Raw genomic sequence first — 72,089 nt, forward strand, 5'->3', positions numbered from 1 at the left:
TTTCCTAAGCATATTTCTTTCTCTGAAAAATTTCTGAAATTTTTAGTAACTTCAAAATAAAAGTAAACCAACCTCAATAATATTGATAGAAACTACTCCTACAAGTGCCTAGGGCCTATATCATGCATCAAAACTACTTTTGACCATATAAATTTGGCATGCAAGCTCAAGAACAGGGTCACCGAAGCAGCAAAGATTTGCCATGAATAAAGCCTAGACAAAAACTAATTGGACCAATGGAGGAGTCACATACCAAGGAACAATCTCCCCAAGCAGTTTTGTGAGAGGTGCTTTGAGCAAGGAGATCGAAAATGGTAGCAAAATGAGCTTGGACTCGGGTTTGAGCTGGATATTGGTGTTTGGGGGAGGAAGAAGGAGTGTGTGGGTGAAAGGATAAGTGGAGGAGGGCCACCGTGGGCCCACGAGGCAGGGGGCGCGCCCAGGGGGGTAGGGCGTGCCCTCCACCCTCGTGGCCAGGTGGATGACCCCCTGTTGTGTTCTCAGTGCCAAATATTCTCAAATATTCCAGAAAAAAATCATATTTAAATTTTAGGGCATTTGGAGAACTTTTATTTTCGGGGTATTTTTATATTGCACGGATAATCAGATAGCGGACAGAAAATACTATTTTTATTTTATTTAATATAAATAACAGAAAGTAAAAGTGGGGTACAGAAGTTGTGTTTTCTAGTTTCATCCATCTCATGATCATCAAAAGGAATCCACTAACAAGGTTGATCAAGTCTTGTTAACGAACTCATTCCGAATAACATGGAACCGGAGAAATTTTGAATAACACTATGTTACCTCAACGGGGATATGCACATCCCCAATAATAAGAATATCATATTTCTTCTTGACAGTAGAAGAGGAAATTCAAAACCTCCAAATATAATCGATGGAATTTTTCCAATAGAGTTGATACTATGAACTTGAGGTTGTTTCCTCGGAAAGTGTACCGTATGCTCATTACCATTAACATGAAAAGTGACATTGCCTTTGTGCAATCAATAACATCCCTGCAGTGTTGAAAAAGGGTCTTCCAATAATAATAGACATACTATCGTCCTCGGGAATATCAAGAATAACAAAGTCTGTTAAAATAGTAACGTTTGCAACTACGACAGACACATCCTCACAAATACCGACAGGTATAGCAGTTGATTTATCAGCCATTTGCAAAGATATTTCAGTTGGTGTCAACTTATTCAAATCAAGTCTACGATATAAAGAGAGAGAGGCATAACATTAACACCGGCTCCAAGATCACATAAAGCAGTTTTAACATAGTTTCTTTTAATGGAGCATGGTATGGTGGGTGCTCCTGGATCTCCAAGTTTCTTTGGTATTCCACCCTTAAAAGTATAATTAGTAAGCATGGTGGAAATTTCATCTTCCGGTATCTTTCTTTTATTAGTAACAATTTCTTTCATGTACTTAGCATAAGGATTCATTTTAAGCATATCAGTTAATCGCATACGCAAAAATATAGGTCTAATCATTTCAGCAAAGCGCTCAGAATCCTCATCATCCTTTTTCTTGGATGGTTTGGGAGGAAAAGGCATGTGTTTCTGAACCCATGGTTCTCTTTCTTTACCGTGTTTCCTAGCAACAAAGTCTTTCTTATCATAATGTTGATTCTTTGATTGTGGGTTATCAAGATCAACAGCAGGTTATATTTCTATATCATTATCATTACTAGGTTGAGCATCATCATGAATATTATCATTAACATTATCACTAGTTTCAGGTTCATTACCAGATTGTGTTTCAGCATCAGAGATAGAAATATCATTTGGATTCTCATGTGTTTCAATAACAGGTTCACTAGAAGCATGCAAAGTCCTATCATTTTTCCTTTTCTTCCTTTTAGAAGGACCAGGTGCATCTATATTATTTCTTTGAGAATCTTGCTCAATTCTCTTGGGGTGGTCTTCAGGATACAGAGGTTCCTGAGTCATTCTACCACCTCTAGTCATAACTCTAACAGCATTATCATTATTCTTACTATTCAATTTATTGAGCAAATCATTTTGAGCTTTAAGTACTTGTTCTACTTGAGTGGTAACCATAGAAGCATGTTTACTAACAAGTTTAAGTTGACCTTTAACATTATCCATATAATCACCCAAGTGTTCAAGCATATTTGAATTGTATTTCAACTGTCTACCAAAATAAGCATTAAAATCTTCTTGCTTAGCCATAAATTTATCAAACTCATCTAAGCATGGGCTAGCAAACTTAGTAAATGGGATTTCATCTTTATCATATCTATAGAGAGAATTTACCTTTACAACCTGTGTCGGGTTATTAAGACCATGAGTTTCTTCAACAGGTAAAGGATTAAGATCATATGTTTCTTCAATAGGCGGTAAATTAAGACCGTGTATTTCTTCAATAGGAGGTAAATTCTTAACATCTTTAGCTTTATACCTTTTTCTTTCATAGATTTCTTTGCCTCTTGCATATCTTCAGGATTGAGAAATAGAATACCCCTCTTCTTCGGAGTTGGTTTAGGAATAGGCTCAGGAGCTGGTTCAGGAAGTGTCCAATTATTTTCATTTGTCAACATATTATTCAATAGAATTTCAGCTTCATCTGGTGTTCTTTCCCTGAAAACAGAACCAGCACAACTATCCAGGTAATCTCTGGAGGCATCGGTTAGTCCATTATAAAAGATATCAAGTATTTCATTTTTCTTAAGAGGATGATCAGGCAAAGCATTAAGTAATTGGAGAAGCCTCCCCCAAGCTTGTGGGACACTCTCTTCTTCAATTTGCACAAAATTATATATATCCCTTAAAGCAGCTTGTTTCTTATGAGCAGGGAAATATTTAGCAGAGAAGTAATAAATCATATCCCGGGGACTACGCACACAACCAGGATCAAGAGAATTAAAACATATCTTAGCATCACCCTTTAATGAGAACGGAAATATTTTAAGGATATAAAAGTAACGAGTTCTCTCATCAGTAGTGAACAGGGTGGCTATATCATTTAATTTAGTAAGATGTGCCACAATAGTTTTAGATTCATAGCCATTAAAAGGATCAGATTCAACCAAAGTAATTATATCAGGATCAACAGAGAATTCATAATCCTTATCAGTAACAAAGATAGGTGAAGTAGCAAAAGCAGGGTCAGGTTTCATTCTAGCATTAAGAGATTGTTGATTCCATTTAGCTAATAACCTCTTGAGTTCGTATATATCTTTGCAAGCTAAAATAGCTAAAGAAGCTTCTTTATCAAAAACATAACCCTCAGGAATAACAGGTGAGTCTTCATCATCACTTTCATCAATATTGTCATATTCAATATTTTCATTCTCTCTAGCCTAGCAAGTTGTTCATCAAGAAATTCACCAAGTGGCACAGTAGTATCAATCATAGAAGTAGTTTCATCATAAGTATCATGTATAGCAGAAGTAGCATCATCAATAACACGCGACATATCAAAACGAATAGCAGAAGCAGGTTTAGGTGTCGCAAGCTTACTCAAAACAGAAGGTGAATCAAGTTCAGAGCTAGATGGCAGTTCCTTACCTCCCCTCGTAGTTGAGGGATAAATCTTGGTTCTTGGATCTTTCAAGTTCTTCATAATGATAAGCAGATATATATCCCAAGTGACTCAAAGAATAGAGCTATGCTCCCCGCCAACGGCACCAGAAAATAGTCTTGATAACCCACAAGTATAGGGGATCACAATAGTTTTCGAGGGTAGAGTATTCAACCCAAATTTATTGATTCGACACAAGGGGAGCCAAAGAATATTCTCAAGTATTAGCAGTTGAGTTGTTAATTCAACCACACCTGGAAACTTAATATCTGCAGCAAAGTATTTAGTAGCAAAGTAATATGATAGTAGTGATAACGGTAGCAAAAGGTAACAGTAGCAAAAGTAATGTTTTTGGTATTTTGTAATGATGATAGCAATAGCAATGGAAAAGTAAATAAGCGAAGAACAATATATGGAAAGCTCGTAGGCAATGGATTGGTGATGGAGAATTATGGCGGATGCGGTTCATCATGTAACAATCATAGCCTAGGGTGACACAGAACTAGCTCCAGTTCATCAATGTAATGCAGGCATGTATTCCGAATATAGTCATACGTGCTTATGGAAAAGAACTTGCATGACATCTTTTGTCCTACCCTCCCGTGGCAGCGGGGTCCTAATGGAAACTAAGGGATATTAAAGCCTCATTTTAATAGAGTACCGGAACAAAGCATTAGCACATAGTGAATACATGAACTCCTCAAACTATGGTCATCACCGGTAAGTATCTCGATTATTGTCACTTCGGAGTTAATGGATCATAACACATAATAGGTGACTATAGACTTGCAAGATAGGATCAAGAAATCACATATATTGATGACAACGTAATAGGTTTAGATCTGAAATCATGGCACTCGGGCCCTAGTGACAAGCATTAAGCATAGCAAAGTCATAGCAACATCAATCTCAGAACATAGTGGATACTAGGGATCAAACCCTAACAAAACTAACTCGATTACATGATAGATCCCATCCAACCCATCACCGTCCAGCAAGCGTACGATGGAATTACTCACGCACGGCGGTGAGCATCATGAAATTGGTGATGGAGGAAGGTTGATGATGACGATGGCGACGGATTCCCCTCTTCGGAGCCCCGAACAGACTCCAGATCAGCCCTCCTGAGAGGTTTTAGGGCTTGGCGGCGGCTCCGTATCGTAAAACGCGATGAATCCTTCTCTCTGATTTTTTTTCTCTCCTAAACCAAATATATAGAGTTGGAGTCGAGGTCGGAGGAGCTCCAGGGGGCCCACGAGGTAGGGGGGCGCGCCCTAGGGGGGCAGGCGCGCCCCCACCCTCGTGGACAGGTGGTGGGCCCCTGGCCTTCATCTTTTGCAAGGATTTTTTATTATTTACGAAAATTTGTTCCATGAAGTTTCAGGTCATTCCAAGAACTTTTGTTTCTGCACATAAATAACACCATGGTAATTCTGCTGAAAACAGCGTCAGTCCGGGTTAGTTCCATTCAAATCATGCAAGTTAGAGTCCAAAACAAGGGCAAAAGTGCTTGGAAAAGTAGATACGACGGAGACGTATCAGTCTACCGGAGATAAGAGGGGGAAGAAACAATAAATAGCAAGCATACAAATGCAACAGAAAGCACGACATGGCAGTAAGCTACGCTAGGAGTGCTCTAACGCAGTACTACATGTTGCAGCGGAGAGGGAAAACATCTGGGGGTTTTCCCGGCATCTGGCTTTTTCCGGATAGACGAAAGAGAGGCGACGGTTCCATGTTCAGCATGCTAGGAGCACGTGACATATGAAATGACCGCGTATTTGGATTCGTTGGATTTTTCTGAGCAACTTTCATGTATAAAACCTTTTCATCCGAGTTATGGTTTATTTTCTATGAATTTCTAAAGTTTTAACAATATTGTGGAATCAGTATTAATTCGAAATTAAAAAGTTAAAATGCTATGTGCACCCAGATTTGTGTACACAAAGGTGTACCAGAGGGTGACATGTGGGTCCAGGGGGTCCCAGTTGACCAGTCAAAGTTTGACTGGTCAACGGGGGGTGGGGCCCTCTTGTCAAACTCACATTTAGCTAATTACAATTTAGTTAGGCTAACTAAGTAATTAGTTTAATTAAACCATTTTAATTAAGTTAATTAATTAATTATATTTTTATATCTCTTTTTTTAAAATGGGGTCGGTGGGGCCCGTATGCCAGTGGCCCATAGGGCCAACCGAGCGCTAGCGGGCGTGGTCTTTGCCCCGAACAGGCGTAGGCGTGCGGGTGCCCGCATGGTTAGGCACGGCCCGTCGGGCAGCAGCCGCGGCAGGGTGCTTTGAGGCGGGGGTAGGGCGGCGGAGGGCGAGCTACGCGGCGGCGGTGGCGAACAACGACAACGGAGGGGATGGCGGCTGCAGCGCGGCGAGGGGCGGGGCGGCGCCGTGGTGGAGCCAGGCGAAGAGGCAGCGTGCGACGCGGTAGCTGGGCGAGGGCCCCGCCGGTGAAGGGGCAGCGCGGGTGCGGCCGGCGAGCAGGGCGCAGGCACGGCGTATGGTGATGGCAGCAGCGTCAGAGGCGGATGGCGGGACGGCGAGCAGCGCCGGTTGCGGCGTCGCGCACGCAGGCCGCTAGAAGTGGGCGCGGCATAGGTGAAGCCACGGGCGGCGGGCCCAGGGGTGAGCACTAACAAGCTGCGCAGGGCATGGGGCTGGCTCGTCGGGGCGGTCGGGAGCAGCGGCGTAGCAGCAGCATAGCAGTACAAGCAGCGGCAGCGGCGCGGTCGGAGCACGGCCGGACGCATGCACGGACGGGCGCGAGGCGCGTCGGAGCGTGCGCGGACAGGGCTGGCTCCGGCCAGGGCGACCATGAGATGAGCGCGACGTGGGTCGCGAGGACGAGGGCGTGCGAGGAGCAGTGTGCAGGAGCAACGGTCGGAAACGCCACTCCGGCAACCAAAAGAGGCGCGGGAGGGCTCGTTCTAGTGCTGGTGCCCGCACTCATCCATCGGTGCATCAAGCGCGAGCTGGGGAGGCCTCAGGCGACGATGGCGAGCTCGGCAATGGAGATAAGCTCCGGCAATGGCGACAACGACGTTAACAGCTAGCTACGGCACGGAACCGAAGCACGATCGAAGGGGAAACGGGCGGATGCTCACCTTGGAGGCACACGAGGGCCCGACGATAGGTCAGGAGCAGCAGGGCGGTGTGGATTTGGCGACAAACGCCGATGACACCAGACGAAGAAGATGGTCGATCCTCTCGTGTCGCTGCGGCTCTGGTTGACCTGCTCCTTGTAGGCGAAGTAGGCGACGTAGACGAAGCTATAGGTCAAGCTCCTAGGCGTCGGGGAGCTTGGTGGCCACGGGATCGACGCTGGCCATGTCAACAATGGTTCGACCCGAGCATGGGGAAGACGATGGCGGCGCGAGGAAAGGAAGGAAGTCGATCTAGGGTTCCGAAATGGGGTCGCGGGCGTCATTTTAACCAGCAGGGGAGGCCCGAGGATGATCGGCACGTGGCCAGGGCGCCATGGATAGCCTCCACGATCCCCCCTCTGCTTCCTGCACTAGTAGAAAAAGGGGCTTTCGTTCGGGCCTGGCCAGCCCATTAGTCCCGGTTCTGCCACGAACCGGGACCAATGGATGCATTCGTCCCGGTTCGTGAGCCCAGGGGGCCGGCCGGGGCCTCATGGGCATTGGTCCCGGTTCGTCTGGGCCCATTTGTCCCGGTTCTTGGCACGAACCGGGACCAATGGGCCTCGCTCCTGGCCCACAAACATTGGTCCTGGTTCTTGGCTTGAACCGGGACAGAAGGCTGGGCTTTAATCCAGTTCCAGCCACGAACCGGGACAAATGAGTTGCCTATATATACCCTGTCGCCGCAGCAGAGCACTCCACAGTGCTCTGTTCTTTCTGGCCGGCAAGGAGAGGGCATTTGGGTGCTCTAGCTCACCTCCTATGCACATGAGTTGTTCGATGAAATGCCTGAGCCACGCTAGTTAAGCTTTCTCCTCTCGAAGCTCGACCTCCAAGCTCCATTTTCCCCGAGATTTGTCTAGGTTTAGCGGTCTGTCTCGTCCCGTCCCCGTCTTCACCACCGTCGATCACCCGCGCTGATCTGTCGTCTGCACCACCGTGGTGAGCATCTTGTTCTTATCTTCTTCTGAAAGAAAAAAAATTCTTACTTTAGAAGATACTTGTCTAATTTTCTTACTTTTATTATTGCTTGTTATTATATAGTGCGATGGTTTTGGTATCCGCCCCCGTTGGCCCTCGTCCTGGCTATGATTCGGTTGTGGTATATATTATCTTTTATAACTATTTGGTTCATTTATTGTTTATGACAATTATGCCCATGAAGTTGACATAGATTTTATTTATGTAGGAGGTAGTTGAACTGGAAATTCCAACTGACCCTATTGTTGAAAGGTTAAATTTAGTTGAAGAAGAAAACAATTACTTGAAGGAAAAAATAAAAAAATTGAGGACGAGAAGATGATATTGGAGTTGCATGTTGCGGATGTCGTCGATGATCACAAGATCAAGATGGATGCAATGCGGTTGAAGATTAGAAAGATTAGAAAATATGCCATTCATACCGAGGCTTGGTATCATTATGTCATTGGATCAATTTTTATCTTGGTTGTGATTATGATCGCATTTGTTGTTGCATTGAAAGGTTTTACATAGTTTCAATGTATGGTTTAACTAGATGCTCTGGAGAGCTATATGTTGTTCAATGAGAACTATGTATGTGCTTTGTTTTTAATGTGATGATGAACTTCCATTAATTTGGTCACATGAGCTATATGTACTAAATTGATGACGTGGCTTTGAATGGTGCATTTTGAACACAGAAAAACTATGGAGTTCAAACAAGTTAAAAAAATGAAATCCCTTTGTAACAGACGAGTTTCCGTATGAAACCCTCATACTTCGAAAGAGATTGTCCATTTTGTACACGAAGTGCATCCAATTTTTGCCGTAACCCTCTCTACTTTCTTGCACATGCTATGTGGGTGAAATGATGATACCATGCCAACTTTCAACCTTTTCAGAGTTCATTTGTAGTGTTTTTCAATTTCAGGGTCTTATAGCTGAAAAAATCAGTAAATGCATGAAAAATGACAAATGAAGTCAGGAAGGGTTGAAAATTGATGATGTGGCTTTGAATGGTGCATTTTGAACACAGAAAAACTATGGAGTTCAAATAAGTTTAAAAAAATGAAATCCCTTTGTAACAGACGAGTTTCCGTATGAAACCCTGGTACTTCGGAAGAGATTGTCCGTTTGTACACGAAGTGCATCCAGTTTTTGCCGTAAGCCTCTCTACGTTCTTGCACATGCTATGTGGGTGAAATGATGATATCATGCCAACTTTCAACCTTTTCAGAGTTCATTTGTAGTGCTTTTCAATTTCAGGGTCTTATAGCTGAAAAAATCAGTAAATGCATGAAAAATAACAAATGAAGTCAGACAGGGTTGAAAATTGATGATGTGGCTTTGAATGGTGCACTTTGAACACAGAAAAACTATGGAGTTCAAATAAGTTCAAAAAAATGAAATCCCTTTGTAACAGACGAGTTTCCGTATGAAACCCTGATACTTCGAAAGAGATTGTCCATTTTGTACACGAAGTGCATCCAGTTTTTGTCGTAAGCCTCTCTACTTTCTTGCACATGCTATGTGGGTGAAATGATGATATCATGCCAACGTTCAACCTTTTCAGAGTTCATTTGTAGTGCTTTTCAATTTCAGGGTCTTATAGCTGGAAAAAAATCAGTAAATGCATGAAAAATAAGAAATGAAGTCAGGAAGGGTTGAAAATTGATGATGTGGCTTTGAATGGTGCATTTTGAACATAGAAAAACTATGGAGTTCAAATAAGTTCAAAAAATGAAATCCCTTTGTAACAAACTAGTTTTTGTATGAAACCCTGATACTTCGAAAGAGATTGTCCGTTTTGTACACGAAGTGCATCCAGTTTTTGCCGTAAGCCTCTCTACTTTCTTGCACATGCTATGTGGGTCAAATGATGATACCATGCCAACTTTCAACCTTTTCAGAGTTCATTTGTAGTGCTTTTCAATTTCAGGGTCTTATAGCTGGAAAAAAAATCAGTAAATGCATGAAAAATAATAAATGAAGTCAGAAAGGGTTGAAAATTTATGATGTGACTTTGAATGGTGCATTTTGAACACAGAAAAAGTCTGGAGTTCAAATAAGTTCAAAAAATGAAATTCCTTTGTAACAGACGAGTTTCCGTATGAAACCCTGATACTTCGAAAGAGATTGTCCGTTTTGTACACGAAGTGCATCCAGTTTTTTCCGTAAGCCTCTCTACTTTCTTACACATGCTATGTGGGTGAAATGATGATACCATGCCAACTTTTAACTTTTTGAGAGTTCATTTGAAATGCTTTTCAATTTCAGGGTCTTATAGCTCAAAATAATCAGTAAATGCATGAAAATTTAATAGCAAAAAGAATTATCATAAAATAAAATAAATAAGTAATTTAAAACAAAATAATATAAACTTTAATAAAATATGTAAGTAGAAACAAAACAAAATAAAATAAACTTTAATAACATAAATAAAATTTATGAAACTAAAATTATCAAAGTATTTTCTATTCAAAACATTATAAGCAACATCTAAAATTTATGAAACTAAAATTATATAAAATTGATGCAACTAAAATTATCAAAGTATTTTCTGTTCAAAATCATTAAAAGCAAAAGGAATTTTCATAAAGAATTTTTTTGTTAGAAACTTTAATAGCAAAAAGAATTATCATAAAATAAAATAAATAAGTAATTAGAAACAAAATAAAATAAAATAAATAAGTATTTTGTTGTAAGTAGAAACAAAACAAAAAATAAAGCAAAAAAGAAAACAAAAAACTGGGAAAAAATAAAAAAATAAAAAAATTGCCACCTACTGGGCCACCAAGGTTTGAATACGACTAGAAACCCATCCATGGGCCAGGATTCAGGCCCGCAGAAGTCCCAGTAGGCCCATCAGGAATAGCAGTTACAATTAGTCTCGTAAGCCTGCAATGGAGAGGAGCTCGAGAGGGGTGCGGTAGTGGGGCTTATAAACCACTGCGCGCCCCTCTCAACTAGCGAGGTGGGACTAAACTCCCACCACCACCCCGCTGTGCGAGGCCTTTGGTCCCGGTTGGTGGCACCAACCGGGACTAAAGGGGTGCATTGGTACCGGTTTGGGCTGCTGAAAAGAGACATTTGGTCCCGTTTGGTGGCACCAACCGGGACTAAACGGGGGCATTGGTCCCGGTTTGTGCCACGAACTGGGACCAATGCTCATGGTATATAAGTGTCACTTATAAATTTTGCAGAGTTCATCACACCAGTTGCCCCCGACGAGGCCGAGCACATCGACGCCGCCAGGCTGCCCCTGCCACTGCCCGCCCCCGCCCCCGCCGTCGTCGTCGCCGTCGCCCGCGCCCCTGCCCCCGCCGTCGCCCGCGCCCCTGCCCCGGCCCGCCCCCGTCGTCGCCGTCACCCGCGCCCCTGCCACGGCCCGCCCCCGCCGTCTCCATCGCGTGCGCCCCCTGCCCCGGCCCGCCCCCATCGTCGTCGTCGCCCCTGCCCCAGAGCCCGCGCGCTGCCCCGCCCCCTCCATCGCCATCACCGTCGCCACCCACGCTATGAGCTGCCACCGCCTTAGCCCGCTGCCATTTTTTTATTAGTAAAGTTTAGGTATTTTTTGTTGATATATAATGCAGATGTATATATATATGGATGTATGTATGTATATATGGATGGATGAAAATATTGATGTGATGTTTTTTTTGTTCATAAACCTTTTTATGTTCATAAAATTAGTTTTTTTTTGTTTATATATAATGTAGATGTATATGTATGTGTATGTATGTATGTATGGATGTGTAGTTATATTATTTTAGTTTATGTTTAGTTTAGTTTTAAGATTAGGAAAATTTCAGATGTGTAGTTATATTTATTTAGATGTATAGTTAATTTAGATGTTGTAATTTGTTCATAAAAATTGTGCACTTTTGTATAGAAACTTTATTTTTTCATATGTATGAAAATGTAGAATGAAAACGAAAACAAACATATAAGAAAAAACAAAGGAAACATGAAGAAGGAAAAGAAAACCGCCCGGCCCGGCCACCACCGCATTTTCATAAAGTATTTCCACCGAGTCCACGTCGCACCGATCGAGCACCCTAATACGTCCATTTTGCATCATGCTTTTATATCTATATTTATTGCATTATGGGCTATTATTACACATTATGTCACAATACTTATGCCTATTCTCTCTTATTTTACAAGGTTTACATAAAGAGGGAGAATGCCGGCAGCTGGGATTCTGGGCTTGAAAAGGAGCAAATATGAGAGACCTATTCCGCACAGCTCCAAAAGTCCTGAAACTTCACGGAAGATGTTTTCCAAATATATAAAAAATACTGAGAGCAAGAACTTCACCAGGGGGACCAGAACTTGCCCACGAGGGTGGGGGCGCGCCCTACCCCCCTGGGCGCGCCCCCTACCTCGTGGGCCCCCTGGTGGCCCTCCGGTGACCATCTTCTACTATATGGAGTCTTTCGATGGGAAAAAAATCATAAGCCATCTTCTCGGACGAAACTCCGCCGCCACGAGGCGGAACCTTGGCGGAACCAATCTAGGGGTCTGCGGAGCTGTTCTGCCGGGGAAACTTCCCTCCCGGAGGGGGAAATCATCGCCATCGTCATCACCAATGCTCCTCTCATCGGGAGAGGGCAATCTCCATCAACATCTTCATCAGCACCATCTCATCTCAAAACCCTAGTTCATCTCTTGTATCCAATTCTTATCTCCAAGTCCGGGATTGGTGCTAGTAGGTTGCTAGTAGTGTTAATTACTCCTTGTAGTTGATGCTACACTACTAGGGAAAAGCCTATACACAGAATTTTACCAGTGGCGCTGTACAAAATCAAGCGCTGCTGCTACTTAGTAGCAGTGCACGTAAATAAACCGCACTACTGCTATGACTTTAGCAGTAGCGCATACTAGCGAAAAGCGTTGCTGCTACGTTTGAACTGGGCGCACATGGCTAGCCCAACCTAGCAGTAGCGCGTATAATGGCCCAGCGCTACTGCTAATCTCCTTAGCTGCAGTGTGTATTCCAGAACGCGCTATAGCTAACGTAGCAGTAGCGCCCTTTCTGGAACGCGCTACTGGTACTTCTGACTTAACCACGCGGTTCGTTCTTCCCCACGGCCACTTCATCCCCCAAATCAACTCCACTCTCGCCGCCACCGTCGCCCTTCGGCCGCCGCGCGCTCTCCCCACGCCGCCCCCGACCCCAGATTCAACACCGGCCCCGCCCCCGACCTCAACGCCGCCCGGGACGCCGCCCCGGACGCCGCCCCCGCCCCCCCGACCTCAACGCCGCCCCGGAGCCCCGACCACGACCTCGACGCCACCTGCCCCTCCCTCGTCGCAGGCACCCGAGGTGAGCACGCCTGCTCCTCCCTCTCCCCTACCTCTGCCTAGGGTTTCTACCTCCATCAAATTAGTTAGGGTTTCTACCACTTTCCACCCCTATAGGTTCATCAAATTAGATGGTAATTAGGGCAGTAGTTCTTAGATACTAATTAGTTAGTAAGAACTAGGTACTAATTAGGTACTAGAATATTTTTATTTATAGTAAGTTTATTTTTAGTAAGAACTAGTTGAATTAATAGAACTAGTTAGTAAGAACTTGTTGCTATTTTTTTAGTTAAAGCAATTTTCCCGCATCGACGTGGACGATGCCTATCCCGCATCCTCGTCATCGAGTCGGCGGAGGACGACACCTGCTTGACCAGATGGACCATGTCCGGGACTGGGCTCCGCCGGGGTGGTACTGGGAGGCGCTACCTACCGGGGGGCGCAGGTTGGTGAGGAGCCAGCCTGTCATTGACCCGAACCTTCTTTGGTGGCGGTCGCGTGGGCCAGTGACGGTCCAGAGGCTCGAGGACTCCGCGGAGGTGGTGCGTCACCATGTCAGTGAGGAGGACGCGCACGTCCGTCGCTACTTGTTTGCGTTGGAGCACAGGTTCTCCAATACCTGGCAGGTTCTCCAGGGATCTCACTGGACCTATGATCCCGTGATGGTTCCTTCTCTGTGGGTGTCCACCGCCCTTGCCGATACCCGTCGTGTGCTAGGGTTTTAGTTGTACTAGTGATGTTATATGTATGACACTATTCGGGATGTATTAGTGATAATATTCGACGATGTATGGACGCATGAGATGATTTACTTTTGCTTATTGAATGCATGCTAATTTGAGTCTTGTAAGATATTTTGAAATGTATATCTTGTGTTGCTCAATATCCAAGTGGCCGGTCATGTTTGCAGGTTACACCTCCGAGTGGCCTATGTTTTGCCGGAGTGTTGATTCATTTCTGTTCCGGCAAATTTCAGGCGCTCGATATATCCTATTTTAGCAAAGGTCATGCCGGATTTTTCCGTAAATTTTGGCATGACTTTTGCCAGAATATGTAGGAAATATCGAGTGCCCCGGATTTGTGTGTTGAGTATCCTGGTAGTTGTCTTTTATCGATTTTCAATTAATGTTTTAACTATGAACATAGGAAATGTCTGACGACAAAAAGGATTTCGGTATTTGCAAATACTACGAAGACGAGCGCGGCCTGTGCGACGGAATCTTCCTAGATGATGATAGGCGCTTCAGCATCAAGCTGTACGAGAACTTCGAAGTGGATACAGTAAGTCACAACAACAAGTCTTTTTTCGTAATTAAGCATGACATCTGCTTCATTTGCTTCAACTTATATATTTTTTACTATTCTACTAGCGTATCCCCTGCCATGCAAGAGTTTTTGTATTGGATAAGATAGGTTTCAGTCATACTATGGAGGTAAAGAAAGTTTATTTGAAGACCGAGCATGGTTATATTTTCCACGCAAAATTATACAATTCAGAAGGCTACACCTATTTTGGATGCAAAACATGGCGAGCACTATGCAAGACTTATGCATTTGAGCCTGATATGGTTATCACCTTTGATATTCGTCCGGAAGATGATATTGAAGGTAATACCGACATCCGGGTCGATGTGCAGACGCCTCCAGTTACACCAAAATGTAAGTTTCACAACCATATTTATGTCTTTGATATTGTTTATTCAAAAATAGTTGACAACTAATTTGTATTGTCAGCTTATTTCGGTGCAAGCAAACATGTCCAGTGCTTGGTAGACAGGACCTACTACTGTCCCGGGGCTGAAATAAACTACGAGGAGCTAAGTCATTATGTTTCATGGCTTGAGGATCTTGATACCGTCAAGACAATTTTTCTTCCTGGACTTAGAAATCTTAGTACTGAAAACGTGCGACCAATAGTGTTCGTCATGAACTACGGTCACATCTATTTAGGAAGGATGGTAAGATTTTTACTATTTGTCCTCAGTGCATCTTTTCCATACATTATTTGTGAAGCTAAACTTCATTGCTAAGTATGTGACCATACGATGTTCTTCAACAGGGACTCCCGATGAATGTTGTGCCTTATGGGATCGAGACTAAAGGTACCATGAGTATTATTAGCTTACGGCCAAGATATCCTACATGTTACTTTAGTGCATTCAAGATCGGCGATGAATGCTTAATAGTGCAAGACTGGACCAGATATGTGATGGGGGAGCGCAGACAAGTACTAGGGGGCAGCAAACAGATGTGCTACCCAAAATTAGGAGACAGGTTCATCTGCATGCTCCAACTTGATCAAGGAGGAGAGCTACACATGTTTTATGTTGTTTTACCTAAGAGAGAGCAGTAGGAGTGATTAGCTAGAAATGAGTTTGAGGATGATGATGTGCTACACTATTACTATGATGATAAAATAGCTAGTGTTGGTGGTAATGACTGATGATTATTATTAGCTAGTGTTAGTGGTGATTAAATAAATATTGTTGGTGCTAATGATTATGATGATGATTAAATAGCTTGTGCTGGCAGATTAGATTCAAGTGGAGGCAACATGTGGTGCACATCAAAAGTACTGTTAGTCCAAACTAGATCAAGTTTGGATTAGTAGTATACTTTTGACATGCACCACATATTGCCTCCACTTGAACCTAATCCACCTTCATTTGACACACTGTTATGGACATAATGATGTAAACCTCATAACTGGTATTGTACCAATATTTGTACGATGGCGCATAAATACACTAAAAATAAAAAATAAAAAAACAATACTAGTAGCGATGGAAAGAAAACACGCTGCCAGTAGTTACATTAGCAGCAGCATGGGAGTGAACAAGCGCTGCAGCTATTTGTCCTAGCAGTAGCGCGTGAGGCACGCGTTACTGCTAAGCAATAGCTGTAGCGCCTTATTAGTAGCGCGCCTACCCGCGCTACTAGTGAGCACAAAACGAGCGCTACTGCTAGGGTTTTCCCTAGTAGTGCTAGTTGGTTTATTTGGTGGAAGATCATATGTTCAAATCCTATATGCATATTAATACCCCTCTAATTATGAACATGTTTATGCTTTGTGAGTAGTTACTTTTGTTCCTGAGGACATGGGAGAAGTCTTGCTATTAGTAGTCATGTGAATTTGGTATTCGTTCGATATTTTGATGAGATGTATGCTGTCTCTCCTCTAGTGGTGTTATGTGAACGTCGACTACATGACACTTCACTATTAATTGGGCCTAGAGGAAGGCATTGGGAAGTAATAAGTAGATGAAGGGTTGCTAGAGTGATAGAAGCTTAAACCCTAGTTTATGTGTTGCTTCGTAAGGGGCTGATTTGGATCCATATGTTTCATGCTATGGTTAGGTTTCCCTTAATACTTTTGTTGTAGTTGCGGATGCTTGCAATAGATGTTAATCATAAGTGGGATGCTTGTCCAAGTAAGGGCAGTACCCAAGCACCGGTCCACCCACATGCCAAATTATCAAAGTAGCGAACGCGAATCATATGAACATGATGAAAACTAGCTTGACGATATTCCCATGTGTCCTCGGGAGCGCTTTACATCATATAAGAGTTTTTCCAGGCGTATCCTTTGCTACAAAAAGGATTGGGCCACCTTGCTGCACCTTATTTACTTTTGTTACTTGTTGCTCGTTACAAATTATCTTATCACAAAACTATCTGTTACCACTTATTTCAGTACCTGCAGAGAATACCTTGCTGGAAACCGCTTATCATTTCCTTCTGCTCCTCGTTGGGTTCGACACTCTTACTTTTCGAAAGGACTACGATAGATACCCTATACTTGTGGGTCATCAAGACTCTTTTCTGGCGCCGTTGCCGGGGAGTGAAGCGCCTTTGGTAGGTGGAATTTGGTAAGGAAAATTTTATATAGTCTGCTGAAATTTACTATCACTTGTTACCATGGAAAGTAATGCTCTGCGGGGCTTGTTCGGGGTATCTTCACCCCGACCAGTAGAGCAAAGAGTTGCTCCTCAACCTACTGAACCTACTGAAAATGAAAATGAAAATGCTTGCTTTGAAGTTCCTTCGGGTATGATAGAAAAACTGCTAGCTAATCCTTTTTTAGGAGATGGAACAAAACATCCTGATGAACATCTGATATATGTGGATGAAGTTTGTGGATTATTTAAGCTTGCAGGTGTACCCGAAGATGTTGTTAAGAAGAAGGTCTTCCCTTTATCTTTGAGGGGAGATGCATCGACATGGTATAGGCTATGTGATGATATGAGATCTTGGAATTACAAATGATTGAAATCGGAATTTCATCAGAAGTTTTATCCTATGCATCTTGTTCATCGTGATCGCAATTATATATATAATTTTTGGCCTCGCGAAGGAGGAAGCATCGCTCGAGCTTGGGGGAGGCTTAAATCAATGTTATATTCATGCCCCAACGATGAGCTCTCAAGAGAAATGATTATTCAAAAATTTTATGCTCGGCTTTCTGGTAACAATCGCACCATGCTTGATACTTCTTGTGCTGGCTCTTTTATGATGAAGACTATTGAATTCAAATGGGATTTGTTGGAAAGAATTAAACGCAACTCTGAAGATTGGGACCTTGACAATGGTAAGGAGTCAGGTATGACACCTAGTTTTGATTGTGTTAAATCTTTTATGGATACCGATATTTTCCATAAATTTAGCACTAAATATGGACTTGACTCTGAGATAGTAGCTTCTTTCTATGAATCTTTTGCCGCCTATATTGATCTCCCCAAGGAGAAGTGGTTTAAATATCATCCTCCCATAGAAGTAAAAGTAGTTGCACCTATTAAAGTTGAAGAAAAGACTATCACTTATAATGATCCTATTGTTCCTACTTCTTATGTTGAGAAACCACCTTTCCCTGTTAGGATAAAGGATTATGCTAAAGCTTCAACTGTAGTTCCTAAAAGCAATATTAAAACATATACACCTCCTGAGCAAGTTAAAGTTGAACCTAATATTGCTATTGTTAAAGATCTCTTGTCTGATAATATTGATGGGCATGTTCTTTATTTCTGTGATGAAACTGCTAGAATTGCTAAACCCCGTGATAAAGATAAACCTAGACCTGTGGTAGGCATGCCTGTTATTTCTGTTAAAATAGGAGATCATTGTTATCATGGTTTATGTGATATGGGTTCCAGTGCTAGTGCAATACCTATTAGCCTTTATAGAGAAATTATGCATGATATTGCACCTGTTGAGTTGGAAGATATTGATGCCACAATTAAACTTGCCAATAGAGATACTATTTCACTAATGGGTATTGTTAGAGATGTTGAAGTCTTGTGTGGGAAAACTAAATATCCTGCTGATTTTCTTGTTCTTGGTTCCCCACAAGATAGCTTTTGTCCCATTATATTTGGTAGACCCTTCTTAAATACTGTTAATGCTACCATAGATTTCAAAAGAGATGTTGTTATTATCGGCTTAGATGATATGACTCATGAATTTAATTTTTCTAAATTTAGTAGACAACACCGTGAAGAAGAATTACCTAGTAAGGATGAAATTATTGGTCTTGCTTCTATTGCTGTACCTCCTAGTGATCCTTTAGAACAATATTTGCTAGACCATGAAAATGACATGTTTATGAATGAAAGAAGGGAATTAGATGAAGTATTCTTTAAACAGGAACCGATTCTGAAAAACAATTTACCTGTTGAAATCCTAGGGGATCCTCCTCCACCCAAGGGTGATCCCGTGTTTGAGCTTAAACAGTTACCTGATACTCTTAAATATGCTTATCTTGATGAGAAAAAGATATATCCTGTTATTATTAGTGCTAACCTTTCAGAGCATGAGGAAGAGAGATTATTTAAAACTCCGAAGAAGCACCGCGCTGCTATTGGGTATAATCTTGATGATCTTAAGGGCATTAGTCCCACTCTATGTCAACATAAAATTAACTTGGAAGAAGATGCTAAACCAGTTCGTGATCATCAACGCCAGCTGAATCCTAAAATGAAAGAAGTGGTAAGAAAGGATATACTAAAGCTCCTTGAGGCAGGTATAATTTATCTCGTTGCTGATAGTCAATGGGTAAGCCCTGTCCATTGTGTCCCTAAGAAGGGAGGTATTACTGTTGTTCCTAATGATAAAGATGAATTGATTCCTTAAAGAATTATTACAGGTTATAGGATGGTAATTGATTTCCGCAAATTAAATAAGGCTACTAAAAAGGATCATTACCCCTTACCTTTTATCGATCAAATGCTAGAAAGATTGTCCAAACATACACATTTTTGCTTTCTAGATGGTTATTCTGATTTCTCTCAAATACTTGTGTTAGCCAAAGATCAATCAAAGACTACTTTTAAATGCCCTTTTGGTACTCTTGCTTATAGATGTATGCCTTTTGGTTTATGTAATGCACCTGCTACCTTTCAAAGATGCATGATGGCTATATTTTCTGACTTTTGTGAAAAGATTTGTGAGGTTTTCATGGACGACTTTTCCGTCTATGGATCTTCTTTTGATGATTGCTTGAGCAACCTTGATCGAGTTTTGCAGAGATGTGAAGAAACTAATCTTGTCTTGAATTGGGAAAAGTGCCACTTTATGGTTAATGAAGGTATTGTCTTGGGGCATAAAGTTTCTGAAAGAGGTATTGAAGTTGATAAAGCCAAGGTTGATGCTATTTAAAAGATGCCATGTCCCAAGGATATCAAAGGTATAAGAAGTTTCCTTTGTCATGCCAGTTTTTATAGGAGGTTCATTAAGGACTTCTCAAAAATTTCTCAGCCTCTGACTAATTTATTACAAAAAGATATACCATTTGTATTTGATGATGATTGTGTAGAAGCATTTGAAATACTTAAGAAAGCATTGATCTCTACACCTATTGTTCAGCCACCTGATTGGAATTTACCCTTTGAAATTATGTGTGATGCTAGTGATTATGCTGTAGGTGCTGTTCTAGGACAAAGAGTTGATAAGAAACTAAATGTTATTCAATATGCTAGTAAAACTCCAGACAATGCTCAAAGAAATTATGCTACTACTGAAAAAGAATTCTTAGCAGTTGTATTTTCTTGTGATAAGTTTAGACCTTATATTGTTGATTCCAAAGTAACTATTCACACTGATCATGCTGCTATTAAATATATTATGGAAAAGAAAGATGCTAAACCTAGACTTATTAGATGGGTTCTCTTGCTACAAGAATTTGATTTGCATATTGTTGATAGAAACGGAGCTGAGAACCTCGTTGCAGACAACTTTTCTAGGTTAGAAAATGTGCTTGATGACACACTACCTATTGATGATAGCTTTCCTGAGGAGCAATTCAATGTCATAAATGCTTCTCATTCTGCTCCATGGTATGCTGATTATGCTAATTACATTGTTGTTAAGTTTATACCACCTAGTTTCACATACCAGCAAAAGAAAAAGTTCTTCTATGATTTGAGGCACTACTTTTGGGATGACCCACATCTTTATAAAGAAGGAGTAGATGGTGTTATTAGACGCTGTGTACCTGAGCATGAACAGGAACCGATCCTACGTAAGTGTCACTCCGAAGCTTATGGAGGACACCATGCTGGAGATAGAACTGCACATAAGGTACTGCAATCTGGTTTTTATTGGCCTACTCTCTTTAAGGATGCCCGTAAGTTTGTCTTATCTTGCGATGAATGTCAAAGAATTGGTAATATTAGTAGACGTCAAGAAATGCCTATGAATTATTCACTTGTTATTGAACCATTTGATGTTTGGGGCTTTGACTATATGGGACCTTTTCCTTCCTCTAATGGTTATTGATACGTCTCCGTCGTATCTACTTTTCCAAACACTTTTGCCCTTGTTTTGGACTCTAACTTGTATGATTTGAATGGAACTAACCTGGACTGACGCTGTTTTCAGTAGAATTGCCATGGTGTTGTTTTATGTGCAGAAAATAAATATTCTCGGAATGACCTGAAACTCCACGGAACATCTTAGAAAAAATAAAAAAAATCCTCGCCAAGGATGAAGACCAGGGGGCCCACACCCTTCTCACGAGGGTGGGGGCGCGCCCCCCTACCTCGTGGGCCCCCTGGATGCCCTCTGACGCCAACTCCAACTCTCTATATTTGCTTTCGGAGAGAAAAAAATCAGAGAGAAGAAATCATCGCGTTTTACGATACGGAGCCGCCGCCAAGCCCTAAAACCTCTCGGGAGGGCTGATCTGGAGTCCGTTCGGGGCTCCGGAGAGGGGGATTTGTCGCCGTCGTCATCATCAACCATCCTCCATCACCAATTTCATGATGCTCACCGCCGTGTGTGAGTAATTCCATCGTAGGCTTGCTGGACGGTGATGGGTTGGATGAGATTTATCATGTAATCAAGTTAGTTTTGCTGGGTTTGATCCCTAGTATCCATTATGTTCTGAGATTGATGTTGCTATGACTTTGCTATGCTTAATGCTTGTCACTAGGGCCCGAGTGCCATGATTTCAGATCTGAACCTATTATGTATTCATGAATATATGTGAGTTCTTGATCCTATCTTGCAAGTCTATAGTCACCTACTATGTGTTATGATCCGGCAACCCCGAAGTGACAATAATCGGGACCACTCCCAATGATGACCATAGTTTGAGGAGTTCATGTATTCACTATGTGCTAATGCTTTGTTCCGGTTCTCTATTAAAAGGAGGCCTTAATATCCCTTAGTTTCCAATAGGACCCCGTTGCCACGGGAGGGTAGGACAAAAGATGTCATGCAAGTTCTTTTCCAAAAGCACGTATGACTATATACGGAATACATGCCTACATTACATTGATGAATTGGAGCTAGTTCTGTGTCACCCTATGTTATGACTGTTACATGATGAACCGCATCCGGCATAATTATCCATCACTGATCCGGTGCCTACGAGTTTTCCACATACTGGTTCTTTACTTTTGTTGCCGCTACCACCACTATCATATTACTTTGCTACTAAACACTTTGCTGCAGATACTAAGTTTCCAGGTGTGGTTGAATTGACAACTCAGCTGCTAATACTTGAGAATATTCTTTGGCTCCCCTTGTGTCGAATCAATAAATTTGGGTTGAATACTCTACCCTCGAAAGCTGTTGCGATCCCCTATACTTGTGGGTTATCAAGACTAATTTCTGGCGCCGTTGCCGGGGAGCATAGCTCTATTCTTTGAGTCACTTGGGATTTATATCTGCTGGACACTATGAAGAACTTGAGAGATCCAAAAACCAAGATCTATCCCTCAACTATGAGGGGAGGTAAGGAACTGCCATCTAGCTCTGCACTTGATTCACCTTCTGTTATGAGTAAGTTTGCGACACCTACACCTGCTTCTGCTATTCGTTCTGATATGTCGCATGTTATTGATGATGCCACTTCTGCTATGCATGATACTTATGATGAAACTGCTTCTATGCCTGATACTACTGTGCCCCTTGGTGAATTTCTTGATGAACAAATTGCTAGGGCTAGAGAAAAAGAAATTATTGAATCTGAATACGATGATGATAGTGATGATGAAAATATGCCTGTTATTCCTGAGGGCTATCTTTTTGATATGGAATCTTCTGCCGCTATTTTAGCTTGCAGAGATAGATATGAGCTTAAGAGGTTATTAATTAAATGGAACAAAGAATCACTTAGAGATAAAATGAAACCGACCCTGCTTTTGCTACTTCACCTATATGTGTTCCTGATAAGGATTATGAATTCTCTGTTGATCCTGATATAATTACTTTGGTTGAATCTGATCCGTTTTATGGCTATGAATCTGAAACTGTTGTGGCACATCTTACTAAGTTAAATGATATAGCTGCCCTGTTCACTAGATGAGAGATCGCGTTACTTTTATATACTCAAAATATTTCCGTTCTCATTAAAGGGTGATGCTAAGATATGGTTTAATTCTCTTGATCCTGGTTGTGTGCGTAGTCCCCAGGATATGATTTATTACTTCTCTGCTAAATATTTCCCTGCTCATAAGAAACAAGCTGCTTTGAGGGAAATATACAACTTCGTGCAAATTAAAGAAGAGAGTCTCCCACAAGCTTGGGGGAGGCTTCTCAAGTTACTTAATGCTTTGCCTGATCATCCTCTTAAGAAACCCGAAATACTTGATATCTTTTATAATGGACTAACCGATGCTTCCAGAGATTACCTGGATAGTTGTGCTGGTTCTCTTTTCAGGGAAAGAACACCGGATGAAGCTGAAATTCTATTGAATAATATGTTGACAAATGAAAATAATTGGGCACCTCCTGAGCCAGCTCCTGAGCCAACTCCTGCTCCAATTACTGAGCCTATTCCTAAACCAACTCCGAAGAAGAGAGGTGTTCTATTCCTCAGTCCCGAAGATATGCAAGAGGCAAAGAAATCTATGAAAGAAAAAGGTATTAAAGCTGAAGACGTTAAGAATTTACCTCCTATTGAAGAAATACATGGTCTTAATATACCGCCTGTTGAAGAAACATATGATTAATTCTTTATTTATTGAAGAACCCCCTAATCCCAATATCTCGACACAGGTAGTAAAGGTAAATTCTCTCTATAGATATGATAAAGCTGAAGTCCCTCCTACTAAAATTGCTAGTCAGTGCTTGGATGAGTTTGATAACTTTATGTTTAAGCAAGACGACTTCAATGCTTATTTTGGTAGACAATTAAAAGAAAAGGCTTATATGATTAGACGCTTGGGTGATTATATGGCTGATATTAAAGGTGAACTTAAACTTGTTAGCAAACATGCTTCTATGGTTACCACTCAAGTAGAACAAGTACTTAAGGCTAAAAAAGAAGCGCTTGATGAAATGAATAGTAAGAAAAATGATTATGCTGTTAGAGTGGCTACTAGAACTGGTAGAATGACTCAGAAACCTTTGTATCCTGAAGGCCACCCTAAGAGAATCGAGCAAGATTCTCAAAGAAATAATATTGATGTTCCTAGTTCTTCTAAAAAGAAGAAGAAGAAAAATGATAGAACTGTGCAAACTTCTAGTGAACCTATTGCTGAACCACCTGATAATCCAAATGATATTTCTATGTCTGATGCTGAAACACAATCTGGTAATGAACATGAACATAGTAAAAATATTAATGATGATGTTCATGATGATGCTCAACCTAGTAATGATAATGATGTAGAAATTGAACCTGTTGTTGATCTTGATAACCCACAATCAAAGAATCAACGTTATGATAAAAGAGACTTTGTTGCTAGGAAACATGGTAAAGAAAGGGAACCTTGGGTTCAGAAACCCATGCCTTTTCCTCCGAAACCATCCAAGAAAAAGGATGATGAGGATTTTGAGCGCTTTGCTGAAATGATTAGGCCTATCTTTTTGCGTATGAGATTAACTGATGTGCTCAAAACAAATCCTTATGCTAAATATATGAAGGATATCATTACTAATAAAAGAAAGATACCGGAAGCTGAGATTTCCACCATGCTTGCTAATTATACTTTTAAGGGTGGAATACCAAAGAAACTTGGAGACCCTAAAGTACCTACTATACCTTGCTCCATTAAAAGAAATTATATTAAAACTGCTTTATGTGATCTTGGAGCCGGTGTTAGTGTTATGCCTCTCTCTTTATATCGTAGACTTGACTTGAATAAGCTAACACCTACTGAAATATCTTTGCAAATGGCTGATAAATCAACTGTTATACCTGTCGGTATCTGTGAGGATGTGCCTGTTGTGGTTGCAAACGTTACTATTTTAACGGACTTTGTTATACTTGATATTCCCGAGGATGATAGTATGTCTATAATTCTTGGAAGACCTTTTCTTAATACTGCAGGGGCTGTTATTGATTGCAACAAAGGCAATGTCACTTTTCATGTTAATGGTAATGAGCATATGGCACACTTTCCGAGGAAACAACCTCAAGTTCATAGTATCAACTCTATTGGAAAAATTCCATTGATTATATTTGGAGGTTTTGAATTTCCTCTACCAACTGTCAAGAAGAAATATGATATTCTTATTATTGGGGATGTGCATATCCCCATTGAGGTAACTTAGTGTTATTCGAAATTTCTCCGGTTTAATGATTATCAGAATGAGTTTGTTAACAAGACTTGATCAACCTTGTTAGTGGATTCTTTTTGATGAGCATGAGATGGATGAAACTAGAAGCACAAACTTCTGTACCCCACTTTTACCTTCTGTTATTTATATTAAATAAAGTAAAAAATAGTATTTTCTGTCTGTTTCTTGACTTATCCGTGCAATATAAAAATATCCCGAAAATAAAAGTCCTTGGAATGCCATGCCAATTTAATATGATTTTTTCGGGAATATTTGAGGATTTACTGTGCAAAAATTACCGTGGGAGGAGCTGCCACCTGGCCACGAGGGTGGTGGGCGCCCCCCCCGTAGGGCGCACCCACCTGTCTCGTGGGCCCACGGTGGCCCTCCTCCACTTATCCCAGCACCCATCTTCTTCCTCTATCTCACACAAACCCGAAAAACTAACTCAAGCATGAGTTCCAGCCACTTTTGCTGTGATTTTCGATCTCCTTGCTCAAAGCACCTCTCGCAAAACTGCTTGGGGAGATTGTTCCTTGGTATGTGACTCCTCCATTGGTCCAATTAGTTTTTGTTCTAGTGCTTTATTCTTTGCAAATTTGTGCTGCATAGGTGACCATGTTCTTGAGCTTGCATGTGAAATTTATATGGTTCCAAGTAGTTCTAATGCTTGATATAGGCTCTAGGCACTTGTAGGAGTAGTTGCTATCAGTTTTATTGAAGTTGGTTCACTTTTTTTTGAAGTTACTAAAAATTTCAGAATTTTTCAGAGAAAAACAATATGCTTAGGAAGATGTTCCAAGGTGGTTCCTCTAAGAAGCAAGGACCCAGGATTGCTATGCGCGATGCTGACGAGGATCCACCTAGAGACGCTCCAGTACGGCCTTGCGAATGGCCGTCGGAAAATTTTATGGACCGTGCGGGAATTAAAGAAGAATTCAAATCATAATTGCACAATGCCGGTCTTGAGGATTTTGAGGCTAACAAATGCCCCCAGTATCATGATCTCACAAGTTCATTTGTGAGGAGGTTTGAGTATTCATCTTCACGTAATTCTCCTTCAGTCATGTTTGATCTCTATGACAAATCTTATACCATGGACTTAGAGGATTTCACATCTGCTTGCAAACTTCCATCATGGGGTGGTGTTAGGGATCCCCCTAAATCTGAATTTAGAAACTTTCTTGCTAGTATAACTGTGGGGGAATCTAGAGATATAACGCAGGCTACCATAGGGAGCATTCACTTTCCTGCTATACATTATTTTGCTCTCTTCATCGGTAGATGCATAAATGCTAAGGATGAAGCATGTCACATGTGTGTCCCTGATCTTAGCATTCTTAGGAGTGCTGTGTTAGGAGACCAATCTTATCATATGGGAGCCATTGTAGCTCGTAGGTTGCATCATAATAGACATAATGGAGATTTCTTTGGAGGAATTTATGCAACCCGCTTAGCTCATTTTCTTGAGATAGACATTTGTGAGGGTGATATGGAGTTGCCTCCTGCATATTTAGATTATGACTCTATGGCTTCGGACCAGTTTGTCGAGAGGCTTGAATCACCTCTCTTATATCGTTTAATTTTTGATAAACGACGTGTTTTCCGTATTACTCTCCCTGCTCCTACCTTCTTTGATTCATAGACAAAAAGAAGATATGTTATTACCAGAGAGGAGGCAGAAGAGTACGAGAGGGGAGCGGAGGCAGCTCGACTTCACGTTGCAGCTCAGCAGGCGATAACCGCTGCACATCAGTATGATCCCAATTATTCCTCCTCATCACAGTACGACCCCAACAACTATTATTATGGATATCCGCCAGGCCAGCCGTGGCCATAGACCAACTTAGGCCAAAAGCCAAAGCTTGGGGGAGTACGTATTTCTCATCGACATTACATTTATGTTCACACACACTCATTGCTAGATGTCGGTGCTCATACTTTTTTCACTGTAATATCCATGCTAGTTTATTTCCTTTTTCCTGCTTTCTTCTTGTGTGTTTGCTAAACCTTAAGAAAAACCAAAAAAATAGTAGTAGTTTATTTTTCTGCTGTAGTAGTAATAATTAAAAATAAAACCCAAAAATATTTCCCATTCTTCTTTTGCTTGTTGGGAGCTTTCCCATGTAAATAGTTTTATTTCTTTTCATTGGGGGTCGGTAGGAGAAGACCATAACTAAATTGTTGAAGTGGCTCTTATATGAATTATTGTTGATTTAACCCAGAGCCCATATTGCCTTGTATTCTCCTGTTTATTGAATGCTCGCAGATTCCAGCTTAGTCCAATGCACGTACACTCTTATTATCCACATCGTTCGGTCGTGCAAGTGAAAGGCAATTATGATGATATATGATGGACCGACTGAGATGAGAAAAGCTGGTATGAACTCGACCTCTTTTGTTTTTGCAAATATGATGAGTCCCTCATTCTTGATTCAGCTTATTATGAATAAACATGTTTGCAATGAAAATTAGAGATCATAGTTGCTTGTGCCATGCTTGATTAGCTATGAGTTATAATGATTTACCTTGTGTGCCAACATGCTATTGAGATGATTATGATGTGGTATGATGGGGTGGTATCCTCCTTTGAATGATTTAAGTGACTTGACTTGGCACATGTTCATGCATGTAGTTGAAACAAAATCAACATAGCCTTCACGATATTTATGTTCATGGTGGATTATGTCCTACTCATGCTTGCATCCAATGTTTATTAATTTTAATGCATGTACATGGTTGTTGTCGCTCTCTAGTTGGTCGCTTCCCAGTCTTTTGCTAGCCTTCACTTGTACTAAGCGGGAATACTGCTTGTGCATCCAATCCCTTAAACCCCAAAGTTATTCCAGATGAGTCCACTATACCTTCCTATATGCGGTATCTACCTACCGTTCCAAGTAAATTTGTATGTGCCAAACTCTAAACCTTCAAATAAACATTCTGCTTTGTATCCTTGAATAGCTCATGTATCAGCCAAGGATGTCCTTATCTTCCATGTTAGGCGGGTTATTCTCAAGAGGAGTGGACTCCGCTCCTCACTCACGAGAAAATGGCTGGTCACCGGGATGCCCAGTCCCATGCTTTATGCAAACTAAATCAAAATTAATTGCAAAAAAAACTCCCCCTAGGACCTTATGTATGTTGGAGGCACTCATTGTTTCGAGCAAGCCATGGATTGATGCTTGTTGGTGGAGGGGGAGTATAAACTTTACCATTCTGTTTGGGAACCGCCTATAATGTGTTTAGCATGGAAGATATCGCCATCTCTTAGTTGTTACGTTGACAATGAAAGTATATCGCTCAAAATACAATTTATCTCTATTTCAAAACTGAGCTTTGGCACCTCTACAAATCCCTGCTTTCCTCTGCGAAGGGCCTATCCATTTACTTTTATGTTGAGTCATCACCCTCTTATTAAAAAGCACTAGCTGGAGAGCACAGCTGTCATTTGCATTCATCACTGTTAATTTATATTGGGTATGACTATGATTGGATCCCTTTTACCATGAATTACAATGTCTAGTCAATCCTTGATCTTTAAAGGTGCTCTGCATTTATGTTTTGCGGTCTCAGAAAGGGCTAGCGAGATACCATCTTGTTATATCATATTATGATTGTTTTGAGAAATTGTTGTCATCTGAGATTTATTATTATGGCTTGCTAGTTGATTATGCTATTGATATGAGTAATTATGAGACCTGAGAATTATTGCAAATGTGGTTAGTTATGATCTATGCTGAAAACTTGAATGCTGGCTTGACATAGTTACAACAACAAGAGCAAACAGAGTTTGTAAAAGTTTTTCTTTCTTTCTTTCAGTTTGTCAACTGAATTGCTTGAGGACAAGCAAGGGTTTAAGCTTGGGGGAGTTGATACGTCTCCGTCGTATCTACTTTTCCAAACACTTTTGCCCTTGTTTTGGACTCTAACTTGTATGATTTGAATGGAACTAACCCGGACTGACGCTGTTTTCAGCAGAATTGCCATGGTGTTGTTTTATGTGCAGAAAACAAATATTCTCGGAATGACCTGAAACTCCACGGAACATCTTAGAAAAAATAATAAAAAATCCTCGCCAAAGATGAAGACCAGGGGGCCCACACCCTTCTCACGAGGGTGGGGCGCCCCCCCTAGGGCGCGCCCCCTACCTCGTGGGCCCCTGGATGCCCTCCGACGCCAACTCCAACTCTATATATTTGCTTTCGGAGAGAAAAAATCAGAGAGAAGAAATCATCGCATTTTACGATACGGAGCCGCCGCCAAGCCCTAAAACCTCTCGGGAGGGCTGATCTGGAGTCCGTTCGGGGCTCCGGAGAGGGGGATTCGTCGCCGTCGTCATCATCAACCATCCTCCATCACCAATTTCATGATGCTCACCGCCGTGCGTGAGTAATTCCATCGTAGGCTTGCTGGACGGTGATGGGTTGGATGAGATTTATCATGTAATCGAGTTAGTTTTGTTAGGGTTTGATCCCTAGTATGTATCCATTATGTTTTGAGATTGATGTTGCTATGACTTTGCTATGCTTAATGCTTGTCACTAGGGCCCGAGTGCCATGATTTCAGATCTGAACCTATTATATTTTCATGAATATATGTGAGTTCTTGATCCTATCTTGCAAGTCTATAGTCACCTACTATGTGTTATGATCCAGCAACCCCGAAGTGACAATAATCGGAACCACTCCCGGTGATGACCATAGTTTGAGGAGTTCATGTATTCACTATGTGCTAATGCTTTGTTTCGGTTCTCTATTAAAAGGAGGCATTAATATCCCTTAGTTTCCAATAGGACCCCGCTGCCATGGAAGGGTAGGACAAAAGATGTCATGCAAGTTCTTTTCCATAAGCACGTATGACTATATACGGAATACATGCCTACATTACATTGATGAATTGGAGCTAGTTCTGTGTCACCCTATGTTATGACTGTTACATGATGAAACGCATCCAGCATAATTATCCATCACTGATCCGGTGCCTACGAGTTTTCCATATACTGGTTTACACTTATTTACTTTTCCGCTGCTACTGTTACAATCACTACAAAATACCAAAAACATTACTTTTGCTGTCTTTACTTTTGTTGCCGCTACCACCACTATCATATTACTTTGCTACTAAACACTTTGCTGCAGATACTAAGTTACCAGGTGTGTTTGAATTGACAACTCAGCTGCTAATACTTGAGAATATTCTTTGGCTCCCCTTGTGTTGAATCAATAAATTTGGGTTGAATACTCTACCCTCGAAAGCTGTTGCGATCCCCTATACTTGTGGGTTATCAGTTATACACATATTTTAGTTGTTGTTGATTATGTTACTAAGTGGGTAGAAGCTATTCCAACTAGTAGTGTTGATCATAACACTTCTATTAAAATGCTTAAAGAAGTTATTTTTCCAAGATTTGGAGTCCCTAGATATTTAATGACTGATTGTGGTTCACATTTTATTCATGGTGTTTTCCATAAAATGCTTGCTAAATATGATGTTAATCATAGAATTGCATCTCCTTATCACCCTCAGTCTAGCGGTCAAGTAGAATTGAGTAATAGAGAACTCAAATTAATTTTGCAAAATACTATTAATAGGTCTAGAAAGAATTGGTCCAAGAAACTTGATGATGCATTATGGGCCTATAGAACTGCATATAAAAATCCTATGGGTATGTCTCCGTATAAAATGGTCTATGGAAAAGCATGTCACTTACCTCTCGAACTAGAACACAAGGCTTATTGGGCTATTAAAGAACTTAATTATGATTTTAAACTTGCCGGTGAGAAGATGTTATTTGATATTAGCTCACTTGATGAATGGAGAACCCAAGCCTACGAAAATGCCAAGTTGTTTAAAGAAAAAGTTAAAAGATGGCATGACAAAAGGATACAAAAGCGTGAGTTTAATGTAGGTGATTATGTATTGCTATACAACTCTCGTTTAAGATTTTTTGCAGGAAAACTTCTCTCTATATGGGAAGGTCCTTACGTTATCGAGGAGGTCTACCATTCCGGTGCTATAAAAATCAACAACTTCGAAGGCACAAATCCGAAGGTGGTGAACGGCCAAAGAATCAAACACTATATCTCAGGTAATCCCATAAATGTTGAAACCAATGTTATTGAAACCGTAACCCCGGAGGAATACATAAGGGACACTTTCCGGAACGTTTTAGACTCCCAAAAGGAATAGGTATGTGGTACGGTAAGTAAACCGACTCCAAAATAGTTTTTAAGGCAATATTTCTCTGTTTTGGAATATTTAGAAAAATAGAAAAATAAGCAGCAGTCCGGGAAGGACACAAGGGCTCCACGAGGGTGGAGGGCGCGCCCTACCCTACTGGCGCGCCCCCCTACCTCATGGGCACCTCGTCTGCTCTTCGGACTCCGTTTTCGTACACGACACGTATTTTGGTCGGTAAAAATTCATTATATAATCTCCCAGGGGTTTTGACTCCTGTATCACGCAAAAATCTCTTGCCTTTGATTTGAGCTGTCCTGGTGCAGACAGAGCAACATGTCCTCCCAGGATTCAGAAGGAGAAAGCTATGTGGTTGATTACCTTGCAGATCCTAAGGTCTATGGGGATGTGGAGCATTGTGGTTGGACTACAGAGGAAGAAGAAGAATATGAACCCAAGGGAAAGGAGGAGATGAGCTCAGATGAAGATGAAGTCCCACTACCTCAACCTGGGGACATGCATGTGGAGTTCAAAAAGTTAAGTCTCCCGGATAGAGTAAAGAAACCTAAGATCGAGTTAATCCCTTTTCGCCTCTTGCAGGAAAACAAGCAGGAACTATGCAAAAAGATATTGAGCCTGGAACAGGAGATCGAGGACCTAAGGGACCAAAATTCTGTCCTCAAATGCAAATTAAGGAAGAAGCCTACGCCATCAACAAAATCACCACTGTCTCCACCAACAAAGAAGAATTGAGTATCTGGTATGGGCACTCCACTTGGCAACTGGCAAGCTTGGGGGAGTGCCTCGGTATCGTATCACCATCACTTTTATCTTTACATTTTTCTTAGTTCGATACTTTTGGTAATATCTTGATCTAGTAGAATAAAAGTTCTTAGTATGATCTAGTCATGAGTTTTGCTTTATTATCCTTCTATATAATCGAGTCCGTGAGCTATATAATAAAGATTAGTGTTGAGTCAAGGGCTTGATTATTTTGCCATGATCCTAAGTGAATAAAAGAAAAGAGAAAGAAATAAAAAGAAACAAAGAGATCATGTGAGTCTTATGGAGAGTAATGAGCTCACATAGAAAGAGTATGATGAATAAAAGTTGTTGAGAGTTGACAAACACAGTTTTGGTCATCGTTGCAATTAATAGGAAGTAATAAAGAAAGAGAGGTCTTCACATATAAATATACTATCTTGGACATCTTTTATAATTGTGAGCACTCATTAAAATATGACATGCTAAAGAGTTGACATTGGACAAGGAAGACAACGTAATGGGTATGTTTTCTTACATCTGAGATGAATTATATTGTCTTGGATCTTCCAACATGATGAGCTTGCCTTTCCCCCTCATGCTAGCCAAATACATTGCACCAAGTAGAGATACTACTTGTGCTTCCAAATACCCTTAAACCAGTCTTGCCATAAGAGTCCACCATATCTACCTATGGATTGAGTAAGATCCATCAAGTAAGTTGTCATCTGTGCAAGCAATAAAAATTGCTCTCTAAATATGTATGATTGATTGGTGTGGAGGAAATAAGCTTTATACGATCGTGTGATATGGAAGTAATAAAAGCGACAAACTGCATAATAAAGGTCCATATCACAAGTGGCAATATAAAGTGACATTCTTTCGCATTAAGATTTTGTGCATCCAACCATAAAAGCGCATGACAACCTCTGCTTCCCTCTGTGAAGGGCCTATCTTTTACTTTTATCTCCTACATTGCATAAGAGTCATGGTGATCTTCACCCTTCCTTTTTACATTTTATCCTTTGGCAAGCACAATATGTTGGAAAGATCCTGGTATATATGGCTAATTGGATGTGAGTTTTCATGAACTATTACTGTTGACATTACCCTTGAGGTAAAACGTTGGGAGGCAAAACTATAAGCCCCTATCTTTCTCTGTGTCCGATTAAAACTCCATACCCATAAGTATTGTGTGAGTGTCAGCAATTGTGAAAGATTATATGATAGTTGAGTATGTGGACTTGCTGAAAAGCTCTTATACATTGACTCTTTCCTATGTTATGATAAGTTGCAATTGCTTCAATGACTAAAATTGTAGTTTGTTAGTTTTCAATGAAGTTTAAGATTCATACTTGATATTGTGATTGAATTATTACTCTAGAATTAGAGATTATATGACAAGAATTATATAAGTTGTTGTTCTAAGAATGATCATGATGCCCTCATGTCCGTATTTTATTTTTATCGACACCTCTATCTCTAAACATGTGGACATATTTTTCGATTTCGGCTTTTCGCTTGAGGACAATCGAGGTCTAAGCTTGGGGGAGTTGATACGTCCATTTTGCATCATGCTTTTATATCAATATTTATTGCATTATGGGATGTTATTACACATTATGTCACAATACTTATGCCTATTCTCTCTTATTTTACAAGGTTTACATAAAGAGGGAGAATGCCGGCAGCTGGGATTCTGGGCTGGAAAAGGAGCAAATATTAGAGACCTATTCTGCACAGCTCCAAAAGTCCTGAAACTTGACGGAAGATGTTTTCCAAATATATAAAAAATACTGAGAGCAAGAACTTCACCAGGGGGGCCACACCCTCCCACGAGGGTGGGGGCGCGCCCTACCCCCCTGGGAGCGCCCCCCCTACCTCGTGGGCCCCCTGGTGGCCCTCCGGTGACCATCTTCTGCTATATGGAGTCTTTCGATGGGAAAAAAATCATAAGCGATCTTCTCGGACGAAACTCCGCGGCCACAAGGCGGAATCTTGGCGGAACCAATCTAGGGGTCTGGCGGAGTTGTTCTGCCGGCCATCGTCATCACCAACGCTCCTCTCATCGGGAGATGGCAATCTCCATCAACATCTTCATCAGCACCATCTCATCTCAAAACCCTAGTTCATCTCTTGTATCCAATTCTTATCACCAAGTCCGGGATTGGTGCTAGTAGGTTGCTAGTAGTGTTAATTACTGCTTGTAGTTGATGCTAGTTGGTTTATTTGGTGGAAGATCATATGTTCAGATACTATATGCATATTAATACCCCTCTGATTATGAACATGTTTATGCTTTGTGAGTAGTTACTTTTGTTCTTGAGGACATGGGAGAAGTCTTGCTATTAGTAGTCATGTGAACTTGGTATTCGTTCGATATTTTGATGAGATGTATGTTGTCTCTCCTCTAGTGGTGTTATGTGAACGTCGACTACATGACACTTCACCATTAATTGGGCCTAGAGGAAGGTGATACGTCTCCAACGTATCTATAATTTTTGATTGCTCCATGCTATATTATCTACTGTTTTGGACTATATTGGGCTTTATTTTCCACTTTTATATTATTTTTGGGACTAACCTATTAATCGGAGGCCCAGCCCAGAATTGCTGTTTTTTGCCTATTTCGGTGTTTCGAAGAAACGGAATATCAAACGGAGTCCAAACGGAATAAAACCTTCGGGAACGTGATTTTCTCACCGAACGTGATCCAGGAGACTTGGACCCTGCTCCAAGGAACAAAAGAGGCGGTCACGAGGGTGGGGGCCCCCCTAGGGCGCGCCCCCCTGCCTCGTGGGCCCCTCGGTGCTCCTCCGGCATACTCCTTCCTCCTATATATACATACGTACCCCCAAACGATCAGAACATGAGCCAAAAACCTAATTCCACCGCCGCAACTTTCTGTATCCATGAGATCCCATCTTGGGGCCTGTTCCGGAGCTTCGCCGGAAGAGGGCCGTCATCGCGCAGGGCTTCTACATCATCCTAGCCTCTCCGATGAAGTGTAAGTAGTTTACCTCAGACCTTCGGTTCCATAGTTAGTAGCTAGATGGCTTCTTCTCTCTCTTTGAATCTCAATACAAAGTTCTCCCCCTCTCTTGTGGAGATCTATTTGATGTAATCTTTTTTTGCGGTGTGTTTGTTGAGACCGATGAATTGTGGGTTTATGATCAAGTCTATCTATGAATAATATTTGAATCTTCTCTGAATTCTTTTATGTATGATTGGTTATCTTTGCAAGTCTCTTCGAATTATCCGTTTGGTTTGGCCAACTAGATTGGTAGTTCTTGCCATGGGAGAAGTGCTTAGCTTTGGGTTCGATCTTGCGGTGTCCTTTCCCAGTGACAGAAGGGGCAGCAAGGCACGTATTGCATCGTTGCCATCGAGGATAACAAGATGGGGTTTATTTCATATTGCATGAATTTATCTCTCTACATCATGTCATCTCTTGCTTAAGGTGTTACTCTGTTTTTAACTTAATACTCTAGATGCATGTTGGATAACGATCGATGAGTGGAGTAATAGTAGTAGATGCAGAATCGTTTCGGTCTACTTGTCATGGACGTGATGCCTATATACATGATCATGCCTAGATATTCTCATAACTATGCTCAATTATGTCCATTGCTCAACAGTAATTTGTTCACCCACCGTAGAATACTTATGCTCTTGAGAGAAGCCACTAGTGAAACCTATGGCCCCCGGGTCTATTCTCATCATATCAATCTCCATCACTTTAATTTTCCTTTGCTTTTTTACTTTGCTTTTACTTTTTACTTTGCATCTTTATACCAAAAATACCAAAAATATTATATCTATGAGATCTCACTCTCGTAAGTGACCGTGAAGGGATTGACAATCCCTAATCATGTTGGTTGCGAGTAGCTATCGTTTTGTGCATGTACGAGGGACTTGAGCGTGGCCTCCTACTGGATTGATACCTTGGTTCTCAAAACTGAGGGAAATACTTACGCTACTCTGCTGCATCATCCCTTCCTCTTCGGGGAAAACCAACGCAAGCTCAAGATGTAGCAAGAAGGATTTCTGGCGCCGTTGCCGGGGAGTCTACGCAAAAAGTCAACATACCAAGTACCCATCACAATCCCTATCTCTCGCATTACATTATTTGCCATTTGCCTCTCGTTTTCCTCTCCCCCACTTCACCCTTGTTGTTTTATTCGCCCTCTCTCTCTCTCTATCCTCCCTCTCTATTTGCCTCTTTTTGCCCGCTTGCCTTTTTGTTTGCTCGTGTGTTAGATTGCTTGTTTGTCGCGATGGCTCAAGATAATACTAAATTGTGTGACTTCACCAATACCAATAATAATGATTTCCTTAGCACTCCGATTGCTCCTCTTACCGATGCTGAATCTTGTGAAATTAGTACTGCTTTGTTGAATCTTGTTATGAAAGATCAATTCGCCGGCCTTCCTAGTGAAGATGCCGCTACTCATCTGAATAGCTTCGTTGATTTATGTGATATGTAAAAGAAAAAAGATGTTGATAATGATGTCATTAAATTGAAGCTATTTCCTTTTTCGCTTAGAGATCGTGCTAAAGCTTGGTTTTCGTCTTTGCCTAAAAATAGTATTGATTCATGGAACAAGTGCAAAGATGCTTTTATCTCTAAGTATTTTCCTCCCGCTAAGATCACCTCTCTTAGAAACGATATTATGAACTTTAAACAACTTGATCATGAACATGTTGCACAAGCTTGGGAGAGAATGAAATTAATGATACGTAATTGCCCTACTCATGGTTTGAATTTGTGGATGATCATACAAAAATTTTATGCCGGATTGAATTTTGCTTCTAGAAATCTTTTAGATTCGGCCGCGGGAGGCACTTTTATGGAAATCACTTTAGGAGATGCTACTAAACTCCTAGATAATATTATGGTTAATTATTCTCAATGGCATACTGAAAGATCTTCTAATAAAAAAGTGCATGCGATAGAAGAAATCAATGTTTTGAGTGGAAAGATGGATGAACTTATGAAATTATTTGCTACTAAGAGTGTTTCTTCTGATCCTAATGATATGCCTTTGTCTACTTTGATTGAGAATAACAATGAATCTATGGATGTGAATTTTGTTGGTAGGAATAATTTTGGTAACAACGCTTATAGAGGGAATTTTAATCCTAGACCATATCCTAGTAATCCTTCTAATAATTATGGGAATTCCTACAACAACTCTTATGGAAATTATAATAAGATGCCCTCTGAATTTGAGAATAGTGTTAAAGAGTTTATGAATTCACAAAGGAATTTTAATGCTTTGCTTGAAGAGAAATTGCTTAAAGTTGATGATTTGGCTAGAAACATTGATAGAATTTCTCTTGAGATTGATTCTTTAAAGAATAGATCTATTCCTCCTAAGCATGATATCAATGAGTCTCTTAAAGCCATGAGAATTTCCATTGATGAGTGCAAGGAAAGAACCGCTAGGATGCGTGCTTCCAAAGATGCATTTATTAAAGCGTGTTCTTCCAATTCCTATGAAAATCAAGATGAAGATCTAAAAGTTATTGATGTGTCCCCTATTAAATCTTTATTTTTCAATATTAATATTTATGAAACTTAATATGATATTCCTTTACCTAGAAGGCGTTCTAAAAATTCGAAGTATTTAGATCTTAATGATGAAATTGATGAAAGTGGGATTGAAAGAAATAAAAATCTAGATGTTGCTAAACCCACTATATTGGATTTCAAGGAATTTAATTATGAAAGTTTCTCTTTAATTGATTGTATTTCCTTGTTGCAATCCGTGCTAAATTCTCCACATGCTTATAGTCAAAATAAAGCCTTTACCAAACATATTGTTGATGCCTTGATGCAATCTTATGAAGAAAAACTTGAGTTGAAAGTTTCTATCCCTAGAAAACTCTATGATGAGTGGGAACCAACTATTAAAATTAAAATTAAAGATCATGAGTTTTATGCTTTGTGTGATTTGGGTGCTAGTGTCTCTACTATTCCCAAGACTTTGTGTGATTTACTAGATTTCCGTAATTTTGATGATTGCTCTCTAAACTTGCATCTTGCGAATTCCACTATTAAGAAACCTACAGGAAGGATTAATGATGTTCTTATTGTTGCAAATAGGAATTATGTGCCCGTAGATTTCATTGTTCTTGATATAGATTGCAATCCTTCTTGCCCTATTATTCTTGGTAGACCTTTCCTTAGAACGGTTGGTGCGATTATTGATATGAAGGAAGGGAATATTAGATTTCAATTTCCATTAAAAAACGGCATGGAACACTTTCCAAGAAAGAAAATAAAATTACCATATGAAACTATCATGAGAGCTACTTATGGATTGCCAACCAAAGATGGCAATACCTAGATCTATCCTCGCTTTTATGCCTAGCTAGGGGCGTTAAACGATAGCGCTTGTTGGGAGGCAACCCAATTTTATTTTTATTCCTTGCTTTTTGCTCCTGCTTAGTAATAAATAAATTATTTAGCCTCTGTTTTGGTTGTGTTTTTTTGTGTTTAATTAGTGTTTGTGCCAAGAATAACCGTTGGGAAGACTTGGGGAAAGTCTTGTTGAACTTGCTGTAAAAAACAGAAACTTTAGCGCTCACGAGAACTGCTGTCATTTTTATTTGAAGAGTGCTATTTAGTTAATTATTTTTGAAGATGATTAATAGATAAATTCCTCACGTCCAGAAATTTATTTTAGAATTTTTTGGGTTCCAGATCTTGCGCTAGCTACAGATTACTACAGACTGTTCTGTTTTTGACAGATTCTGTTTTTCGTGTGTTGTTTGCTTATTTTGATGAATCTATGGTTAGTAAAGTAGCTTATAATCCATAGAGAAGTTGGAATACAGTAGGTTTAACACCAATATAAATAAATAATGAGTTCATTACAGTACCTTGAAGTGGTCTTTTGTTTTCTTTCGCTAACGGAGCTCACGAGTTTTCTATTTTGAGTTTTGTGTTGTGAAGTTTTCAAGTTTTGGGTGAATTCTTTTGATGGATCATGGAACAAGGAGTGGCAAGAGCCTAAGCTTGGGGATGCCCATGGCACCCGCAAGATAATCCAAGGACACCAAAAAGTCAAAGCTTGGGGATGCCCCGGAAGGCATCCCCTCTTTCGTCCACTTCCATCGGTAATTTACTTGGAGCTATATTTTTATTCACCAACATGATATGTGTTTTGCTTGGAGCGTCTTCTATTATTTGTGTCTTTGTGTCTTAGTATGCCACAATCATCCTTGATTTACACACCTTTTGAGAGAGCCATACATGAATTAAAATTTGATAGAATACTCTATGTGCTTCACTTATATCTTTTGAGCTAAGTAGTTTTGCTCTATGTGCTTCACTTATATATTTTGAGCTAAGTAGTTTTGCTCTATGTGCTTCACTTATATCTTTTGAGTGTTATAATTTTGCTCTATGTGCTTCACTTAGATCTTTTAGAGCATGGTGGTGGATTTGTTTTAAAGAAACTATTGATCTCTCATGCTTCACTTAAATTATTTTGAGAGTCTCTTAATAGCATGGTAATTTGCTTAATAATAATATGCTTGGTATTCAAGATTTGTGAAACTTTCTTTTGAGTGTGTTGAATACTAAGAAAAGATTGAAGCATGATAATTGTTTTGAGATATGGAGGTGATAATATTAAAGTCATGCTAGTTGAGTAGTTGTGAATTTAAAGAATACTTGTGTTAAAGTTTGTGATTCCCGTAGCATGCACGTATGGTGAACCGTTATGTGATGAAGTCGGAGCATGATTTATTTATTGATTGTCTTCCTTATGAGTGGCGGTCGGGGACGAGCGATGGTCTTTTCCTACCAATCTACCCCCCTAGGAGCATGTGCGTAGTACTTTGTTTCGATAACTAATAGATTTTTGCAATAAGTATGTGAGTTCTTTATGACTAATGTTGAGTCCATGGATCATACACACCCTCACCCTTCCACCTTTGCTAGCCTCTCTAATACCGCGCACCTTTCGCCGGTATCATACACCTACCATATACCTTCCTCAAAACAGCCACCATACCTACCTATCATGGCATTTCCATAGTCATTCCAAGATATGTTGCCATGCAACTTTCCACCATCTAGTTCATCATGACACATTCATCATTGTCATATTGCATATCCCGGTACACCGCCGGATGCATTCACATAGAGTCATATTTCGTTCTAAGTATCGAGTTGTAATTGTTGAGTTGTAAGAAAAATAAAAGTGTGATGATCATCATTATTAGAGCATTGTCCCAAGTGAGGAAAGAATGATGGAGACTATGATTCCCCCATAAGTCGGGATGAGACTCCGGACGAAAAATAAATAAAAGAGGCCAAAGAAGCCCAAATAAAAAGAGGCCATAAAATAAAAAAAGAGAAAAGGCCCAAATAAAAAAATAAAAAATGAGAGAAAAAGAGAGAAGGGACAATGTTACTATCCTTTTACCACACTTGTGCTTCAAAGTAGCACCATCTTCATAGTAGAGAGTCTCTCATGTTATCACTTTCATATACTAGTGGGAATTTTTCATTATAGAACTTGGCTTGTATATTCCAATGATGGGCTTCCTCAAATTGCCCTAGGTCTTCATGAGCAAGCAAAGTTGGATGCACACCCACTTAGTTTCTTTTTTGAGCTTTCATATACTTATAGCTCTACTGCATCCGTTGCATGGCAATCCCTACTCACTCACATTGATATCTATTGATGGGCATCTCCATAGCCCGTTGATACGCCTAGTTGATGTGAGACTATTCTCCTTTTTGTATTCTCCACAACCACCATTCTATTCCACCTATAGTGCTATATCCATGGCTCTCGCTCATGTATTGCGTGAAGATTGAAAAAGTTTTGAAAAAGTTAGAGTATGAAACAATTGCTTGGCTTGTCATCGGGGTTGTGCATGATTTAAATACTTTGTGTGGTGAAGATAGAGAATAGCCAGACTATATGATTTTGTAGGGATAACTTTCTTTGGCCATGTTATTTTGAGAAGACATAATTGCTTTATTACTATGCTTGAAGTATTATTATTTTTATGTCAATATGAACTTTTGTCTTGAATCTTTCGAATCTGAATATTCATACCACAATTAAGAAGATTTACATTGAAATTATGCCAAGTAGCACTCCGCATCAAAAATTCTCTTTTTATCATTTACCTACTCGAGGACGAGCAGGAATTAAGCTTGGGGATGCCTGATACGTCTCCAGCGTATCTTTAATTTTTGATTGCTCCATGCTATATTATCTACTGTTTTGGACTATATTGGGCTTTATTTTCTACTTTTATATTATTTTTGGGACTAACCTATTAACCGGAGGCCCAGCCCAGATTGTTGTTTTTTGCCTATTTTAGTGTTTCGAAGAAACGGAATATCAAACGGAATCCAAACAGAATAAAACCTTCGGGAACGTGATTTTCTCACCAAACATGATCCAGGAGACTTGGACCCTGCTCCAAGTAACAAAAAAGGCAGTCACGAGGGTGGGGGCGCCCCCCTAGGGCGCCCCCCTGCCTCGTGGGCCCCTCAATGCTCCTCCGGCATACTCCTTCCTCCTATATATACATACGTACCCCCAAACGATCAGAACAGGAGCCAAAAACCTAATTCCACCACCGCAACTTTCTGTATCCACGAGATCCCATCTTGGGGCCTGTTCCGGAGCTCCTCCGGAAGAGGGCCGTCATCACGGAGGGCTTCTACATCATCCTAGCCTCTCCGATGAAGTGTGAGTAGTTTACCTCAGACCTTCGGGTCCATAGTTAGTAGCTAGATGGCTTCTTCTCTCTCTTTGAATCTCAATACAAAGTTCTCCCCCTCTCTTGTGGAGATCTATTCGATGTAATCTTTTTTTTGCGGTGTGTTTGTTGAGACCGATGAATTGTGGGTTTATGATCAAGTCTATCTATGAATAATATTTGAATCTTCTCTGAATTCTTTTATGTATGATTGGTTATCTTTGCAAGTCTCTTCGAATTATCCGTTTGGTTTGGCCAACTAGATTGGTAGTTCTTGCCATGGGAGAAGTGCTTAGCTTTGGGTTCGATCTTGCGGTGTCCTTTCCGAGTGACAGAAGGGGCAGCAAGGCACGTATTGTATTGTTGCCATCGAGGATAACAAGATGGGGTTTATTTCATATTGCATGAATTTATCTCTCTACATCATGTCATCTTGCTTAAGGCATTACTCTGTTTTTAACTTAATACTCTAGATGCATGCTGGATAGCGGTCGATGAGTGGAGTAATAGTAGTAGATGCAGAATCGTTTCGGTCTACTTGTCACGGACGTGATGCCTATATACATGATCATGCCTAGATATTCTCATAACTATGCTCAATTCTGTCAATTGCTCAACAGTAATTTGTTCACCCACCGTAGAATACTTATGCTCTTGAGAGAAGCCACTAGTGAAACCTATGGCCCCCGGGTCTATTCTCATCATATCAATCTCCATCACTTTAATCTTGCTTTGCTTTTTTACTCTGCTTTTACTTTTTTACTTTGCATCTTTATACCAAAAATACCAAAAATATTATATCTATCAGATCTCACTCTCGTAAGTGACCGTGAAGATATTGACAACCCCTAATCGCGTTGTTTGCGAGTAGCTATCGCTTTGTGTAGGTACGAGGGACTTGAGCGTGGCCTCCTACTGGATTGATACCTTGGTTCTCAAAAACTGAGGGAAATACTTATGCTACTCTACTGCATCATCCCTTCCTCTTCGGGGAAAACCAACGCAAGCTCAAGACATAGCATAAGGCATTGGGAAGTAATAAGTAGATGATGGGTTGCTAGAGTGACAGAAGCTTAAACCCTAGTTTATGCGTTGCTTCGTAAGGGGCTGATTTGGATCCATATGTTTCATGCTAGGGTTAGGTTTACCTTAATACTTTTGTTGTAGTTGCAGATGCTTGTAGTAGAGGTTAATCATAAGTGGGATGCTTGTCCAAGTAAGGGCAGTACCCAAGCACCGGTCCACCCACATACCAAATTATCAAAGTACCGAACGCGAATCATATGAACGTGATGAAAACTAGCTTGACGATATTCCCATGTGTCCTCGGGAGCGCTTTACATCATATAAGAGTTTGTCCAGGCTTATCCTTTGCTACAAAAAGGATTGGGCCACCTTGCCGCACCTTATTTACTTTTGTTACTTGTTGCTCGTTACAAATTATCTTATCACAAAACTATCTGTTACCACTTATTTCAGTACGTGCAGAGAATACCTTGCTGGAAACCGCTTATCATTTCCTTCTGCTCCTCGTTGGGTTCGACACTCTTACTTATTGAAAGGACTATGATAGATCCCCTATACTTGTGGGTCATCACACCCGTGGCGAAGCAAGTCTTTTTTAAGGTAGTTCTTTGTTAAAGTGAGGGGGGGCGTCGGGAGCCCCCCCCCCCCCCGTCCCTCTCGCTCGACCAAAACTCTCGAGGACACCCAAACCCTAGAAAAAACGGTGTCGGTCTCCTACCCCCTCCCGCAGCGCCCCTACCCGATCGACAAACTCTCTTGAGGCCACCCAAATTTACCAAGTTAAAAGAGCGTTGTCGTCGAGGCCACCCCGAACCCTTGAAGCTTTGTTGAGGCCACCCCAAACCCTTGAAGCGTTGCCGAGGCCACCCCAAACCCTAGAGAAGCGTCGAGGCCAGGCCACTAATATGATTCCTTATTGTGCTTAGCTAGCTAGTTCTATGTTTGCCACTAATATATCCGTCTGTCATGTTTGAATAATAATTGTCATGTTGTAAATATTTGCAGAAACTATGGATCCGCACCCCTGAGACGAAGCAACAGAAGCAGTGTTGGGGGAGATAATCGCACATGGAAGTGATGTCATCTTGTCGTTTCTCAACGACACATGCACCGATGGTCTGGAAAGACAGGATGAAGAAGCAGGCTACGACGATGATCAAACAATGGAGGAGGAAGGACACCGTGATGACGGCTCCGGTGACCGAATGGAGGAGGAAGGACACCGTGATGACGGCTCCGGTGACCGAACGGAGTCCGGCCAGGTATATATATTAATTAATTAAGCACATGCTGACTATAGCTAATTGATGCATTAATTGTTTTTGGTATGTACACATATTAACTCTCTTCTTTTTCTTATTTTCTAGCCCTCTGGATCGAGCAACACTTCGGTAACGAGACGAGGCCCGAAGAGAAAGTTGCGCGCGGATGAAAGGTACACGATCATCGAAATTGAACGCGCTGGCCAACCGATTGAACCCCTCCGGACCAAGCAAAAAATTAATGCTCAGTGCGGGGTTCTAGTTAGGGACATGATCCCGATTAGCGTCGAGCAATGGTTGAAGCCTAAGGACAAAGACTCTCAGGTGTCTTATGTCAGCAATAGGTAGAAAGCTGATCTTTGGACCGCGCTGCAGGAAAATTTCACCTTCCCGCCAGAGGAGGATCCGGAGAATCCAGTTAAAAAGCCAATGATCAAGGCTTATGCTCTTAATAAGATGGCTGAGCTATTCAGGAGGTGGAAGAATGAGCTGAAATCATCGTTTGTCAACCAAGACAAGACTCCAGAATTCATCGGCCGATTTGAGAAGATCAAAGATTAGTGGCCCACATTTGTCACCAATAAGAAATCTGATAGAGCAGCGAAGATGTCAGCAACAAACAAGAAAAATTCTGCAAAGAAGAAGCATCATCATCGCACGGGGTCAGGTGGGTACCTGAAAGCCCGGCCGTTGTGGGACAAGGCTTAGAATGACCTCATTGATAAAGGGATCGAACCAGAGACGCGACGCTGGCCAGACCGTTGCAGGACTTGGTTCTTCAGGGTTGGGGGAAATTGGACCCTGTAACAGGGAAGTGCGTTTGGACCAACGAGCAGCTAAACACACCCATCGAGAAGCTTCAGGAGTATATCAAAAAGGCGCAGCAAGGGATGTTTGTTCCGGATAGAGAGAACGACGAGCTCACAGAGGCCCTCGGGAATCCTGAGCACCCCAGACGGACACGAGGCACGCCAGGCTCCCTTTCGTGGAAGGCTGGATTTCCCGACGCAGGCGGTTACAAACGCCGGGAGAGGAAGAAGAAAAAGGAGTTGACCCAACTACAGGCGCTACACACAAGGGTACAAGCACTAGAGGAATGAGACGCAGTTCGCAGCACGCGACCTGCCGAAGCTACACCCGAAGCTACCCCGCCATCTCAGCGGAGAAGCAGCGTGGCTTCCACGGAGCTGCTTCAGGAGCCTGTCTCACGGCTCCTACTAGCTACCCCGTGGACTTAATCACGGAGTCTCACAATTGCCACCTTATGACGCAGTGGATGAAAATGAAAGTCAAGGTGGTTGTTGGCTCTGTTGCACGTCCTGAACCTGGCGCAACTTTTCACTGCCGGCCGATTCCAGAAGGATATGCTAGGGTGATGGTGGACGAAATAACGGAGGGATTTGAGGAGCTCGAGCTTGACCACCTTACCGGTGAAGGGGAGACTTGGTTGGGTTCTGCTCTGAAGACTCCAAGCCTATGGCGGAAGGAGCTCATCAACCTTCCGAACTGGACGCCTCCTCCCCCTCCAGCGAGTCAGGGTACTCCGCCTCCTCCTTCGGCGAGTGATCAGGGCACTCGGCCTCCTTCTCCAGCGCGTGGCGGCACTCCGCCTCCTTCTCCGCATGCACCGGCGCGCCCGAGCAGCCAGCCTACTCCTTCTCCGCCTCGTCAGCAAGGGCGGAAGAGCCCCGCCGCCACTCCGGCTGCTCCAGTGCGTCATAGTCCTCCTCCTCGTAAGCAAGGAAATAAGACAGCCGCAGCCGCTCCGTCTGCTCCAGCGTCTAGCAGTACTTCCACAGGCGGGAGGCAATACAGATTCGGTCGTTCTCTGAAGACTCCAGAGAAGTTACCATACGAGATGACCCCGGAGGAAAACGAGAAGATCGTGCGAGACGAAGTGAGGAACTTCTTTGAAGGGGTGAAAGCAAAGAAACATCCACCTCCGGAGGAGAAGGTAGATCCGGTGAAAGTGAAGAGCACTCTGGAAGCCCTGAAGAAACCACCAAAGTCTCTGCCGAAAGGCAACTACGAGCGCATTATTGAAAGGTCATTTATCGAAGCGGAGCGGTCGGGAAGTACTATCAATGATCAAAGGTTAGCGGAACGATGAGCTGGGAAAAAATTGCCCAGCTAGGCGAACAAGCAAACCAATCGTTCCCCCCGCTCAAGGTGTCTAGCGATATCGTCGCTAACGATTTGAGGATGGTGCCCGGTTATAACAATCTTGATGATTACCTGCCCGACGATGTACATTATGAATTCTTGGAGGTGGAAGAACACATATACGAGTACGGGAAGCCTCTCGTCAAAGATGAAATGTCTCTAACAACGATGATGCAAAGATTCTATGATTGGTACATGAAAACCTGCAAAGAGTTTGGGGGAGGAATACTTTGATGCTGAGAGTTAAAGAGGAGCATGACCTCATTGGAACTGATCTATTGAATGTTCCATTTGAGGAGTTCTTCCAGTTTTTCAATCAGAGGGCCCTCGATAAATTAACGGTCACTTGGTACTGTCTGTAAGTACTACTTCTGTCATTAAGTCTCTATATATAGGTCAGCTCTTTCATTGCATCTATTTATAATTATCCTCACTATATTATGCAGATTGAAGATCGCCGAATTGAAGAAAAGATAAATCGGTGATATTGGGTTCATTAACCCAAATATCATAGATGCATATTCGGTTGAATTTCAGAAAAAAGATACCAAGGCCAACTTGCTACGATCGTTGGTATTAAATCAAAACAAAGCTATAATACTCTTTCCTTACAACTTCAAGTGAGTGTTACTTTCTTGTGCATATTCGGTTTCCCTTATTAGTCGAGGTTATAGTAATGTAATTGATGAGTTATGCATGTGTGCGCAGGTTCCACTATATTCTCCTAGAGATTAAGCTCGAGCAAGGACTAGTAATCGTCTTAGACTCGAGACGAAAAGATCCCAAGGAGTATGCGGACATGATTGAAATTCTCGAGAAGTAAGTTAAATCGATCATTATCTCACCATATCGGCAACATTGTTCACTTCCTGATATCAAGTAATTGTTTCTTTGTCTGGCAGGGTTTGGAAAAAATTCACCTCAGAAGCTCATGGACTGTCGAAGAAGCTGGAATTTAAACACCCGAAGGTAAGTACTACTAGCATGTTCCGCGCATCTCCTAGTGATTCAAGTGCTAGTTTCATCAATACCATTTTAGCATGCTTGCTTATCAGTTTGATTGACCTCTATTTCTTGTAAAGTGGTTGTGGTAGGAAGCCGGGAATAATTACTGTGGATACTACATTTGCGAGTCCATCCGCCACACGACCTGTGAGCGGGGCTACACTAAAAAACAATATGAAGTGCGTAAGCAATAATATTCAGAATTTAACTTTATTTACCATCTTTTGTGTTGAGTTTCATTCATTCATATATATGTATTGACCCCTTCTTCAAATTAGATGTTTCGGATGCGGGATGAACTCCTAGCACCAGATCACATGCGAGGAATTCAAGAGGAATTGGCGGCATTCTTTCTTGACCACGTGATCGATAAATACGGAGAATACTATGTGGACCCTGTGTTCATATATAATTAGGGGATTATATTATAAGAGATCTTATATTGTATATATGTAGCCAGTAGCGTCGGATAGATATACGAAAACTTGTTATTTGACCAATCTCTCGGAGAAGGAGAGGTCGATATCACTTCTCTCTGTATGCATATGTTCATGACGATCTTCTGTTTCCTTCATTTTTGCTTACTAGCTAGCGTGTCGAGTGCTCTCTATACGTATAGTACGTAGCGTCGACCAAGCACGGAGATAAGAGAGGACACTTCTCTCTATTAATTAATTAGCTACCTAACACAATATATGAAACACCTTAATTAACCATACAAACCCCCAAACCCCCCCCCCCCTTCAGAAAAAAAAACAAAAACCTAGCCCCTGAACAGCTGATGCGTGGATGCCTATTGGTCCCGGTTGGTGCCACCAACCGGGACCAAAGGGCATCCTGCCTGGGCTCGCCGCACCGGCCACGTGGAGGCCCATCTGTTCCGGTTCATGTAAGAATCGGGACTAAAGGCCAAAGGCATTAGTAACGACCTTTTAGTCCCGGTTCCCAAACCGGGACAAATGGCCCTTACGAACCGGGACAAATGGCCCTTTTTCTACTAGTGATGTAGTAGGAGGAAGGGGAAAAGGGGTTGTTGGGCTGGGCTATGCAATGTAGCAATGGGCTACAAGTGCTAAGTGGTAGTTAGGCTTTCTCGTTTTGTTAAATTATTTTCTATTTTTCTTTTATAGAATCTGTTTGCAATACTTTGAGTTGCCAATTCGTCTTTGTAAAATGCGGAACTTGGCCACATAAATACATTATGATATTTGGCACTGCCACAAAAAGTTTGGGAGGAGTTTGAATTGACTTGGATTTTTTTCAAAAATAGGAAAGCATTTAAAAATGCTGATTTGGAACTGTTTTAATTTCCTGGCGATAATAAAAATGTAAAGTGATGTTTAATCATTCATGACAATTAGTTAATGAAAATTTTCAACCTAGTGAACATTTTTGTTTTACTGTTTGGAGAAATAATTTATTTGACTTCATTTTAAAATTTGAAATTGAGCTTAGTTTGAAACACATTGAGAATTAGCAACTTAATTATGATGGCATGGCATCATTAGGCATGAGATTACTGTAGCATGATTCTCGGAGTGTTACAAGTCCTTGCCACGGCTGTCCAAGACACCTAGCCCTCCAAGACAAGTTGGCCTGCAAACCGTGTTCCAGGCCACAAGGCGTTGGCCGCTGTTTGTTTTATCATTGCCCGCCCAAAGAAAATGCCATCATCCATTGATCCAGCTCTTCAAAGACCCAGGCCTGAGCCTCCGGTATCACGAAATTATGAATGGTCCTAGCCGCGTTGACAGACTTGACTAGAATAAGGCGGCCCGGTTCTGGATCATACCCCTTTGCCAAGCTGGAATGCAGCTCTTGGCCTTGTCGAGCATAGGCTGCCAGTCAGCGCGCTTAAGTTGGTTGATCGCTAGTTGCAAGCATAGGTACTGACAGGGCCGGCCGAGCAAAATTCGGGGCCTTGTGCCAAACTCTAAAATGATGCCTATTTTCTTACAAAAATCAAACTATAATAAACTTATCTACAACTCCTTTTATGATATTGAATTAAATCCTCTAATATTAATTTTCTTCTCATGTCTCGTAACTATATTCATATTCTCTGGAGGATATAACTTTGATCTTGAAATACAACGTTTGGACCAATTAATATATAAGTATAATGATGAAAATAATAAAACTAAAGGGATGCACATCAAACAGTTAGCAAGAAGTTATTTGTAGAACTGAGACTGCGGAACTCACAGACGTTAAACTCAGGCCTTGTCTGAATGTTTCTGCAGAAAGCGTGAGGGAATGATGGAGAGGCGAGACGCCATCAGAACAAGATCGATCACGCGATCACGCGGACGAAGACGGCACACCCTTGCCTTGATTAGTGTTATGAGAATGGTAAAAAGAAAATGACAACGAGTGAGCTAGCACATGTCCTAAATGATGAAGTGCTCTTGAGTAGTTGATTTAAAAATGATTTGATTAACTCGATTTAGCGCTTCGCCAAAACACAATCGTACCTCTAAGGGCTCTGGCGATGCCGGAGGCCGCCGGTCCTTTGCTGCGTCCTCGGCCTGCAACTGCCGGCCATCGGATGCACCGTTAGGGTTAGTATTATAGATCGAGATTATTGCTCCTGCGCTCATGCCTTTTTTTATGTGCGAAGGGTCGGTATTCTCCCAGTCCCAGGGCCATCGATTAGCAAACCAATTACTGCCATCGGGGCCTTTCGGCCTATTCGATGCGTTTAACATTAAAAGATGTCGGCCTAGTTACTGATGTGCGCCCCTGCCACCTGGAGACCCTGTGCGGCCGCACAGGTCGCACGCCCCTGGCTGACGTGGGAACGCGCCGATGTTGCAGAGTAATGCTACACGCACGGGCTTGTTTTCACGGGTTCAACAGACTGTGAATAGGTGGCAGTTTTTTATTGGATATTAAAAGAGAGGCGGGGCCACCCCATGAAAATCAGGGGGGAGAAGATTGACTAGTGTTTAGATGCCCGTATTCCTTCGTGCGTCTAGGATTATCGGATGCTGCACTATAGCATGAAGGGAGGATGAGGGAATTACAGGGTGTCATGGCAGTTTCTAATTGGTCATTAGTAGATCCACCGGCCCACCTTCATTAAAATCAGGGGGGCACATGTTTAGAATGTTTGAAAGGAGCCTGTAGAACCCCTGTAAAAACCTGTACGTCTAGTATTTTTGGCAGGAGGCCACCCTCTGCTGGTCCGTAGCATCTACACGCTCAAATGTGACATCCCTCATTATTGAGAGGACTCCTAGTAGGACTACCATTTTTGGTTTGAAAAGTCATGCCTGTTGAGTAGCCAAGCCGTTGAGAACTCATGCCCGTACGACGTTGAGAAGTCAAGCTCTAGGTCATGCATATATGGCTGGTTGATGATACGGCAAGGCACGACCTCGTCACCATTTCACCACACACAGGCTTATCCTGTCGTTCACTTCTCCTCCATGGCCACCAGGAGCGGATCCGCCATCTCGGCTGGCTGGGCAGCGCCCCAGCCTTGCCGACCACTCACCGTACGTCGGAGAAACTTACCCCGACCACCATGCTACTTATCTACCACCTTTCCGCCATGCCCGGGCGTCTGCACGTCTATATCCCGCAAGAACGGGGCTCTGCCGGCGGCTGCCACGGAAGCCGAAACCGAGGGCGAGGTGCTGCTGGAGTCCCCGGGGCACTTCCGCATCTACAAGTGCGGCAAGATGGACCGCCTCAACGAACCCACCGTCTCGCCTGCCGGCCTGGACGAGGCCACCGGCGTCACCTCCAGGGACGTCGTCCTCGACGCCGACACCGGCGTCTCCGTGCGCCTCTACCTCCCCAAGCTCCGAGAGCCCTCCGAGAAGCTCCCGGTCCTCGTCTACTTCCACGGCGGCGCCTTCCTCATCGGGTCGGCCGACGACGCCACGTACCACAGCTACGTCAACTCCCTCGCGGCCGCGGCCGGCGTCCTCGTGGTGTCCGCCGACTACCGCCTCGCCCCGGAGCACCCGCTGCCCGCGGCCTACGACGACTGCTGGGCCGCGCTCCAGTGGGCGGTGGCGCCGTCGACGCAGGACGAGTGGGTCTCCGGGCACGGCAACACGGCCCGCCTCTTCCTGGCGGGCGACAGCGCCGGCGCCAACATCGTGCACGAGATGCTCGTGAGGGCGGCGGTGAACTCCCACCCGAGGATGGAGGGCGCGGTGCTGCTGCACCCGTGGTTCAGCGGGAGCGAGGCGATCGAGGGGGAGCCTCCGGCGGTGCCCATGTTCAACGGGATGATCTGGTCGTACACGTGCCCGGGGGCGGTGGGCGGGGCCGACGACCCGAGGATCAACCCGCTCGCGCCCGGCGCGTCGTCGCTGGAGCTGCTGGCGTGCGAGAGGATGCTGGTGTGCGCGGCGGAGAAGGACGTGCTGGCGAGGAGGATCCGCGCGTACTACGAGGGCGTGGCCGCGGGCGCGTGCCGGGCGCCGGGCGCCGCCGCGTGGTTCGAGTCGGAAGGCGAGGACCACGACTTCTTCCTCGGGAAGACAAACTGCGAGAGCGCCAAGCAGCTCCTGGATCGCGTCGCGGCGTTCATCGCCGAGGGCTGAGCTGCACCGCATGATCTGCCTACGTACGTGTATATAGTAGCATGCATGCACATCCAGGTGGGAGATGACAGTCGGATTGCTTATTTCGCTTGGGTGTGATTCTTGACAAAAAATCGCAACCTGGAGTTCACTGCAAAAACGTCATCTCTATTTAGTTACAGTAGTAGTACCAAAGAAGGAAGATATTTGAGCCTAAATCTGTTTGGCCAGTAGCCACCACACATTTAAAGAACAAATATGGAATGGTGTCCTTTTTAGAGCAAAACACATGATCCAAAGGTTTCTCTCAATTTCTTCGAGTTGTCTCTAGCCATAAGTTTGTTATATGAGACAAAAGCGAAAGAAAAACCACACTCGATCGGAGGAACAAGAATAAACCATAATGAAGGAATTTGTAGTAGTTGCACCCCTGGGAAAATTGATGATGCAAATTCAACGACCAGTTGTGTATTCCTCCTTGGAGTCATGCTGCCAAAAGAAGCATCTACCTCTCGGTGAGAGCTACACTTTGAACAATTTGTTCAAGATTGTATGAAGATTCCATGCATCATCAGGGAACTGGACACCACATATGTTTGTGTTCCCGAGGCCACCCATCTTTTTCAAGAGGATTAAATCTTTTTTTCTTCTTATAAGAGTTAAAATCACCTTCTTCTTCTTTTTGCCTTTTTACCCATATTGTAGGGTGGATCTCGAAAGATAGGAAAAAATGCCATTATCTCTAATATATCCTTTTATCCAGTTGCCAAGCAAGCAAAGGTTGACATATCTAAGATAAAAAAAAGGCTCCCATGTTGTTTCTTCATGGAGTCTAAATGCCAGTTGGCCAGCTGGAGTTTCCTATTCCCTTCAAACCCACTCCAAAAGGTAGTGATCTAGCTTGGTACTCCCTCCGTTCCTATTTTGTTTGCGTATAACTTTTTCTCATTTTTTCCGCATTAGTCTGCGCGATGCTCCTTTCTTCCCTCAATTCCCAACCATGCCCTCCGCTTCTACCCAGTAAGTGGCGCTTCTGCAGCCGTATTTACTGTACGCATGCAAACACCAACCAATCCAACACGCCATGCAGAGGGCCCATCCTGCGCGCGCATGGGAGAGAGAAATAAAGACCGAAGCGAGCGGCCAATCTGATGCATGCAGCGACTGAAACGGTATGGGCTCTCTCTACGCAGCAGAGTGGTAAAATAGTCTAAAAGAGATCCAGCTTGGGGCTCCTTGGTATCCGGGTCAAGTCTTATGCACAAACAAAAAAGAAACGGAGGGAGTATTAGTCATATCCAAAGCCCATTTGGGGAATTGGAAAAAAGGGGGGAGGAGATATATTGAGTTGCTAGAGGTGCAGAATGAGAGTTAACCTAGTGGAGTAGGAAAGCAACTTGCCATGACTTTGAGGATTTTATCAACTATAGGTTGGATATCTTCGCTTTTCAGTTTGTCATATTGTAGGTGAACACATGAGTATTTGATAAGCAAAACACCTTCACTGCAGCCTAAAATGCCAGTAAATTGAGCTATCATGTCCTTTCCTAGACCCAGGGGAGTAAGCTCACCATGACAGATTGTGCATACTCGTGTGATGTGTGGTTTCATGTGCGGCAATAGGGCAAGCCCAGCTTTGGACAGTGAGTGACTAGAGGCTTCTACACGGGTGACGCTCGGCGAATGAGCGACTTCCTACGGGCTCTCGCGCTTGATCTCGTGCAATTTTGCACCTTGAGCTCGATATGGGTCGAGAAAACCCAACACATTTTAAAGAACAAGCCTCTTCCGTCTGCCCACGTAGTACTCAAGATCAGCGATCAATGTCGCAAATGGATGCTAGTTGGTGGTCCTAGTCTAGATAGAATCATTAGTGGGGCTTGTGAAGATGTGATGGATGTATGCAAATTCAATCAAGTTACCTAGCTACCTCGGTCCCATCTGTCATTCACTCAAAGCCGGGTGACATTGTGTCACATATACCCAGTCCGGGGTGGATGATGCGGTAAAGCAAGTTATCTTTTTCTGTACTTTTCTGTTGTAACTATTGCTTCCTACCTGTCTTAATATAAGGGTGCGTAGATTTCTTGTGGGTTTTAAAAAAAGAGACCTAGCTATTGCAAACAACATATTTAATAATGAAGACAACACAACAAATCTAGATTGTATAACACTACGCACCACCAAGAGTTAATGAGAAATGACCATACATGCTTTTAAAAAACCCGTTTAGGACCTATTCAATGCACGCGATTAGAAAAAAGCAAGAACGGAAAACACATTGGACTGTAATGCCATGGCTACTCAAATCCTAAGGAATTTGGTTATCTATGATATTTTTTACTACACAACGTAAAAAACAAATGGTTCTCCACGGGAGGCTTGAGTAGATGGATTTATTTAATGAAACATAATCCAAATGAACACTAGCAGACATTTTGATGAGACTCAACCCTACAAAATTAGACAATCCACATAGGAAAATTGTCTAAGAATTATATTCCTTAAAGTTCCTGTGATAATTTTTTTAACCAAAGGAGCATAGTTTTGTCGCCGTGGAATGGATGGTTACAACTTGATATTTCATATGGAAGGCATAATTGTTCTAGTTAAAAGTGTGTTCTAACTATTGCTTACTCGGTGGTACGGAACCAATGAAACGAGAGAGAGGAGTCAATTGGTTCGACCATTTCCAGTAGCTGAAGGGTTATCAGTTAGTCCCTCATACTGGCTATTTTCCCTAGTTATCCAGCTCACTCGACTCCATTTTGGGGCATTCTCCAATCAATCATTGGGATAACACAAAAATTAGAATCATTCCATTCCATTTGGTCCCCAACCAAACAACGGCTTAAACTTAAATGGTCCATCCATGTATCCATCATATGATATTTTATTAAGTCTCAATTGATTTAAATAAGTGCAACTTCAGTTTAGTGAAAACTGTATGTTGCAAATTTGCACCCAGTTGTATTTTCTTATAAAAGAGCAAGTTACACCTTTTTATACTGACCCGAGTTTTGAGAAAACCTAAATCAACTGAAACTCATCAAAATCAAAACTTAAAGTATTAAACGGTACAATACCATGCTTTTTTTACATTAAGTATGTTTTATTTCCTTTAATATCAAAGAAAAACATGCAATATTTCATCATTTGCGAGCTATTGAACACTTTTCTAGATATTTAAGTTGACAACTAAAACAATTTATAACTCACATTTTGTAGGCACACAGTAGGGGTGGATTAACAGACAACTTGGCTCATTGAGGGTTTAACGAGCTAAAAACCCTGATCGACTCTGCTTGATTGATGATCGTTGAGCTCCTAAGCACCCGTGAATGTTCATTTTGTAGGCATTACCATAAACGTCTAACAGAAATCCAAATTCTTTAACAACATTGACCACAAAACTAGGTGCTAGAGTTTGGAACTAAGTAAATGCTTGCTCAACACCTTGTTCTTCGACTCCCATGCGTCCAAGAGCTCTAGGTTTGCGTATGTGCCCGTCCATTATACTGCACCCACAAGTGAGTGTTGTAAATGGAGAGGCAAGGGGATGTGAGATGGTGGTTGGTTTTCTGCTGACTGTATGATAACCTGAGGTGAACAACATGAATGCCAAAGGTCAGAGGCGGTCGGAATCCTAGCCGCTCTGCTGCAGTTCTTCTTCCCCCCTTTATTTTGACTTTGAGGTGTTGCGACCTATGGTGTGGGAATACAACCATGAAGGGATGTAGTGACGAGAGGAGGAGGCACACTAGTTGATGCCTTCTATGGGAGGGATTGCGTCGATTAGATGGAATATTCTGCCATAAAATGCTATCACTTAAGTTCAGAATGTGTGTTATGATGTATTACCGAGCTAAAACCAATGATTAACTTGATTGATTGGTTGCAATATATTTCAATGAGTTTTGCTTGTATTGAACATGAATATATCTGAATTGATAATATGAGAGCTGAAGCGAAAGTTTGTTTGGTTTCAAACTCTCATTCAAACAAGTAGCAAATTTGGTTTCACTTTGGCCGACTCTCTCAAAAAACATATAATTTATTATATCTGATAATTACGCATCTGCAAAATAATTATTTAATACAAATAGCATATTGAAAATTAAAGTGCATGCATGGTTGAATGTTGAGTTGATTTTTTTATACATATTGCATCCCAAGGCATGATGAGAGAAATAAAATACCCCTTCCGAACGGATGCATATACATTTTTTAGTCCAGCGAATTGACTAATCAAATATGTATTGTATATGATGAAAATATAGGTTTAGACACTCCATCCATATATGAATCCAAATACGCTTATGATGACATATAATACATATTTGGTTAGTCAATTGACAATTTAAAAGTCCACATGTATCCTCTACATCCGTTTAATATAACAATAATAGCAAGATCATCTATTTTAGTTACATATAACATATGATACATAGCCACGCTTAACTAATTAGCTTTTGTAGAAAAGAAAAATTCGGGAAAAAACTTTTGATCTATTCATCAAATATCATTGCCCGGTATAAGAATATCACAAATAAAAAAAATACATTCATGTTCGTAGACCGTCTACGACTACAAACACTGAAGCGAGTCGAATGCGTGTTGCCATTGCCCCTACCTCATAAGATCCGGACAAATATTTTTTAGTAAACAACTGGGAAGTCAATGTGATAAGGCCCCGAGAACCAGCACATCATAAGAACAACCCTTGCTTATGAAGAGAAGCGTAAGTCGGAAAAAATCCAAACTGTAGACACACAAATACAGACAAACGTAAACCGGATCTACGAGGATCCATCGAGAACAAACACCGACCGAGTTCCGTGAGATCCATCAAAGACACACCTTCACTTGCCCTCCGACGACACGAGACGCACCGTCGAGACAGGCGCTAGGCAGAGAGAATTTTATTATCTTTAGGCAACCGCCATCGCCTCACCTTTTTAACCATAACACAATGCTAACTAAACAAAAAAACACTAAAAAACGAAGCAGGAGGCCTTCCACCAACTAGTCAAAGGTTGATAAGGTGGGTGGTGACCTGTTGGGTTTCCTCTACTCCATTATTATCACAATCAATGCGAGATGCCTTTTTCTCTCTCTCCATTTTACTCATTGAGATGTGCGTTGCACACATAAATTTTGTAACTAGCCCTGTGTGTGCAGCGACACGTCAAAAGAGAACCACGGCGAGCGCCTATCCTCCATAGTCTCACCAAGAAAACCGATGAAACATTCGCGTGCAAAGCATGCCACACCAGCCGTGACACATTTGTGCAGCACAGCCTTGTCTCGCCTGCTCCTCGCTTAAAAGCAGAGAGGGGCAAAGGAGACCGCGCCTCTATCGTCTCCGACTCTCCGTCGCCTTCACCATTTGAAGGAAATATGCCCTAGAGGCAATAATAAAGTTATTATTTATTTCCTTATATCATGATAAATGTTTATTATTCATGCTAGAATTGTATTAACCGGAAACATAATACATGTGTGAATACATGGACAAACAGAGTGTCACTAGTATGCCTCTACTTGACTAGCTCGTTAATCAAAGATGGTTATGTTTCCTAACCATGGACAAAGAGTTGTTATTTGATTAACGGGATCACATCATTAGGTGAATGATCTGATTGACATGACCCATTCCATTAGCTTAGCACCCGATCGTTTAGTATGCTGCTATTGCTTTCTTCATGACTTATACATGTTCCTATGACTATGAGATTATGCAACTCCCGTTTGCCGGAGGAACACTTTGTGTGCTATCAAACGTCACAACGTAACTGGGTGATTATAAAGGTGCTCTACAGGTGTCTCCAAAGGTACATGTTGGGTTGACGTATTTTGAGATTAGGATTTGTCACTCCGATTGTCGGAGAGGTATCTCTGGGCCCTCTCGGTAATGCACATCACATAAAGCCTTGCAAGCATTGCAACTAATGAGTTAGTTGTGAGATGATGTATTACGGAACGAGTAAAGAGACTTGCCGGTAACGAGATTGAACTAGATATTGAGATACCGACAATCGAATCTCGGGCAAGTAACATACCGATGACAAACGGAACAACGTATGTTGTTATGCGGTCTGACTGATAAAGATCTTCGTAGAATATGTAGGAGCCAATATGAGCATCCAGGTTCCGCTATTGGTTATTGACCGGAGACATGTCTCGGTCATGTCTACATTGTTCTCGAACCGTAGGGTCCGCACGCTTAAGGTTTCGATGACAGTTATATTATGAGTTTATGAGTTTTGATGTACCGAAGGAGTTTGGAGTTCCGGATGAGATCGGGGACATGACGAGGAGTCTCGAAATGGTCGAGATGTAAAGATCGATATATTGGACGACTATATTCGGACATCGGAAAGGTTCCGAGTGATTCGGGTATTTTTCGGAGTACCGGAGAGTTACGGGAATTCGCCGGGGAGTATATGGGCCTTATTGGGCCATACGGGAATAGAGGAGAGAGGCCAAAAGGAAGGAGGCATGCGCCCCCCCTCTGGTCCGAATTGGACAAGGGGCGCAGCCCCCTTTTCCTTTTTCCTCTCCCTCTCTTTCCCCTTCTCCTACTCCAACAAGGAAGGAAGGAGTTCTACTCCCAGTCGGAGTAGGACTCCCCTTGGCACGCCCCCTTCTAGGCCGGCCGCCCCCTCCCCCTTGCTCCTTTATATACGGGGGCAGGGGGGCACCTCTAGACACACAAGTTGATCTTCGTGATCGTTCCTTAGCCATGTGCGGTGCCCCCCTCCACCATATTCCACCTCGGTCATATTGTAGTGGTGCTTAGGCGAAGCCCTGTGACGGTAGAACATCAAAATCATCACCACCCCGTCGTGCTGACGGAACTCCTCCCCGATGCTTTGCTGGATCGGAGCCCGGGGATCGTCATCGAGCTGAACGTGTGCCAAGAACTCGGAGGTGCCGGAGTAACGGTGCTTGGATCGGTCGGATCGTGAAGACGTACGACTACATCAACCGCGTTGTCACAACGCTTTCGCTGTCGGTCTACAAGGGTACGTAGATCACACTCTCCCCTCTCGTTGCTATGCATCACCATGATCTTGCGTGTGCGTAGGAAATTTTTTGAAATTACTACGTTTCCCAACAGTGGCATCCGAGCCTAGGTTTTATATGTTGATGTTATATGCACGAGTAGAACACAAGTGAGTTGTGGGCGATATAAGTCATACTGCTTACCAGCATGTCATACTTTGGTTCGGCGGTATTGTTGGACGAAGCGGCCCAGACCGACATTACGCGTACGCTTACGCGAGACCGGTTCTCCCGACGTGCTTTGCACATAGGTGGCTTGCGGGTGACAGTTTCTCCAACTTTAGTTGAACCGAGTGTGGCTACTCCCGGTCCTTGCGAAGGTTAAAACAGCACCAACTTGACAAACTATCGTTGTGGTTTTGATGCGTAGGTAAGATTGGTTCTTGCTTAAGCCCGTAGCAGCCACGTAAAACTTGCAACAACAAAGTAGAGGACGTCTAACTTGTTTTTGCAGGGCATGTTGTGATGTGATATGGTCAAGACATGATGCTAAATTTTATTGTATGAGATGATCATGTTTTGTAACCGAGTTATCGGCAACTGGCAGGAGCCATATGGTTGTCGCTTTATTGTATTCAATGCAATCGCGCTGTAATGCTTTACTTTATCACTAAGCGGTAGCGATAGTCGTGGAAGCATAAGATTGGTGAGACGACAACGATGCTACGATGGGGATCAAGGTGTCACGCCGGTGACGATGGTGACCATGATGGTGCTTCGAAGATGGAGATCACAAGCACAAGATGATGGTGGCCATATCATATCACTTATATTGATTGCATGTGATGTTTATCTTTTATGCATCTTATCTTGCTTTGATTGACGGTAGCATTATAAGATGATCTCTCACTAATTATCAAGAAGTGTTCTCCCTGAGTATGCACCATTGCGAAAGTTCTTCGTGTTGAGACACCACGTGATGATCGGGTGTGATAGGCTCTACGTTCAAATACAACGGGTGCAAAACAGTTGCACACGCAGAATACTCAGGTTATACTTGACGAGCCAAGCATATACAGATATGGCCTTGGAACACAGAGACCGAAAGGTCGAGCGTGAATCATATAGCAGATATGATCAACATAGCGATGTTCACCAATGAAACTACTCCATCTCACGTGATGATCGGACATGGTTTAGTTGATTTGGATCACGTAATCACTTAGAGGATTAGAGGAATGTCTATCTAAGTGGGAGTTCTTTAAGTAAATTAATTGAACCTAAATTTATCATGAAACTTAGTACCTGATAGTATCTTGCTTGTTTATGCTTGATTGTAGATAGATGGCTCGTGCTGTTGTTCCGTTGAATTTTAATGCGTTCCTTGAGAAAGCAAAGTTGAAAGATGATGGTAGCAATTACACGGACTGGGTCCGTAACTTGAGGATTATCCTCATTGCTACACAGAAGAATTACGTCCTGGAAGCACCGCTGGGTGCCAGGCCTGCTGCTGGAGCAACACCAGATGTTATGAACGTCTGGCAGAGCAAAGCTGATGACTACTCGATAGTTCGGTGTGCCATGCTTTACGGCTTAGAATCGGGACTTCAACGACGTTTTGAACGTCATGGAGCATATGAGATGTTCCAGGAGTTGAAGTTAATATTTCAAGAAAATACCCGAGTTGAGAGATATGAAGTCTCCAACAAGTTCTATAGCTAAAAGATGGAGGAGAATCGCTCAACTAGTGAGCATGTGCTCAGATTGTCTGAGTACTACAATCGCTTGAATCAAGTGAGAGTCAATCTTCCAGATAAGATAGTGATTGACAGAATTCTCTAGTCACCATCACCAAGTTAGTAGAACTTCGTGATGAACTATGATATGCAAGGGATAACGGAAACGATTCCCATGCTCTTCGTAATGCGGAAATTAACGAAGGTAGAAATCGAGAAAAACATCAAGTGTTGATGGTAGACAAGACCACTAGTTTCAAGAAAAGGGCAGAGGGAAGAAGGGGAACTTCAAGAAGAACAGCAAGCAAGTTGCTGCTCAAGTGAAGAAGCCCAAACCTGGACCTAAGCCTGAAACTGAGTGCTTCTACTGCAAGCAGACTGGTCACTGGAAGCGGAACTGCCCCAAGTATTTGGCGGATAAGAAGGATGGCAAGGTGAACAAAGGTATATGTGATATACATGTTATTGATGTGTACCTTACTAATGCTCGCAGTAGCACCTGGGTATTTGATACTGGTTCTGTTGCTAATATTTGCAACTCAAAACAGGGGCTACGGATTAAGCGAAGATTGGCTAAGGACGAGGTGACGATGCGCGTGGGAAACGGTTCCAAAGTCGATGTGATCGCAGTCGGCACGCTACCTCTACATCTACCTTCGGGATTAATATTAGACCTAAATAATTGTTATTTGGTGCCAGCATTAAGCATGAACATTATATCTGGATCTTGTTTGATGCGAGACGGTTATTCATTTAAATCTGAGAATAATGGTTGTTTTATTTATATGAGTAATATCTTTTATGGTCATGCACCCTTAAAGAGTGGTCTATTTTTATTGAATCTCGATAGTAGTGACACACATATTCATAGTGTTGAAGCCAAAAGATGCAGAGTTGATAATGATAGTGCAACTTATTTGTGGCACTGCCGTTTAGGTCATATCGGTGTAAAGCGCATGAAGAAACTCCATACTGATGAACTTTTGGAACCACTTGATTATGAATCACTTGGTACTTGCGAACCATGCCTCATGGGCAAGATGACTAAAACACCGTTCTCCGGTACTATGGAGAGAGCAACAGATTTGTTGGAAATCATACATACAGATGTATGTGGTCCGATGAATATTGAGGCTCGTGGCGGATATCGTTATTTTCTCACCTTCATAGATGACTTAAGCAGATATGGGTATATCTACTTAATGAAACACAAGTCTGAAACATTTGAAAAGTTCAAAGAATTTCAAAGTGAATTTGAAAATCATTGTAACAAGAAAATAAAATTCCTACAATCTGATCATGGAGGAGAATATTTGAGTTACGAGTTTGGTGTACATTTGAAACAATGCGGAATAGTTTCGCAACTCACGCCACCCGGAACACCACAGCGTAATGGTGTGTCCGAACGTCGTAATCGTACTTTACTAGATATGGTGCGATCTATGATGTCTCTTACTGATTTACCGCTATCGTTTTGGGGATACGCTCTAGAGACGGCCGCATTCACGTTAAATAGGGCACCATCAAAATCCGTTGAGACGACGCCTTATGAACTATGGTTTGGCAAGAAACCAAAGTTGTCGTTTCTGAAAGTTTGGGGCTGCGATGCTTATGTGAAAAAGCTTCAACCTGATAAGCTCGAACCCAAATCGGAGAAATGTGTCTTCATAGGATATCCAAAGGAAACTATTGGATACACCTTCTATCACAGATCCGAAGGCAAGACTTTTATTGCTAAATTCGGAAACTTTCTGGAGAAGGAGTTTCTCTCGAAAGAAGTGAGTGGGAGGAAGGTAGAACTTGACGAGGTAACTGTACCTACTCCCTTATTGGAAAGTAGTACATCACAAAAACCTATTTCTGTGACACCTACACCAGTTAGTGAGGAAGCTAATGATGATGATCATGAAACTTCAGAACAAGATACTACTGAACCTCGTAGATCAACCAGAGTGAGATCCGCGCCAGAGTGGTACGGTAATCCTGTTCTGGAGGTCATGCTACCTGACCATGACGAACCTACGAACTATGAAGAAGCGATACGAACTATGAAGAAGCGATGGTGAGCCCAGATTCCGCAAAATGGCTTGAGGCCATGAAATCTGAGATGGGATCCATGTATGAGAACAAAGTATGGACTTTGGTTGACTTGCCCGATGATCGGCAAGCATGAGAATAAATGGATCTTCAAGAGGAAGACGGACGCTGATAGTAGTGTTACTATCTACAAAGCTAGAATTGTCGCAAAAGGTTTTTCGACAAGTTCAAGGTGTTGACTACGATGAGAGTTTCTCACTCGTATCTATGCTTAAGTCTGTCCGAATCATGTTAGCAATTGCCGCATTTTATGAAATCTGGCAAATGGATAACAAAACTGCAATCCTTAATGGATTTCTTAAAGAAGAGTTGTATATGATGCAAACAAAAGGTTTTGTCAATCCTAAAGGTGTTAACAAAATATGCAAGCACTAGCGATCCATAAATGGACTGGTGCAAGCATCTCGGAGTTGGAATATACGCTTTGATAAGTTGATCAAAGCATATAGTTTTATACAGACTTGCGGTGAAGCCTGTATTTACAAGAAAGTGAGTGGGAGCACTACAGCATTTCTGATAAGTATATGTGAATGACATATTGTTGATCGGAAATAATGTAGAATTATCTGCAAAGCATAAAGAGTGTTGAAAGGAATTTTTCAAAGAAAGACCTCGGTGAAGGCTGCTGACATATTGACATTCAAGATCTATAGAGATAGTCACAGACGCTTGATAAGTTTTTTTTCAATGAGTAAATACCTTGAAGATTTTGTAGGTTCAAAGAACAGTTCAAAGAAAGAGTTCTTGTCTGTGTTACAAGGTGTGAAATTGAGTAAGACTCAAAACCCGACCACGACAGAAGATAGAAAGAGAATGAAAGTCATTCCCTATGCCTCAGCCATAGGTTCTATAAAGTATGCCATGCTATGTACCAGATCTATTGTATACCCTACACTGATTTTGGCAAGGTAGTACAATAGTGATCTAGGAGTAGATCACTGGACAGCGGTCAAAATTATCCTTAGTGGAATAAGGAATATGTTTCTCGATTATGAGGGGACAAAAAGGTTCGTCATAAAGGGTATGCGGATGCAGTTTTGACACTATCAGATGATCTAAGTCTCAATCTGGATACATATTGAAAAGTGGGAGCAATTAGCTGAGTAGCTCCATGTAGAGCATTGTTGACATAGAAATTTGCAAAATACATACGGATCTGAATGTGGCAGACCCGTTGACTAAACTTCTCTCACAAGCAAAACATGATCACACCTTAGTACTCTTTGGGTGTTAATTAGCGATGTGAACGCATAGCGATGTGAACTAGATTACTGAATCTAGTAAACCCTTTGGGTGTTGGTCACATGAAGATGTGAACTAATCACATAAAGATGTGAACTATTAGTGTTAAATCACATGGTGATGTGAACTAGATTATTGACTCTAGTGCAAGTGGGAGACTGAAGGAAATATGCCCTAGATGCAATAATAAAGTTATTATTTATTTCATTATATCATGATAAATGTTTATTATTCATGCTAGAATTGTATTAATCGGAAACATAATACATGTGTGAATACATAGACAAACAGAGTGTCACTAGTATGCCTCTACTTGACTAGCTCGTTAATCAAAGATGGTTATGTTTCCTAACCATGGACAAAGAGTTGTTATTTGATTAACGGGATCACATAATTAGGTGAATGATCTGAGTGACATGACCCATTCCATTAGCTTAGCACCCGATCGTTTAGTATGTTGCTATTGCTTTCTTCATGACTTATACATGTTCCTATGACTATGAGATTATGCAACTCCTGTTTGCCGGAGGAACACTTTGTGTGCTACCAAACGTCACAATGTAACTGGGTGATTATAAAGGTGCTCTACAGGTGTCTCCAAAGGTACATGTTGGGTTGACGTATTTCGAGATTAGGATTTGTCACTCTGATTGTCGGAGAGGTATCTCTGGGCCCTCTCGGTAATGCACATCACATAAAGCCTTGCAAGCATTGCAACTAATGAGTTAGTTGTGAGATGATGTATTACGGAACGAGTAAAAAGACTTGCCGGTAACGAGATTGAACTAGGTATTGAGATACCGACGATCGAATCTCGGGCAAGTAACATACCGATGACAAAGGGAACAACGTATGTTGTTATGCGGTCTGACCGATAAAGATCTTCGTAGAATATGTAGGAGCCAATATGAGCATCCAGGTTCCGCTATTGGTTATTGACCGGAGACATGTCTCGGTCATGTCTACATTGTTCTTGAACCGTAGGGTCCGCACGCTTAAGGTTTCGATAATAGTTATATTATGAGTTTATGAGTTTATGAGTTTTTATGTACCGAAGGATTTCGGAGTCCCGGATGATATCGGGGACATGACGAGGAGTCTCGAAATGGTCGAGACGTAAAGATCGATATATTGGACGACTACATTCGGACATCGGAAAGGTTCCGAGTGATTCGGGTATTTTTCGGAGTACCGGAGAGTTACGGGAATTCGCCGGGGAGTATATGGGCCTTATTGGGCCATACGGGAATAGAGGAGAGAGGCCAAAAGGAAGGAGGCCTGCGCCCCCCCTCTGGTCCGAATTGGACAAGGGGCGCAGCCCCCTTTTCCTTTTTCCTCTCCCCCTCTTTCCCCTTCTCCTACTCCAACAAGGAAGGAAGGAGTCCTACTCCCAGTGGGAGTAGGACTCCCCTTGGCACGCCCCCTTCTAGGCCGGCCGCCCCCTTCCCCTTGCTCCTTTATATACGGGGGCAGGGGGGCACCTCTAGACACACAAGTTGATCTTCGTGATCGTTTCTTAGCCATGTGCGGTGCCCCCCTCCACCATATTCCACCTCGGTCATATTGTAGCGGTGCTTAGGCGAAGCCCTGCGACGGTAGAACATCAAAATCGTCACCACGCTGTCGTGCTAACGGAACTCCTCCCCGACGCTTTGCTGGATCGGAGCCCGGGGATCGTCATCGAGCTGAACGTGTGCCAAGAACTCGGAGGTGCCGGAGTAACGGTGCTTGGATCGGTCGGATCATGAAGACGTACGACTACATCAACCGCGTTGTCACAATGCTTCCGCTGTCGGTCTACAAGGGTACGTAGATCACACTCTCCCCTCTCGTTGCTATGCATCACCATGATCTTGCGTGTGCGTAGGAATTTTTTTGAAATTACTACGTTTCCCAACACCATTACCCTCTCCTCCTCCTCTGCTCTCCCCAGTGCTCGCCTCCTCCTCCACTGTTGCGCTCTACTCCCGTGCCTCCTGATACGTCTCCAATGTATCTATAATTTTTGATTGCTCCATGCTATATTATCTTCTGTTTTGGACATTATTGGGCTTTATTATTCACTTTTATATTATTTTTTGGACTAACCTATTAACCGGAGGCCCAGCCCAGAATTGTTGTTTTTTGCCTATTTTAGAGTTTCGCAGAAAAAGAATATCAAACGGAGTCCAAACGGAATGAAACCTTCGGGAACGTGATTTTTGAAACGAACAAGATCCAGGAGACTTGAAGCCTACGTCAAGCAACCAACAGGGAGGCCACGAGGTAGGGGAACGTGCCTACCCCCCCTCCCAAGCCCCCCCTCGTGGGCCCCTGTTGCTCCACCGACGTACTCCTTCCTCCTATATATAACTACGTACCCCCAAACGATCAAATACGGAGCCAAAACCCTAATTCCACCGCCGTAACTTTCTGTATCCACGAGATCCCGTCTTGGGGCCTGTTCCGGAGCTCCACCGGAGGGGGCATCGATCACGGAGGGCTTCTACATCAACACCATAGCCTCTCCGATGATGTGTGAGTAGTTTACCTTAGACCTTCGGGTCCATAGTTATTAGCTAGATGGCTTCTTCTCTCTTTTTGGATCTCAATACAAAGTTCTCCCCCTCTCTCGTGGAGATCTATTCGATGTAATCTTCTTTTGTGGTGTGTTTGTTGAGACCGATGAATTGTGGGTTTATGGTCAAGTTTATCTATGAACAATATTTGAATCTTCTCTGAATTCTTTTATGTATGATTGGTTATCTTTGTAAGTCTCTTCGAATTATCAATTTGGTTTGGCCTACTAGATTGATATTTCTTGCAAGGGGAGAAGTGCTTAGCTTTGGGTTCAATCTTGCGGTGTCCTTTCCCAGTGATAGTAGGGGCAGCAAGGCACATATTGTATTGTTGCCATCGAGGATAACAAGATGGGGTTTTTATCATATTGCATGAATTTATCCCTCTACATCATGTCATCTTGCTTAAAGTGTTACTCTGTTCTTATGAACTTAATACTCTAGATGCATGCTGGATAGGGGTCGATGAGTGGAGTAATAGTAGTAGATGCAGGCAGGAGTCGGTCTACTTGTCTCGGACGTGATGCCTATATACATGATCATACCTAGTATTCTCATAACTATGCTCAATTCTGTCAATTGCTCAACAGTAATTTGTTCACCCACCGTAAAATACTTATGCTCTTGAGAGAAGCCACTAGTGAAACCTATGGCCCCCGGGTCTATCTTCATCGTATTAATCTTCCTACACTTAGTTATTTCCTTTGCTTTTTTACTTTGCTTTTATTTTACTTTGCATATTGATCATAAAAATACCAAAAATATTATCTTATCATATCTATCAGATCTCACTTTTATAAGTGACCGTGTAGGGATTGACAATCCCTTATCACGTTGGTTGCGAGGATTTATTTGTTTTGTGTAGGTGCGAGGGACTCGCGCGTAGCCTCCTACTGGATTGATACCTTGGTTCTCAAAAACTGAGGGAAATACTTATGCTACTTTGCTACATCACCCTTTCCTCTTCAAGGAAAAACCAACGCAGTGCTCAAGAGGTAGCAAGAAGGATTTCTGGTGCCGTTGCCGGAGAGGTCTATGCAAAAGTCAACATACCAAGTACCCATCACAAACCCTTATCTCCCGCATTATTTTATTTGCCATTTACCTCTCGTTTTCCTCTCCCCCACTTCACCCTTGCAGTTTTATTCGCCCTCTCTCTCTATCCTCCCTCTCTTTGTCTCTTTTTCCGCTTGCTTGTCGTTATGGCGAGTCCTCTATCTTCTCCATTGTCTCTCGAGAATGAAGTTCTAAATTTTAAGCAAAGGGAGGGACAAAATCTAAAAGACGCTTGGTATAGAATTTACAATGCTCAAAATAGATATACCAGGAAGCAATCTACTTCCGTTCTTCTTCGCAATTTTTATGTAGGTGCTACTCCTTGGTACAGATATATCCTTGATACCATTGCCGGAGGGAACTGTTGGGAAACGTAGTAATTTCAAAAAAATTCCTACACAGACGCAAGATCATGGTGATGCATAGCAACGAGAGGGGAGAGTGTTGTCAACGTACCCTCGTAGACCGGAAGCGGAAGCGTTAGCACAACGCGGTTGATGTAGTCGTACGTCTTCACGGCCCGGCCGATCAAGCACCGAAACTACGGCACCTCCGAGTTCTAGCACACGTTCAGCTCGATGACGATCCCCGGACTCCGATCCAGCAAAGTGTCGGGGATGAGTTCTGTCAGCACGATGGTGTGGTGACGATCTTGATGTTCTACCGCCGCAGGGCTTCGCCTAAGCACCGCTACAATATTATCGAGAATTATGGTGGAGGGGGGCACCGCACACGACTAAGAGATCAATGATAAATTGTTGTGTCTATGGGGTGCCCCCTACCCCCATATATAAAGGAGTAGAGGAGGGGGCCGGCCAAGGAGGGTGGGGCACCCAAGGGGGGAGTACAACTCCCACCGGGAGTAGGACTCCCCTTTTTCCTATTAGGAGTAGGAGAGGGAAGGAAGAGGAAGGAGGGAGGAAGGAAAGGGGGGCCGCCCCCCTCCCAATTCGGATTGGGCTTGGGGGGCGCCCCCTCCTTTGCTCCTTTCCCCTCCTTTCCACTAAGGCCCATATACCTCCCGGGGGGTTCCGATAACCTCCCGGTGATCCGGTATTGTCCCAATCTCACCCGGAACCTTTCCGGTGTCCAAATATAGTCGTCCAATATATCGATCTTTATGTCTCGACCATTTCGAGACTCCTCGTCAAGTCCGTGATCACATCCGGGACTCCGAACAACCTTCGGTACATCAAAATATATAAACTCATAATGAAATTGTCATCGTAACGTTAAGCGTGCGGACCCTACGGGTTCGAGAACAATGTAGACATGACCGAGACACGTCTCCGGTCAATAACCAATAGCAGAACCTGGATGCTCATATTGGCTCCTACATATTCTACGAAGATCTTTATCGGTCAGACTGCATAACAACATACGTTGTTCCCTTTGTCATCGGTATGTTACTTGCCCGAGATTCGATCGTCGGTATCTCAATACCTAGTTCAATCTCGTTACCAGCAAGTCTCTTTACTCGTTCCGTAATACATCATCTTGTAACTAACTTATTAGTTGCATTGCTTGCAAGGCTTAAGTGATGTGCATTACCGAGAGGGCCCAGAGATACCTCTCCGACAATCGGAGCGACAAATCCTAATCTCGAAATACACCAACCCAACATGTACCTTTGGAGACACATGTAGAGCACCTTTATAATCACCCAGTTACGTTGTGACGTTTGGTAGCACACAAAGTGTTCCTCCGGTAAATGGGAGTTGCATAATCTCATAGTCATAGGAACATGTATAAGTCATGAAGAAAGCAATAGCAACATACTAAACGATCGGGTGCTAAGCTAATGGAATGGGTCATGTCAATCACATCATTCTCCTAATGATGTGATACCGTTAATCAAATGACAACTCATGTCTATGGTTAGGAAACATAACCATCTTCGATGAACGAGCTACTCAAGTAGAGGCATACTAGTGACATTTTGTTTGTCTATGTATTCATACAAGTATTACGTTTCCGGTTAATACAATTCTAGCATGAATAATAAAACATTTATCATGATATAAGGAAATAAATAATAACTTTATTATTGCCTCTAGGGCATATTTCCTTCAGTCTCCCACTTGCACTAGAGTCAATAATCTATTCACATTGCCATGTGATTTAATACCAATAGTTCATATCACCATGTGATTAACACCCATAGTTCACATCAACATGTGGCCAACACCCAAAGGGTTTACTAGAGTTAATAATCTAGTTCACATCCCTATGTGATTAACACCCAAAGAGTACTAAGTGTGATCATGTTTTGCTTGTGAGAGAAGTTTAGTCAACGGGTCTGCCACATTCAGATCTGTAAGTATTTGCAAATTTCTATGTCAACAATGCTCTGCACGGAGCTACTCTAGCTAATTGCTCCCACTTTCAATATGTATCCAGATTGAGATTTAGAGTCATCTGGATCAGTGTCAAAATTTGCATCGACGTAACCCTTTACGACGAACCTTTTTGTCACCTCCATAATCGAGAAACATATCCTTATTCCACTAAGGATAATTTTGACCGCTGTCTAGTTATCTACTCCTAGATCACTATTGTACTCCCTTGCCAAACTCAGGGCAGGGTATACAATAGGTTTGGTACACATCATGGCATACTTTATAGAACCTATGGCTGAGGCATAGGGAATGACTTTCATTCTCTCTCTATCTTCTGCCGTGGTCAGGTTTAGAGTCTTACTCAACTTCACACCTTGTAACACAGGCAAGAACTCCTTCTTTGACTGTTCCATTTTGAACTACTTCAAAATCTTGTCAAGGTATGTACTCATTGAAAAACTTATCAAGCGTCTTGATCTATCTCTATAGATCTTGATGCTCAACATGTAAGCAGCTTCACCGAGGTCTTTCTTTGAAAAACTCCTTTCAAACATTCCTTTATGCTTTGCAGAATAATTCTACATTATCTCCGATCAACAATATGTCATTCACATATACTTATCAGAAATGTTGTAGTGCTCCCACTCACTTTCTTGTAAATACAGGCTTCACTACAAGTCTGTATAAAACTATATGCTTTGATCAACTTATCAAAGCGTATATTCCAACTCCGAGATGCTTGCACCAGTCCATAGATGGATCGCTGGAGCTTGCATATTTTGTTAGCACCTTTAGGATTGACAAAACTTTCTTGTTGCATCATATACAACTCTTCTTTAACAAATCTATTAAGGAATGCAGTTTTGTTTATCCACTTGCCAGATTTCATAAAATGCAGCAATTGCTAACATCATTCGGACAGACTTAAGCATAGATACGAGTGAGGAACTCTCATCGTAGTCAACCCTTTGAACTTATCGAAAACCTTTTTGCGACAATTCTAGCTTTGTAGATAGTAACACTACTATCAGCGTCTGTCTTCCTCTTGAAGATCCATTTAATATCAATGGCTCACCGATCAATGGGCAAGTCAATCAAAGTCCATACTTTGTTCTCATACATGGATCTCATCTCAGATTTCATGGCCTCAAGCCATTTCGTGGAATCTGGGCTCATCATCGCTTCCTCATAGTTCGTAGGCTCGTCATGTTCAAGTAACATGACCTCTAGAACAGGATTACCGTACCACTCTGGTGCGAATATCACTCTGGTTTACCTACAAGGTTCGGTAGTAACTTGATCTGAAGTTACATGATCATCATCATTAGCTTCCTCACTAATTGGTGTAGTAGTCACAGGAACAGATTTCTGTGATGAACTACTTTCCAATAAGGGAGCAGGTATAGTTACCTCATCAAGTTCTACTCTCCTCCCACTCACTTCTTTCGAGAGAAACTCCTTCTCTAGAAAGGATCCATTCTCAGCAATGAATATCTTGCCTTCGGATCTGTGATAGAAGGTGTACCCAATATTTTCTTTTGGGTATCCTATGAAGACGCACTTCTCCGATTTGGGTTTGAGCTTATCAGGTTGAAACTTTTTCACATAAGCATTGCAACCTCAAACTTTAAGAAACAACAGCTTAGGTTTCTTGCCAAACCATATTTCATACGGTGTCATCTCAACGAATTTAGATGGTGCCCTATTTAACGTGAATGTAGCTGTCTCTAATGCATAACCCCAAAACGATAGTGGTAGATCGGTAAGAGACATCATAGATCACACCATATCTAATGAAGTACGGTTATGATGTTCGGACACACCATTACACTGTGGTGTTCCAGGTGGCGTGAGTAGTGAAACTATTTCACATTGTTTTAACTGAAGGCCAAACTCGTAACTCAAATATTTTACTTCTGCGATCATATCGTAGAAACCTTTATTTTGTTACGATGATTCTCCACTTCACTCTGAAATTCTTTAACTTTTCAAATGTTTCAGACTTGTGTTTCATCAAGTACATATACTCATATCTGCTCAAATCATCTGTGAAGATCAGAAAATAATGATACCTGTCGCGAGCTTGAATATTCATCGGACCACATACATCAGTATGCATGATTTCCAACAAATCTGTTGCTTGTTGCATTGTTCCGGAGAACGGAGTATTAGCCATCTTGCCCATGAGGCATGGTTTGCAAGCATCAACTGATTCATAATCAAGTGATTCCAAAAGTCCATCAGCATGGAGTTTCTTCATGCGCTTTATACCAATATGACCTAAACGGCAGTGCCACAAATAAGTTGCACTATCATTATTAAGTTTGCATCTTTTGGTTTCAATATTATGAATATGTGTATCACTACGATCGAGATCCAACGAACCATTTTCATTGGGTGT

The 72,089-nt window shown here is 42.2% G+C and overlaps 1 protein-coding gene across 1 annotated transcript; it reads left to right on the forward strand.

Annotated features, from left to right (window-relative positions):
* The first annotated feature begins 50,489 nt into the window (after positions 1 to 50,489).
* LOC125556171 (2-hydroxyisoflavanone dehydratase-like) lies at positions 50,490 to 51,874 on the forward strand. The gene has a single exon (XM_048718951.1). It carries the CDS (start codon positions 50,543 to 50,545, stop codon positions 51,671 to 51,673), a length of 1,131 nt encoding a protein of 376 aa, XP_048574908.1. The 5' UTR covers positions 50,490 to 50,542; the 3' UTR covers positions 51,674 to 51,874.
* The last annotated feature ends 20,215 nt before the right edge of the window (positions 51,875 to 72,089 follow it).

This window comes from Triticum urartu, chromosome 5 (assembly GCF_003073215.2).
Source record: "Triticum urartu cultivar G1812 chromosome 5, Tu2.1, whole genome shotgun sequence".
Lineage (NCBI taxonomy): Eukaryota > Viridiplantae > Streptophyta > Magnoliopsida > Poales > Poaceae > Triticum > Triticum urartu.

What these genes read in the sequence shown, in the direction of transcription:
- LOC125556171 (XM_048718951.1), top strand. Translation starts at nt 50,543, where the DNA reads ATGGCCACCAGGAGCGGATCCGCCATCTCGGCTGGCTGGGCAGCGCCC.